The sequence below is a fragment of the Tamandua tetradactyla genome, chromosome 15 (genome assembly GCF_023851605.1).
Source record: "Tamandua tetradactyla isolate mTamTet1 chromosome 15, mTamTet1.pri, whole genome shotgun sequence".
NCBI classification, from domain to species: domain Eukaryota; kingdom Metazoa; phylum Chordata; class Mammalia; order Pilosa; family Myrmecophagidae; genus Tamandua; species Tamandua tetradactyla.
The window spans coordinates 37909961-37982049 of NC_135341.1; the positions used below are offsets into that span (position 1 = coordinate 37909961).

The following is a 72089-nucleotide window of genomic DNA, read 5'->3' on the forward strand; positions in this document are numbered from 1 at the left end:
TATCTGGCACTAATATAAGCTTTTTGGTGAGGTAGCTGCTTAATTCTTCTGCCCATTTAAATAGACTGGGTGGTTTTCTGATTGTTGAATTGACAACATTTTATATATTTGGGATACAGGTCCTTGATTAAATATGTGATTTACAGATACATTCTCCCAGTTTGTAGCCTGTTTTTCATTCTCTTAGAGGCTCTTTTGAAAATCAAAAGTTTTTAATCTTGAAGTCTATTATTGATATCTTTAGTGTATCTAAGAGACTTTGTCTAGTCTAAACTCAAATAGATTTTTTTTCTATGTTTTCTTCTAAAAGCTTTATAGTTTTACATTTAAGTCTATGATCCATTTTAAGCTAACTTCTGCATAAGGTATGAAGTATAGGTTGAGGTTCACTTCTTTGCACGTGGCTGCTCAATGATTCCAGCACAATTTGTTGAAAAGACTATTCTTTCCATTTAATTGCCTTTGAAATTTTGTCAGAAATAAATTGACCAGATATGTGAGAATCTGTTTTTGGACTCTGTATTCTGTTTCATTGATCTTTGTTTCCATTTCTTCACAATACCACAGTGCCTTGATTACTACAACTTTATAGTAAGTCATAAAATAGTGTGATTCCTCCAACTTTGTAATTTTTTTCCAAAATTGTTTTAGTTATTCTAGTTCCTTGGCCTTTGCATATAAATTTTAGACTTTGTCTGTATCTATAAAAAAAATCCTCCTGGGATTTTTATTGGGGTTGTATTGAATCCATAGGTTAATCTGGGGAGAAATTAACATTGAGTCTTCCACTCCATGGGTATGACATATTTCTTTATTTTTTATATGTCTTTTATTTCTTTCAAGTGTTTTCCGGTTTTCAGTATAGAGAACTGCACATATTCTGACAGAATTATACCTAGGTATTTCATATTTGAGGGGCTATTGTAAGTGGTATTGCTTTTAAAATTTTGATTACCAATTGTTCATTACTAGTATATAGGAATACGTTTTTTAAAATATTGACTTTGAATCCTGAGATGAAGATAAACTCACTTATTAGTTCTAGGAACTATTTTCTGAACAGTTTAGGATTTTCTACATACATAATTATGTCCTTTCTGAATAGATGAAGTTTTATTTCTTCCTTTCCCATCAGTTTGCCTTTTATTTCATTTTCTTGCCTTATTAAGCTGGTTAGTACTTCTAGTATAATACTGAATAAGGGTTGTATGAATGGACATTTTGCCTTGTTCCCAATATTTGAGGGAAAGCATTCAGACTTTTCACCACTAAGTATCATGTTGGCTGTTGGCATTTTATAGATACCCATTATTAAGGAAATCCCCTTCTATTCCTAGTTTGAGATTTAAAAAAAATCATGAATGGATGTTGAATTATGTCAAATGCTTGTTTTGTATTTATTGATGTGATCATGTGGATGACCCTCTCTCTGAGGAGACTGGTTTCCTTGTACTTGAAGACCCTGTAATGAGCTCACCAGAGCGAGATGATTTGCAAGGAAATGTTGGTTCTCCAACCATGTACCCACCCCTTCTTGTCTCTAGTCCAGTAGACTTCAAGGGGACTCAGGAAAAGGAAGCACATATTACAAATATATTTCAAGATTATCAATTTATATTGGCAAAATCTAGAAGATGCTTGACCAGAAACAAAGAAACACAACGATAGTGTGGAAGATGTGAGGACAAATGACAAAACTCTGAATTCAGTCAATCTCAGCGGTAGAGAGTGGTTTTAAGAGTTTGTGCATTTGTGATTAGAACCTGAACTCAGCCGTCATGTATATGAAATGACACTAGATGCCAGAATTACTGTTACAAAGTAATGGAAGGAATTTGAAAGCTTTGGAAGATAAACATAGTAGAGTGTATATTTCAGGAGCCACTAGCTACATGTGGCTATTTAACTTTAAATGTAAAATTCATTAAAATGCAAACATAGTCCCTTAGTCACACTAAGCATATTTCAAGTACTTAATACCACGTGTAGCTACAGGCTACCATATTGGACTGCGGAAGGCTAGTGGGATATTTTGAAAGGTAGATGAGATGCTTACACATGAAATATATAGTCTAAAGTGTTTATTTTCTGAAGCCTTTAAAAATGAGATTACCAGGTACCAAAGAGCCAATTAAATTTCACTAGAAGTTTACTCTGACTTCCAGGGAATCACTGGTGTAGTATCGCACCTCTCCTTCACCTCACACCCAAGCCCTCGAGGAGAGTCCCCTGTAACCATGTGATGAGGAGGAAACAAAAACCAGGCCTGGATTAGTGCGCATAAATCAGAAGTGGACTGCCATAGTCCTGACTACGGAAATGTCCACAAAAATAAACCTACTACTAGGTTTATTATTTTGGTGGCTTTTCTAGTTCTTTTCATCCCCAACCCATTTGACGCTGCTCTTCTAAACCTGCCCCCTAATTATAATAGTCCCCTTATTAAACTTTTGACGAGTGATCTTAATTTGAGCACAACATCTATACCATCTCAGGACCATGACTAAATCAGTCTCAACTCCAAGTGAAGGCATTGTTGTGGGGTGGAATTCTCTGGAGAGAATTGTTTCCCCATTTTTGGCCCACCCACATTTGAGGCTGAGAGAGGCTGCTGTCATCTTCATCTTTCCCCAGTGGGTAGATTTGCCCTCAGTGTCCCAACAGGGTTCATTACTTTTCTGAGGGTCCTGGAGCTTGCAGATCTCTGGTCTCACCTCCACTTTGGCAGAGGGACCTCTATTCTTTCTTGGAGTCCTTTACGATTCCATGAAGTAAAACATTAACTTCAGCATTGGTTGATTTTTCTGGATTTACATTTTTTTTCAATCCTTGACTTAGAGGGTGTCTCTTCTATTCTAGCCACCTTAACCATGGTTTTTAAAAGGTTTTGTTTTGCATTTGCAATTTTGAGTAATGTTTAGGTGCCGTGTGTAGAAAGTTCTCTTTGCACATCTGGACCACCATTTTTCTGGAAAAGGAAAGTCAAGCAGGAATTCAATTTCTCTCCTTTTAACCCAAGTTACTTGGGAATGTAGAATCCTATATATTCCCATTTTCCTTTGAAGAACGACTTTTTCTGTGTGTATGTGTAATTCCACAGATTTCTTCCTCTATATCATCTGCAACCCCCATCTCCACTGCCACATTTTACCTTTAGCATCTATTACCTCTGTTACAGATAATCAGAAAAATGGCTTAACTGGCTTGCCTCAGCTACTATGGTCAGTTTTTTTTTTTTTTTTCTTTTTGGCATGGGCAGGCATCAGGAATTGTACCCAGGTTTCCAGCATGGGTCAGAATTCTGCCACTGAGCCTCCGTTGCACCGCCCTACTATGGTCCTTTTAAATCAATTTTCCAAATGGCAATGAAAAGGATCTTTTAAAAACATAGGTCTGAAAACAAACAAACAAAAAACAGTTTTTTCTTTGCCCAAACAAACCAAACCCCCCAAAATGAAACACTCAATATCTTGACACTGCACTGAGTGTTAAATATCTGAATTATAGCCTACAAATGTCAGCATGATTTCACACTTGTGACTTTCCACCCTTGTCTCAGTGCGGTATATACTGCTCGTCACCAACTTCAAAAAACAAACTTTCTAAAATACACCAAACCTGTGGCTGTCTCAGACTTTCCCAGGTGTTATTTATATTGCCTGCTATGATAGCTTCTCCACCCACCCTTGTTCTTTGCCAAAGATCCTTCCTTGGGCTTTCTTTCCTTCAACCTCCAGGTCACGGCTTCAAACTTATTCTCTATGGGAAAATCTCACATTGAGATTACCCTCTCACGAGAGTACAATCCCCACCCCTCTCCCCTTAGGTTACCTTTCTTCCAGTCCCCCCAAACCGGGAGAGTAGACTGTGTCTTGGGCTTGATTAATTGGCACTTTCTTCCCAAAACTTTGAGTACTGAGCCAGTGCTAAGAATAGGGGACCAGTTCTTTCTCTACCTATTCCTGTGGCTGTGTTGATTTGCAAACCAAAATATTCATGTTGTTTAGCCTTTGATAGGTTTTCTATTTCTCAGTTCTCTTGAGGGTATTTTATGTCCATCTGTTTCCTGAGTTTCTTTTCTTTTTATTTATTTATTAAAAAAATTAACTAACACAACATTTAGAAATCATTCCATTCTACATATTCCTGAGTTTCTTTTTCTAGCTACCTCTAATATTAGCCTGTTATATCTTTCTAATAAATCCCTTTCTTTAAATTATACAGTATTTGCTTTTGGCTGCTTGTAGTCAAGGATACTGACTAATACAGACGTCTTCACTTTCAAGCCAGCCTCAACCTAAATTCTCACTTCCTCCTCAACCTGATTTCCTTGCATTATTTAGAACTGTGTATTTATGTGACCAAATATACAATTCTACATTTGGATAGTATTCTATCCTCTCCTTTATGGCAAGGACAAAGGATACGTGGCTCTCCTCTATCTGTAAAATTCTTGATCCATACTATCTGTCACAGTGTTGAATTCACTGCAGATAGTGAAATTAACACTTATTTCTTAATATATCAAAAGTAATCACTCTAGGCTTGCAAATGGAATTCTCTTTACTGCACTGAGAAAATTTCATTCAGTTAGTTGCCATACTTCACATTCAAAGAGTATATCACCAGAATGCTGGATTCACGACTTCTTGACACCAAACACACAATGCTCATGTTATCACATATTCCTCTGGAGACATAGCTGCCAAGGGAAAAAACAAGATAATCAGTGCACAAAAGGGAAAGCAGGTATATCTGTTGCTGATGATACGAAATAAAAACACAATAAGTATATGACTATTGTTCCCAAATTAACTGACCCTTTGATCTTCTCTCAATAATTAATAGAACCACTAGACAGAAAATTAGAAAGAATGTAGAAGAACCGAAGATCAACCACCAACGTGACCTATTTGACATTTGTAGAATGCTTTACCCAACAGGATGAGAATATTTACTCTTTACAGGTAGACATGAAATAGTCACCATGAAAGACCATGTTCTGGGTCCAAAATCAAACTATACTAAACTTGCAAGAATGGAAAACATATAGAGTATTCTCTCTGATCATAATTAGCTTGAACCAGAAATCAATAAGAGAAAGATAACAATAAAATCTCCAAATACTTGAAAATTTACGTACTTCTAACTAATCTATGGGTCAAAAAGCAAAAAAGAAATTTAAAAGTATAAGGTACTGGGGTGCATGGGTGGTTCAGTGGTAGAACGCCTGCCTTTCATGCGGGAGACCCGGGTTCGATTCCCAGACCATGCATCTCCCCCAAACAAACAAACAAACAAACAAACAATGTATTAGGAACTGAATGAAAATAAGAATATGATAATAAAAATCTGTGTGACTCAGTTAAAGCAGTGCTAACAAGGGAATTGAGAGCACCAAATGCTTATATTTAAAAAGAAGAGAATCAATAATCTAAGTTTCTGCCACAAGGAACTAGAGAAAAAATAAAACAAACTTAAAGCAAGCAGAAGGAAAGAAATAAAAGAAAGGAGCAGACATCAATGAAAATGAAAACTGAAAATAGAGGGAAAAAAAATCAAACCAAAAACTGTTTCTTTGGAAAGATCATTAAAATTGATATACCTTTAGAAAGAATGTCAAAGTAAAATAGAAAAGACACAAATATCAGGATTGAAGGAATGGATATCAGTATAGTCTCCTTCAGACATTAAAGGGATTGAAAGGAAGAAAAGACTTGCATAAATTTGACAAGTTAGATGACATAGACTAAATCTTGGAAAACAACAAACTGACTAAATTCACCGAGCATGAAATAGATAATTTGAATAGTGCTGTTAATACTAAAGAATTTGTAGTGCAAAGTCTTCCTAAAAAAATAAAGCAAGGATGGGCCACAGAGGCTCAGCAGGCAGAGTTCTCGCCTGCCATGCCAGGGACCTGGGTTTGATTCCTGGTGCCTGCCCATGCAAAAACAAACAAACAAAACAACAACAACAAAAAGCAAAACAAAACCAAAAGAAAAACAATAAAAAAGCAAAAAAAATTTTTTTTAATACTTTCCTAAAAAGTAATCTCCAGACCCAAATGGTTCTACTAAATAATTCTACCAAACATCTGCAGAAGAAATCACACCAATTCTACACAATCTTTTCCAGGAAATAGAAGATGAGGGAACACTTCCCAACTCAATTTACTAGGCCAGCTTTATCCTAATACCAAAACCAGACAAAGAAAGCACTAAATTAGAAAACTATAGACCAATTTCCCTCATGAACACAGAAACAAAAATCTTCAAGAAAATATTAATAAACTTAATCCAGCAATATATAAAAGAATAATATAAGACAATCTTGTGGGTTTAACCCCAGAAATGCAAGACTGGACCAATATTCAGAAACCTATCAAGGTAAACCAGCTTATTAAGAATGCAAAGAAGAAAAATTATATGATCCTACCAATTGATGCAGAAAAGGCATTTGATAAAACCCAACACCCACTCACAATTAAAAACCCTGAGCAAACTAGGACTAAGTAAGTCTGATAATGGGCCTCTATAATGGCACTAACAAAAATACCAATAATGGTGAAAGACTGAACACTTTCTAAGACAAGGATGCCTGCTCTCCACGTCAGTGTCACATTAGAGGTTTTAGCCAATATAATAAGGCAAGAACAAGGAGTAAAAGGCAAACAGATTTGAAAGGAAGAAATAAAATTGTCTTTGTTCACAGATGACATCATTGTCTACATAGGAAAAAAATCACAAGGTATCTATAAATCTATGAAAAAAAAAAGCAAACAGAATAAGTGAGTTTAGCAAGGTTGCAGGATTCAAGATCAATAGACAAAAAGCCAATCCTATTCTACATACTAGTAGAATAGTGAATAATCAGACGTTGAAATAAATAAGACAGAACTGCTTATAATAGCACCAAAAATGTGAATTATTTAGGTATAACTCTTACAAAAGATGTGTAAGATCTGTATCCTAAAAATTACTAAACACTAATGAAAAAATCAAAGAAGACTTAAATAAATTGAGATATACAGGTTCATGGATTGAAAGACTCAACATAGTAAAGATGTCAATTTTCCCCAAATTGAGGGATACACCCATAGAATTCCAATAGAGAATTTTAACAGAAATTTACAAACTGATTATAAAACTTGTGTGGAAACAAGGGAACTGAAATAGCCTAAATAATTCAAAAACAAACAAATTGGAGGACTCACACCATCTGATTTCAAAATTTCTACAGTTTAACTTTCAAGATACTGTATTAAAGAAAGGATAGACATAATTGAATAGACAAAATAGTCTTGAAATAGTACAAGACTTGTACTATTTAGAAACTGTACATATTTGGTTAATTAATTTTTGATAAAGTTACAAAGGCAACTCAACGAAGAAAGGACAATGTTTTTCAAATGGTGCTGGAATAATTGAATATCAAAATATGCAAAAAATTCAATAAACCTTTATATCTTGTCCTTATACAAAAGTTAACTCAAAAAGGATCATAGAACTAAAGGTAAAACCTAACATTATAAAGCTTTCAGAGGAAAACAGAAGAAAATATTTGTGATCTTGGGTTAGACAAAGGCCACCCAAAGCCCAATCTTTTTAGAAGAGAAATTGAAGCTTATCACAATTAAGAATATTGATCTTTGCAAGACACTTTTAAGAGAATGGAAAGAAAAGCTACAGAATGCAGAAAATATTTACAAATTTTTATCTGATAAAAGCGTCAAATTCCAAATGTATAAAGAACTACCAAAACACAATAAGAAAATGAGCAACCCAATTAAAAAGGGGCGAAAATTTTGAACAAGTGCTTCAAAGAATATCTGGATGGCAATTAAGCAAATGGAAAATTGCACAGCATCATTAAGGAAATGTACATTAAAACCACAACATGGTTAAAAATCACTACCCCTATTAGAATGTAAATGAAACAAAATGAAACTAAAAAGCAAAACCAAGTGGAATAACTGTCACTGTCATACATTGCTGATGGGAATGCAAAATGATAGTTTCCCAGAAGAGAGTTTTGCAGTTTCTTATAAAGTTAAACACTCACTCACTACATTTCTCAACAGTTCCACTCTTCGGTAGTTACACACAAAAACCTATTTGTAAATGTTTATAGCAGTTTTATTCATCATGGTTCCAAAATGGAAACAACATAAATGCCCTTCAATGGGTGAATTAATAAACAAACTGGGGTAGATCTATACAATGGATTACTACACAGCAACAAAAATTGGTGGTTTATTGATATATGCAGCAACATGGGTGCATCTCAAAAACATTATATTCCTAAAAAGAAGCTGGACACAAAGGAATGTATGTTGTGTAATCCCATTTACACAACTTCTCAAAATATGAGCTAATTTGTTAGGGACAGAAAACAGATCATTGGTTGCCTGGAGCTGGGAAGGGAAGGAGGGGTAAGAATAAACTTTGGGGTTGCCTGAAATGTTCTGTGGTTTGATTGTGCTGCTGGTTACCGGACTTGGTATTTTTGTTCAAACTCAAATTGTAAAATCACTTTGGATGGTTATATAGTACGTGAATATATCTCAGCAAAATTACATTTAAAAAAATCCTCAAACTGAGTTAGACAACTGCATTCAATTTGAGAAAGACATCATTTCCCTGCGTTATAAAAAAATTCAGATGGATAGAGGAAGAAAAGCTATGAGGAAATAGATACTCTGTTCCACTATTGGTGGGAATGCAATATGGGACACCTGATATGGATGGGAAGTACTTAAAATTATTGAAAAGAGGTAAGAATTTATGATTTGGAGTAGATAGTTTCCAGCATTTGGCAATTACAGATAATACTGCAATGAATACCTATGTATTTATAGCCATTGGAGATATACCTTCAGGATAAATTTCTTTTCCTGGCATCTGTAGTTTATTGACTATGTATATATATATATATATATATATATGTATCTGTAGTTTTTGTTAGATATTTCCAAAAAGCACTCTGAATATTATAAGGACAAGCAACAACCTGGATGAAAATATTCGTGAGGTGTATAAAAGACAAGTTTTCAAAGTACCTTATGAAAATCTCAAGAAAAACAATGTAGATGAAGGCAAACAATCCAGAAAAATAATCAGAAAAAAAAGGAGATAAAGGCAACTCAGTGACTAATGAACTCAGAAGAGGTACAAACCTTCAAATCAAGATAGGACCCTGAAGTTCTAAATCTTCCACATACTGCCTGTGGGAATAGGAATTGACAGCCACCTTGGAAAGCTTCGTGACATTCATTGAAATGGCCACGGACCTATTCCAAGAACCAGCAGTTCTCTTTTCAGGCATACATTTGTTCATTTCTACCCTCAAAGAATCTTGGGGAGCAAAAACTGAAACTCTGTCCTTTCATTCATTTTTATAGAGAAATCTAAAAACTTCAGGGAAAGTTTAAGTTCCAAAGCAGAGCTTACCAGCTTGGGGTCTGATCACTTGACACAAAGTCCAGGTGACAACAGTTCTTGAGGTACGGGTAGTGACCATCCTCATTCCACATGTACATGTGCAGGGAGTCATCCATGGATATGGTCAGGACATGGATAGAATTCTCAAAAAAAGAAAAAAAAGAATGTGAACTGTCTCAATTTTTTTTTTTTTACCGCCTGCATGTTGAAAAGATATTTTAAATACATTGGGTTAAATTAAATAGATTATGAAAATTTTAAAAATGATACTCGGGAACGAGTGGCTGAGCAATAAGCAGTGGGGGGTGGGTGACTTACCACCTGTAAGTCGCTGATGGTCCTCTGGTGGTCCTCAAATTGCTGCAGCAGGAGCCCGTTGATGGTGAAGAGGAACAGGTGTGACCCACTCTCAAAGACAATCATTTGTCCGTCATGGACTCCCATCCAAACTGGAGGCTCCATATGAACGGGTAACAGGAAACTTGCGATCTGATTTGCTTTGTTTGTGCAAAACACATGCGTGCAGGCCAAATTTGGATCATTTAGTCAGGACAGTATCCTTATACTGAATGAGAAACATGCTCCCTACTTCCATGGGATTCTAGGCCAGTGAAGGAAATGAAGGGTAGGCCAGTGGCCTGACAACTGCATACCACTGGTCATGGTGATGGGTACTGTGCTATAGGAACAGAAGACTGTGAGAGGGAGGCTATGGACAATAAATAATAGCTCAAGCTTTCAGGGGAGGCCAAAAGTGGGAATGGGCATTAGAAGCCAGCCCTAAAGCATGGGCTTTAGAATTAAACAGGCACATATTAGCCCAGCTAAAGAAATGCCCTACCCACTTTATACAGATTGACTTATTTCCATAATTTATAGCTTAACATGAATGTAAGTATGATAAGGAAGAGAAAAAGGGGATCCTGATGTGGCATAGCCTACCTTTGACGACCGTTTTGCCCCTAATCTTTTCAGTTGTTACATCAAAGGTGGTAAATCCTGTCTTTTTGTTAGAACCTCTTCGGAACATCACTGTTAGCCTATTTTTCTTCTTTGGGGCCCAGCAGGCCCTGTAGCAATTTGCGAATGGGAAAGAGTAGGGCTGGTGGCTGTCACCTTCTGCTGGTTTCAGCAAGCATTCTGTGAAAAATATCTAAAGCGAGATTATTGCACATGTAGTCAGGTAGAGGGGCAAGTTTAGCATCTCAGTACAGAAGTGACTCCAGAAAAGAAAAACCCTTAAAAATCCTCATTTTGTGGTTAAAGCTTTATTCTTCTTCTTAGGAAGAGCGGAGTAGTCACTGCTTGCCACACTGACATACAAGGAAGTTACTATCTTCCGATACTGCCTGTCAGGTCCACATATAGTGCAGGAGTCCCTGAAGCTCTCCTTGGGCATGCCAAGGGGTTATAAAGCCTGCTTGCTGCATTGGATCTCTGATCAAGTTAAGGTTGACTAAGAAGATTTTCCCCTCTTGGAGAACTTATCCAAGGGCTGTTTTGCTTTTGCTGCCTCCCCTCTTAACTCTTTGCTCTCTGGTACTATGCCGAGATTGGCCTGCTCAAAGGCCAAAGATCTTCTCAGAGTGACATTCAGAGGCTGAAGCATATTTATTTGCTTCTGGACCTCTCCATCCATACCATCTAGTCAAGGTATATAAAAATATAGTAAGGAAAACAAACGTGAACAAGGTTACCAAAGACCCTCGTTTCCTGATAGTTTTGCCCTCCTCTGTCTCTTTGGCTGATTCAGACTTCGTAAGTGTATTTCCATTTGTAAACATTTGCCTTCACAACTGCATATTATTACTTCAAAGAACATTCTCCTTAGCTATAGGAATTGATTTCACTTGTGTTATGGCATCGGAGAGGAGGGAGCAATACATCTTGTCCTTACTGAGCTTTGCAGTTTCTCTAACATTTCTTAAACTGCCTTTCCTAATGTTTGACCACAACCCTCAATTCCCCTTCTCACCCGCCCTTCAAAGTTAATCCATATACAGCCACACTAACCTTTGGCAAGACATGCTGATGACTTCCAGACACAAAGACCCACTTCTTTTCAGGAGAGATGACTAGACGATCGACACTATAATTAAATGCATTCACTTTAGAAATATAACTTAACCCAGGCACTGTAAGCGTGTAGATGTCACCTTCAGAATTGCCAACCTGAAACCAAAGCATCGTCACAATATCAATGGGAAGAGACTTGAAATCCTAAGATACACAGGAGGCAACACTGTCAACTGTGGGATATAACACTGTTTCTTCAATCTCATAATGGAAATCAAAACATATGTCCAGCCTATCTTAAAAAGATGTTGGGGGTGGGCGGTGCAACAGTGGCTCAGTGGCAGAGTTCTCACCTGCCGTGCTGGAGACCCGGGTTCAATTCCCGGGGCCTGCCCATGTAAAAAAAAAGAAAAAAAAATTGAGGGTAATCCTGTGAATTAAGGCACTATTCTTAAGGATAGTTATTCATTAGTGTGTCGACACTATTCTACTTTCTCAATGTTTCCCCAAACTCACATCTCTATATTGTTACTGTCCAAGTTCATGTACTGTACAATAATAAACATCTGAGAGAAGCATCATAGATATGAGGGTGTTTTTTTTTTTTTTTTTGTAAAGAAATATGGCTAGGAAAGTGTGCATGAGAGGCTTATGTGGACAACACTTACGGGTATGTTGTGACTGACTCCCCGGGTGTGAGGAAGGGATGAATCTAAAAAGACAGACTGTGATAAAACAATTATGGGCCCTCAGTGCCTGTGGAGGAAGCAGGCATTTTGTTTCGTGGGTCCCTTCCCACCGAACAATGCAAGGGCTCACTTACCATGAGAAAGGGGCCATCCTTTGTGAGACAGGTTTCCAAGGAGAAGCAGGCCTTAGACACGGGGAAAGCAGCCAGAGCATCTTTATCCTGACAATTCCACACTTTGACAGTTCCTTCCAAATCCACGGTGAATGCAAGATGCATCTGAGGGAGGGTGGCCACATGCGAGATGTTGGACCGCTGGACTGGGCTCGACCAGATCATAGTGCCCTGCAGAAAGAGAGCAGCACTGTCTGTGGCCAAGGAACTCTCTAAGCTGCTTTCATTCTGGCATTTATTTGGAAGCCACTTCCAAATCAGACCCATTTCTTGCTTCTGAGATAAGGATGTGAAAAGTTTCCTAAACATTTCAATTATCTGAGGGGCATGAACATAAAACAGGATCCATGCAATTTGCTCAGAGGCAGGAAATCACTACCTGATGGGCAGAAGGCCGATTAGACTGCCTGGGTTCAAATGAGTCCTGCTTCCTACTGACAGTACAACATTCAGCTCGTTACTTATCATCCAGCTTCTTCGTACGCAAAATAAGGATGAGAGTAATTCTGTTCTTATGGGGCTGTTGTGAGTATTGTATTTCATAGCACGTGAGTATTACATTTTATAACACGTGAAATATTCTTAGACTTCTGCCTAATACATAGCAGGCTCAAAAGTATCAACTGTCATGAAAATTATTATTACATCATCAACCTTGCACATTGCAAATAAGACAGAAGAAATAGGTTTCATTCTAGATTTTTCTTTAGGCTTTTGCATTGTGAAGTATGTCATGCAAATAGAAAGAGCAAAGTTTAAAGAATCGCTACAAAATGAGCACAGTGCAAACTCTGCCAAACCTTCCCAAAGTCCCTTTACACTTGCTTTCTTAGCCAATTCTTCCATCCTTTTAAATTTTAACCAATGTTCTGATTTCTAACACTATAACAGGTTTCTTGTCTTTTTTCCCCCCTCACAGTTTCTGTGGTTCAAGAATTCAGATGAAGCTTGGCTGGGAAATTCTGGCTCAGGGTCTCTCCTGAAGTTGAAATCAAGTTTCACTTTCACGACGGCTCACTCATATGGCTGGCAAGTTGGCACTGCTTGATGGTAGGAGTCCTTAGTACCTGACCACAGGGACCTCTCCATAGGGCTGTGTCTTAGTTTATAAGCTGCTGAAATGCAATATACCAGAAATGGAATGGCTTTTTAAAAAGGGAATTTAATAAATTACAAATTTATAGTTCTAAGCCTATAAAAATGTCTAAATTAAGGCATCCAGGAAATGATACCTTAATTCAAGGAAGGCCAAGGGGTCAGGAACACCCCTGTCATCTGGGTACTCACGTGACTGGCATCTGTTGGTCCCTTGTTCCTGGGCTCTGTTGCTTTCGGCCTCTGTTCCTGTGGGGGTTCCCCACTTTGCTTCTCTGGAAGCTGGCCTTCATCTCTTAGCTTCCCTTGGCTTTCTCCAGGTTCTGGTTTGCTTAGCATCTCATGGCAATATCTGCTGGGCTCCCAAGCATCTCTAAACATCCATGTCTCTGTTCTCCAAATGTTGGCATCGGTGTTAGCTCTGCTCTGAAGTTTCTGTCAGCTCTGTTTTTTCTGTCGTTACTGAACTCTCCAAAATGTTTCCTCTTTTAAAGGACTCTGGTAAACTAATCAAGACCCACCTTAAATGGGCAGAGTCACATCTCCACCTAATCAAAAGTTTACACCCACAATTGGGCATGTCACATCTCTGTGGATACAATCTAATCAAAATTTCCCACCTACAGTATTGAATCAGGATTAAAAGAAGCGGCTGCCCCCACAAGATTGGATCAGGACTAAAACGTGGCTTTTCTGCACACAATAGATTCAAACTGGCACAGCCTACTTGAGTGTCCTCATAACACTCTGGCTTCCCAAGAACTAATGACCCAACAGAGAGCAGGTGTTTTTCCTGAGTTAGCCTCAGAAGCTACACCCATCTTTTCTACAAAATCCTATTAGTTACACAGGACAGCTCTTTTCAATGCTGAAGGATACTACACAAGATCATGTTCCACCCAGCAATAGGTCTGTCCCCACAAGGCTGGTTTAAAAGAACCTGACTTTTCTGGGATATATAACAGCTTCAGACCACCACAGCTTATTCTACATTTTAAGTTTTTGCAGTCTGGGACTGCAACCATCTGAAGGCTTCATGGGGCAGAAAGATCTGCTTTTGAGATGGCTCACTCACATGACTGCCAAGTTGGGTTTAGCCATTGGTGGGGCCTGATTACTCTACCATATAAACCTGTCCATTGGGCTGCTTGAGTGTCCTCAGGAACACAGAGTCTTGTTTCTCCTACTGTAGTTATCCAAGAGAATACTCTTCTAGATTTTTTAATCTTTTTTTCCCTGCCAACTCATATATTCTTTTTTTAAAAAATTTTTTTATTAATTAAAAAATATTACAGAAACACAAACATTCCCAATATGTGATCATTCCATTCTACATATATAATCAGTAATTCACAATTTCATCACATAGCTGCAGATTCATCATCCTGATCATTTCTTAGAACATTTGCATCAATTCAGAAAAAGAAACAAAAAGACAACAGAAAAAATAAAACGAAAACAGAAAAAAAAACCATACACACCATACCCCTCGCTCCTCCCTTTCATTGATCACTAGCATTTCAATCTACTAAATTTATTTTAACATTTGTTCCCCCTATTATTTATTTTTATTCCATATGTTCTACTCATCTGTTGACAAGGTAGATAAAAGGAGCATAACACACAAGGTTTTCACAACCACACAGTCACACTGTGAAAGCTACGCCATTATTCAATCATCATCAAGAAACATGGATACTGGAACACAGCTCTACATTTTCAGGCAGTTCCCTCCAGCTTCTCCATTTCCTCTTAGATAACAAGGTGATATCTCCTTAACCAACTCATATATTCTTAAACGGATATTTATCATACTTCAGAAGACTCTGAGTGGGAAAGAGTCATCCCATTTTTTTATAGGGATGGAGGGGGAAATACAAAAAAGGGAATGCCAAGAAAATACAATCATTTGGGACACACTTGGGGGTTTTCCAATTCCCTGTGAAGTGCTCCATGCACTACATGCATTGGTTCTGATAGGCAAGACAATCTTTTATGCCTCTTGGAGATCATCTGAATTAGAAATCATTTTCTGAAAAAGCCAATATAACAAATGCCAATACTTGACAAAGAGGTAGCCAAATAGGTAATGAGGAGGCACAATGTCAATACATTGTTTATTTCAAAAAGTCAGTCCAAGGTATCTTTGGAAAATAAATCCTTGTACAAGTTTAGAAACACATTTAAAAGCTTTATGCATCTATGGTCTAAATGAAAAGGTCACAGGTCACAAGTTACAACTGATTTAAAGATTTGTCTCTGTCATGAACTCCCAGTGTAATTGTCCTCTCAGCACTTGTTTCCTGTGAATGACAGGATGAATTCAGGTGTGTATTACTTTTGCTCCTCCCTGGCTAGACTCACCCCTTGAACATCCCAGGTATAAAGTATGCGTTTTGAAGACACAATACAAATGACCGACCTCCCTGGTCCATCCATTCTGGGGCTACTTCCTGAGAGATAAGCCATTGGTCCTAAGATTCCTGGAAGAAAACACAGACAATGCTTGGTCACCAGATAGATGAGGGGTGCTTCAAATTTAATAAAGAAAATTCTGGAAAAAAATCACTTTGGGTTTTCCTGTACCCTCTTAGGTGGCTCTGGAGTTACAATTATGGTGAATTAAATATAAATTAGGCTTCAGAGGCAGCCAAACACGGGTTTCCACTGCAGATTAGCCACTTAGGAGATACTGGCCACTTGGTTTTCCCTATTTAGTCTCTTTTCCATAAGTGTGAAATGCGAATAAAATCTTTCCATCAGAGAACTGTTCTGGGTTTTTAAAGAGTTGTCAGGAATAAAGTAAGCAAGTAAAGCATCTGTTATTCAAGAGTTTTCCACTATGTTTTTTCCAGATTTTTGCTCTAGGAGGGATGGGAAGTCTTTGGAGAAGGAAGTAACAGGAACTGTTCATTTGTTGTGAAAAGATCATTCAGGCTTCTACATTCAGCGTAGAGCGTAGGGACAAGAGAGGAAACAGGGAGACTAGTTATGCAGCCATCCCAGCAATCCAGTCTCATTTGACTTTAATTTCCTTTCCCTCACTGAATGGGCACACAGAACTGCATGGGGTGGGGGGAGGAAATGGAGTGGGTGCCCAGAAACAAGCTCATCATGTTCCTCTGGGGCATCCTATCCCCATACCGAGGTTCCCAGATACTTCTCTGTAGTTGAAGTCCTCTGGCTGTGCCAGTGCCATCCGATACTCCTGCCTTATCTGTTGGAGAACAAATTGCTTCCATGTCCATGAACCCAGGCACTCATAGGAGAGGTTGTAGACGTTCCATCTGTTCATATACAACTTTCTGGAAACAGATTCACAATCCCATCAGGCTGCCCTGGTCAGTGTACCTCCTCAGAACCACTCTGAGTTTCGCTGCACTCCCGTCTCTCACACACAAGGGGCGGGCTACACACAGTACGGGTGCACAGTCAGACATCCTGCCCTCTGCTGAGAGATGCCTTCCTTCCCACCTTACCCCACGCTACCCCTACTCACCTCCACAGGTCATCATTCGCTGCAATATTATTCCAATGCTAAGGGAGAGAAAGGAAGAGATAAGCCAACCATCAGTACCCAAACATTGGCTCCTCCTCATTTATTCTGGCAGCTGGCCCCATGCAGTTTAATCAGATATGATCCCTGCTCTCAAAACCCTCCCAGTCTGGGGCAGGGGGAGGGTGAGGAGGTACAGGAACATGGTAACAGGAGAGTCTTTTATTATTATTATTATTTTGCATGGGCAGGCACCGGGAATCAAACCCAGGTCTCCAGCATGGCAGGCGAGAGCTCTGCTTCTGAGCCACGGTGGCCCGCCCAACAGCAGAGTCTTATGGCTGGTACTACAGGCACTAGTATTTTGGTGAGAATTCAGTGGAAGGATTGATCTCCCAGGGCATGAAATGGGAAGTTGAGCACAATTCATTTATATCAGTCTGCCACTTTCATTTAACAGCAAATGAGGCCCTAGAAAGTGAGTGATGCTAACTTCCAAACACTCAACGTGTCATGCTGCTATTTTGCAGCTTAGTGCTCAAGTTGGTCAAGAGAAGGGGCTGAGTCCTCAGGCACTGATACACCAAAGCAGAATGGACGGGTCTGGATTCAGAACAAGGTACATTTAAGGAGTGAAGGAAGGCCGTGTGGGTGTAATGCTGGGTTAGCCAAGCCCCCAGGGCTCAGGGAGAGAGGTGAAAGGGGTCTTTTGCAGGGACTCACAAAGGAGAGGGGAATGGGCAGGAAGCTGGTCAATTCAGATAGAGCAGCTGAGGGTGGAGAGCTTTTACCTTGTTCACTTGGGAGGCTTTTAGCAAGCTGAATGGGTCCAGGAAGGAGAAGACTCGCAGCAACGGCAGGTCAGGCAATTCTATCTCCATCTTACACAGCCCAAGCCCACACCCAGTCTCCTTTCTCTGCTACAGGTTGTTCTGAATTTAAAGCCTTGGCCAAAGTCTGAGCACTTGGAAGGGTTTCCACCCACTGCCCATTTGGCTCTGATAGAAACAGGCTGCAGGTGCACAGACTTGCAGCCTGACCTTGGCCTCTTCCGGGGCCAGAGCCGCACAGCTGAAGGCAGCCCTGGCTAAGCTTGGCCTGCTAGTGCCCATTCAACAACCCATTTGGCGGAGTGTGAACCAGAAGTGCAGATCCCAGGGCTGTTCCAGGAGACTTAGGAAACTTCAACGAACACAACTCTCCTTCATCAGATTCAAGACTCTAGATGGTGCCCTTTAAGTTCCAAATTACCAGGGAATGGAATCTGTTTGTGTCTATGTTGGGCATCAAATCTGGTCAGCAGGGCCCATTTCTCACCATTGAACTTTCCAATGGAAGGGGAAATACTCCTCCTCCTGAGAAGTCTATACTCAGGTCATGGGCCACATCTGAGATGGCCCTGTGGTTGCTGCCTTTCTCTTGGGACCCACCACTTTTCTACAGTTTTATGAGTCTTCCAAGAATTTGACCATTCATTCTAGTGCTTTCTATAGGGTCTCTCTGTGGGGCTCAGTGGTGATGAACCCACTCCCCCAAATGCTGCCTCGAGTCTGACCCACAAAGTAGAGGGTTCTCAGAACCACTATCTTCTTTCTATAATGTTTTCACTCCATTATCCAAACCAAATCTTGTGATTCAGAGACAATTAAATGTCCTTGTCTTCAGAATTTGGAATGGAAACTTTCACATGGGATAGGTCTGTAAAATACAAACCTGACAACATTGGGGAGACCACTTTTCGTTTTGTGGAATGGGGTTCAGAGGAAACTGATTTGAAGAAAATGTAGCTTAAAGAGAAAGACAATAAAGAAAAAAATGCCACCTGGCTTTAAAAGAGATAAAGAGAGTCTTGGTGGTATCTTTTATATTAAAATTCTAGTCCTCTTTAAGTCTTTCCATTTCCTTGAAATATGCCATTTCACTACTAATAAAAAATTAAACTCTGTTTTTTGTTTACCCACTCCAAGCTAATGAACAATTTCTTGACTTGTCGTTGCTTTTAATGTTAATGAAAAATTCACATTAGAATTTATTAGAACATGATATCCTGAACTTTCCTTCAAATATCTTCACACTGGACTATAACACAGTGATAAGCTTCCTTCCAGCTCTCATGGTCCAGGCCATTGAATGTTGGAACTGATTTTCAGGTTGCTACACGCAAGAGGTGAGAGGGTGATTTCAAACTGACTGTGTTTTGGGATCTCTCTCTCTCCGTTGTTGAGTCAGCATTCTCTTAATTACTTGAGTTCTTTACCTGCCTCCAGTCTGTCCATATAACACATATGAGTTAAATCAACATTGAAAGGAAAAAAGACAAGTTTGAAGGTATTTGGAAATTTAAAACTATGTATTGATATAAAAGATCTGTGACGCCACTCCAGATATAACTGTGTAAGAGCCGAAGCAATGGAATGAGGACAAAGGAAAGACACAGTGATGCTCCAAAGTCACAAGAAAGCTTCCTCTACCACAGCTAACAATCAGAGAACTGGAAATAATTTAAAGGGATTCAATTTTAAACTACCAGTTCACCAAATAGAAATTGGTAATGTGAGAGTAGGGGTGGGGAAAGCAGTTCAAAAGGTTCTAATTTTTCAATGTCATCAAATTAAGTGAAAAAAAAAATAGCTTTAGATCAATATATGTATGTAATTTAGAAATACAAAATGGAAAACAATTCAAAAATAAAATATTTCTATCTATATATGTATGCAAATGCATTACAGCATGTCTGGGGTGATATATGTAAAATTTGACCCTATGTTATATCCAAGAAGGACTGATAACTGGCATGGGAGGGTGTGAGAAACAGTCATTTTGTCCTTATTAATGGAATATTTTACCTTGAATATATATGTTTTTTCAAACTCATGTTTTTATTTAATAGACTGAAATGTCACATTGTAGCTTTGAATCAGTATAGGAGTCATAATGGGTTAAGTTTAAAAAAAAGCATTTTTTTTTTTACTGTGAAATATAACATATATACAAAGCAAAGAAAGAAAAAAGCAATAATTTTCAAAGCACACTTCAACAAATAGTTACAGAACAGATCCCAGAGTTTGTCATGGACTACCATTCCACCATGTCAGATTTTTCCTTCTCGCCACTCCAAAATACTGGAGGTTAAAGAGAATATTAATAAAGCAATTCAGCAGCCATACTCTTTTGTTATTCCATTTTCCCTGTTATACCTCCTTCTCATTTAATCCTTATCTTAATCTATACGGATCTTTGGGCAATGCCTGTTCTAACATTTTCATGTTGAGAAGGAATAGGGGGATGTAATTAATTGATAACCCCAGAGAGACTGCTCCCTCTGAGTTTCAGGATTTGCCTCACCTAAGAATCGTCCAGGAATTATATGTTCCAGGAAGTCAAACCTATGCATGAAACATTTATAGAGTCTCAATTTGAGCCCTAGGTGTTCTTAAGAGTCAACAGGAGTGATGTTGGTTGGGTTTAGCAAACCATAGCTATTAGCACTATCTAACTGAAGCTTGCAGCTCCCAGAATAGCCTCTTGACTCCATTTGATTTCTCTTGGCTACTGATGCCTTATTTTATTACACATCTTTTCCCCCTTTTGGTCAGGAAAGCATTGTAGATCCCACAGTGCCAGGGCCAGATTCATCCCCAGGAGTCACGTCCCACGTTATCAGAGAGATTTTCACCCCTGAATGGCTGATACCCCATAGAGGGGCAGGCAACGATTTTCCTTGAAGACTTGGGCTTAGAGAGAGAGAGGCCACATCTGAGCAACAGAGAGGTTTCCTGAAAGCAACTCTTAGGCCTCGTTATAGGTAGTCTTAGCTTCTCCCCTACAGAAATAAGTTTCATAAGGGCAGGCCTCAAAATCCAGGGTTTGGCCTATTTTCTTGGGAGTCTTTTCCTACCCCCTTTTGGATCCTCAAGGGATTCTACCAATACTTTTAAATTATCAGCCTACCATAGTCTTAGATGTATCTTGGTATTATATCAAGGTATTGAGAATTACAAGGCCTCGTTCCTGTTCTGGACTCCAGGAGTTTGGGTTGTTTAAATGAACTATTTAGACAGGTTGATTTAGATTGTGTGTTACAGAAAATTTAGGTTCTAGACACAACAAACCTCTCTGCCTGTGATCTCATACAACAGCTGAAAGTCTAGAGAACATAAACTATCACCTTTTATCCTGTCTTCTCATTTACCTAAGACCCAGTCAAATTGGCTTCGTTTTAAACTTTAATTGAAGCCTGACCTCTTTTTTTGGTTACTTTAGCTGCTATTATGTATAGCTATGCTAACTTTTGGGGTTGCAGACTCCATTTCTGGATCCTAGGTGTCACAGAGCTACTCAAAGTTCCAGGGAAATATCAGCTGATACCCATATAGTTCAGTGTCTCAGAATCCAGAAATACAGCTGCAACTTCAGACCAAATGTGGCTGCTATAAAGACCCACAATCTAGGCTCTCATTTTTTTTTTTTTTTTCATGAGCAGGCACTGGGAATCGAACCCGGGTCTCCAGCATGGCAGGCGAGAACTGTGCCTGCCGAACCTCTCTCTCTCTTTTTTTTAAATGTGTAAATACATTTTATTTTCATAAATAAAAATTTTAACACTTTAGATTGTTAAGAAGACTTAGTTGACGTCTAGTTAACCTCATACAACATTAATGTTTTTCCTTTTTTTGAAAATATTCAAATACGATTCCATTGTTCTTTTAGAAAATAGACTAAAAGATACGCTGCATGTAATGAGCTCCATGAGGAACATTCTATCACATCCATATTTTTTCGGACACTTGAAACACTGAGTTGTATGTCGATTTAAACTATCTTTTGGAAGGAAAAAACAAAAATGTACTGTCAAAAATACTGGTCATCTATGATGACCAATTTAGCTATGTTTCCACAACAAAACCCATGTTTCACAGTGAGGAAGTAGAAAACAATATATAATCAAAAGCATCTATACTGAAATTATTTATCTCCTTAGTCAAAAGTTAAGAGATTAAGTATGGGATATCAACATAAGTGATGGCTTTTTTTTAACCAATTAATTCTGGCTCAGAAGATAGCAAATATAATTAATGTAAAATCCATCAGCCTTTAAGAATTCTGCATCACAATTTTCCCTATTTTATAACAAAAGAAAATGGGTTTGATATTTGATAGGATTAGTGTGACACTATCATGAAAGACAGCATTGCCATCAAAACAGCTGGAGAAGTATCCACAGGACTCTTAGAAACAGAATGCCTTTCATGCCCCCAAAATGTGAGATTAGGCAGTTGTCAGTAAACTGAGGTAAAGAATTAAAACATTTTCTGTCCTCATTCATATCACACTCCCCTGGAAATTCATGTCAAATAGGTTTTGCAGATCACTTCATATCCACCTTAGCATTGTAATATAAATGATAAAGCAACCTTCATTTTTAAGTAAAAAAGCATAACATTGTTTTGAAACTACAAATGGGACTCTCTTCATATAAGAGAATGATCTAATAGCAAATTCCTGTATGTAGGCAATATATATAATCTTCAATGAGTATGACCTGAAGCTTATAAATTATTTATTTTAAACTCAAAGAAAGAAAATTAGGTCACTGCAGTCATTTCACCTTTTAGTTTCACCTTTCAGCTGCAATTCCCCTAAATCTTTATCCACAGTTGTAATATTCTTCCTCTTGCACTTCTTGAGAACTGCATCATTCGCACAGATTTTTCTCATTTTAATATTTGGCAATTTCTTCAGATCAACATCCCATTCCCTAAAAGCTTTCACGTTACGTACATTTACAAGGTCTGGGATCGCAAAACCACAGCCTTCACACTGCAGCCGGTCGTGGACCATTGTCTGCTTGATGATGTCTCCCCGGGATAGTGCCTCCTTCCCTGCCTGTCGCTGATGCTGTTATTTAGGTTCTAGACACAATAAACCTCTCTGTCTTTGATCTCATACAATAGCTGAAGGTCTAGAGAACATAAACTACCTGCTCGATCTGCTCCGGTTCATTGCTGAATCAATTTAAATACCTCTCAATTGATTTGCAAGCATCTTTCTTTGAATATCCTACTTTTGGGGGGTCAAGGTGATTGTAAAATCACTGTAGCTTTTTCACCAATAATATTGAGACGCAAGACCTTTTCATTCTTTAATTTTTTCTTTTTTTCTGGTTTGCGGGCCTCTCTCATAATTTGAGCTGCTTTTCTATTGCACGGATGAATGACTTTTTTTTTTCCCACCCTGTACCTTTTCCCTTTGATGCATCAGGCATGATGACATGCCACCTGGGTGGGCCTGGACACTCCAGAGGGGGGCAACAGTGCTAACCACAGCAGGTACTTCTCTGGGCAAAGCTCCTGGCCCTAGGCTCTCATATATAATAAGAATTTTCTGAGAGAGAACTTAGCATATTTGTTCCTTTGTTTCTCGCTTATTTTGCACAACACACTGTCCCCAAGGTTTATTCAGTTTGTCATGTGCTCCTCAATGTCTCTCATTTTTGCAGCCACACCATATTCTATCACATAAATGTATCACCGTTTGCCATTGTACTTCTCGGTCATTGAATCCTTTGGCTCCTTCCAGCTATTGGGCATCACGGATAATGTCCAAAATAAACAAACCAGTATCCTCACTTGGTTGTACAATCAGCAGCACTCTCGATTTTAGACAACTTTTATTGGTCCATAATGACAAAGAACCGGCAAACACAACGTCACCAACTATCAAATCAAAACTACCCCTTATCACTTGTCATTCCCCCCTCCCCACCCAGTTAGTTTACCACTGGTAGTGCTGTGGTACTGTTGATGTCTTCTTGTTAACTACTGGCCATAGCATGCAGTTTTAGTTCCCCCCATACACCTCTACTATTGACTCTTTGTCCACTATCGAACCATTGAAATAGTTCACGTGAGAACTTATTTATAATTGTAAATTTAATCATTGGGATACATGGCACCATATAGCCCCTTCAATCATATTCACCTTTAACATGGCAATGTTACTCATACCCCACTGGTTAGTTACTATCTCTTCTAGCTGTTCCCTTGCATTTAGATTCAACCTCTTTGAGTAGCCTTTCCTCTGTCTGTAGCTTTTGTGTACCTCTAGGTGTGCTATATTCTACAGTGTAACATCTGAGTTACCTTTACCCGAGTAATATAACTAAAACCTACAGTTTCTGTCCTTTTGTGTTTGACTCATTTCACTCAGCATTATGTCATTTAGCATTACATCCTCAAGGTTCATCCACATTTTCATGTGTTTCAGGACATCATTTCATCTTACTGCTGTGTAGTATCCCATCATATGTATTTACCACATTTTGTTTATTCACTCATCTGTTGATGGGCACTTGGATTGTTTCCATCTTTTGGCAATTGTGAATTGTTCCACTATGAACATTGGTGTGCAAATGCCTGTTCGTGTTATTGCCTTCAGCTTTTCTGGATATATACCGAGTATTGGTATTGCAGAGTCATGGGGCAACAGAATATTTAGTTTTCTGAGGAATCACCAAACTGTCTTCCACAGGGGCTGCACCATTATACATTCCCACCAACAGTGAAAAAAAGTTCCTATTTCTCCACATCCTCCCCAACATCTATAGTTGTCTGTTTAACAGCAGCCATTCCTATAGGTGTGAAGTGATATCTCATTGTTGCCTTAATTTGCATTTCCCATATAGCTAAGTAAAATGAGCATCTCTTCGTGTGCTTTTTAGCCATCTGTATTTGCTCTTCAGAAAAGTGTCTATTCATATCTTCTCTGTCCATTTTATAATCGGGTTGCTTGTTCTTTTGTTGTTGAGCTGTATAATTTCTTTATGTATGCAGGATATCAAGCCTTTATCCAATCTGTGGTTGCCAAATATTTTCTCCCATTGAGTTGGCTGCCTCTTCACCTTTTTGACAAAATCTATTGAGGCACAGAAGCTCTTGATCTTAAGCAATTCCCACTTGTCTATTTTTAAATTTTGCTGCTTGTGCTTTAGGTGTAAGGTTTAAGAAGCTACCACCTATTACTAATCTTGAAGATGCTTCCCTGCATTTTCTTCCGGAAGTGTTATGGTCCTGGCTCTTACATTTGGTTTTTTTTTTTTTAATCTACTTTGAATTAATGTTTGTATAGGGTGTAAGGTAGGGATCCTCTTTTATTCTTTTGGCTATTGATATCTAATTCTCCCATGCCTATTTATTGAAAAGACTTGTCTGTCCAAATTCAGTGGATTTGGGAGTCTTATTGAAGAACAATTGTCCATAAATTTGGTGGTCTATCTCTGTACTCTTTGTTCTATTTCATTGGTTGATACTTCCATCTTTGTGCCAGTACCATATTGTTTTGACCATTAAGGTTTTATAGTAAGCTTTAAAGTCAGGGAGTGATAGCCCTTCCACTTTGCTCTTCTTCTTTTTAGGATATCTTTAGCTATTTGAAGTCTCTTTCCCTTCCAAATAAATTTCATAACCAGCTTTTCCAATTCCTCAAAGGAGGTTGTTGGGATTTTGACTGGTATTGCATTGAATCTGTAGATCAGTTTGGGTAGAACTGACATCTCAACAACATTCAACCTTCCTAGCTATGAGCATGAAATGTCTTTCCATCTATTTAGGTCACTTTTTATTTCATTGAGTAACTTTTTGTAATTTTCTGTTTACAAGTCCTTGACATCCCTGGTTAGGCTTATTCCTTTGGTCACTATTTCGAATGGAATTTTTCCCTTAGGTGTCTCCTCAGGTAGGTCATTGCTTGTGTATAGAAATATTACCGATTTTTGTACATTAATCTGGTATCCCACCCCTTTGCTGAATTTGCTTGTTAGTTCAAGTAGCTTCACTGTAGATTTCTCAAGGTTTTCTAAGTACAGGATCATGTCATCTGTGAAAGTTTTACTTCTTTTCCTATTTGGATGCCTTTTATTTCTTTCCCCTGTCTAATCGCTCCAGCTAGAACGCTACAGCTAGAACTTTTAGCACAATCTTCAATAATAGTAGTGACAGTGGACATCCTTGTCTCATTCCCGGGTTAGGGGGAATGCTTTCAGAATCTCACTGTTCAGTATGATTCTGGCTATGGGATTTTCAAAAATGCCATTTATGATATTGAGAATGTTTCTTTTGATTCCTACCTTTCAAAGTGTTTTTATGAGGAAAGGTTGGTGGATTTTGTTGAATGCTTTTTTAACATCAATCAATATGATCATGTGATTTTTCCCTTTTGAATTGTTAATGTGCTCTGGTACATTGATTGATTTTCTTGTGTTGAACCACTTGCATTCCTGGTAAAAATCTCACTTGGTCATGATGTATAGTTCTTTTTAAAAAAATTTTTTATTGAGAAAAATATTCACACACATACTTTCTATACATGATGCACAATCAGTGGCTTACAATATCATCACATGGTTGTGTATTAATCACTATGATCATTTTTTAGAACATTTGCATCACTCTAGAAAAAGAAATAAAAAGAAAAAAGGAAAAACTCATACATACCATACACCTTACCCCTCCTTCTCACTGACCACTAGTGTTTCCATCTACCCTATTTATTTTACCCCTTCCCCCCTTATTATTTATTTATATCTGTATTTTTTACTCATCTGTCCATACTCTGGATATAAGGAGCATCAGATACAAGGTTCTCACAATCACATAGTCCCACTGTAAACATTATATCTTTTTACAATCATCTTCAAGAATCTAGGCTACTGGAACACAGTTCAACAGTTTCAGGTACTTACCTCTAGCCACTTCGATATACCACAAACTAAAGGGGGATATCTATATAATGCATAAGAATAACCTCCAGGATAACCAGTTGTTCTAGTTTGCTAGCTCCCGGAATGCAATATACCAGAATCACAATGGCTTTTAAAAAGGGGAATTTAATAAGTTGCTAGTTTACAGTTCTAAGGCCGAGAAAATGTCCCACTTAAAACAAGTCTATAGAAATGTCCAATCAAAGGCATCCAGAGAAAGATACCTTGGTTCAAGAAGGCCGATGATGTTTAGGGTTTCTCTCTCATCTGGAAAGGCACATGGCGAACACAGTTACAGTTTCTGTCTTGGCTGGAAGGGCATATGGCGAGCAAGGCATCATCTGCTATGTTCTCTCCTGGCTTCCTGTTTCATGAAGCTCCCCGGAAGGCATTTTCCTTCTTCATCTCCAAAGGTCACTGGCTTGTAGGCTCTCTGCTTCTCGTGGCTATGTCGTTCTCCTTTGCTCTCTCTGAATCTCTTTCATTCTCCAAAATGTTTCCTCTTTTATAGGACTCCAGAAACTTATCAAGACCCACCCAAATGGGTGGAGACATCTCATCACCCAATGCAGCTTAACAACCACTCTTGATTAAATCACATCTCCAGGGAGATGACCTGATTACAATTTCAAACATACAGTATTGAATAAGGATTATTCTACTTTTATGAAATGGGATTTTGATTAAAACATGGCTTTTCTAGGGTACATACATCCTTTCAAACCAGCACACCTCTCAACTCTGTTTGAAATCTCTCAGTCACTGAAACTTTATTTTGTCTCATTTCTCTCTTCCTGTTTTTGGTCAAGAAGACTTTCTCAATCTCTTGATGCCAGGCTTTGGCTTATCCCAGGCTTTCTATCCCACACTGTAAGGGAGATTTACACCCCTGGGAGTCATGTCCTACGTGTGTGTGTGTGTGTGTGTGTTGGGGGAGAGCAGTGAGTTCACATGCTGAGTTGGCTTAGAGAGTGAGGCCACAACTGAATAACAAAAGAGGTTCTCTGGGTGTGACTCTTAGGCATAATCTTAAATAGACTTAGCTTATCCTTTGCAGGGATAAGTTTCATAGTGGTGAACTCCAAGATCAAGGGCTTAACCTATTGATTTGATTGTCCCCACTGCTTGCAAGAATATCAGAAATTCTCCAAATAGGGAAGTTGAACACCTTCCCCTTTCTCCCCATTCCCTCAAAGGGTCTCTGAAAATACTTCTTTATTCACTGCCCAAATCGCTCTGGGATTTAGCAGGACATCACACACCTGGACAAAACAACATCTCACTCCCTATTCATGATTTCATGTATGTATGCTGTTCATCTGACCATAAAGTTGTTAGGAAATGCACTACCCCAAATATAAATTTTGCATCAAATAAACATCTCACCCAGAAGTTGAGGTTTTAAAATATGTATGATATCCTTTACCCACTCTTCTAGTATACCTTAGTTCTGTCCATATCAGCTTCATTCATATTTCTAGTTGAAGTCTGATCCCTTTTTCAACTTTTTAAACTATTGCCATAGGGGTAATGCTCACTTTCATAGCTTCAGAGCTCTAACTCTGAGTCTTAGGTGTTACGTAAGACCAGGTTTTATAGAAATAGCTCAATATCTCAGAATTTAGAATTAACAGTTATACCTCATGAATATATGTGACTGCTGCAAAAGCTTACAATTGAGGACCCCTTACAATAAGCCCCAACCTGATAACCCATGTTCTTGACTTTAGTTTACCTAATTTTAAATTATAGTAGATGTATAATTCTTTTAATATGTCATTGGTTTTGATTTGCTAGTATTTTGTTAAGAAGTTTTGCGTTATATTCATTGGAGAGATTGGTCTGTAGTTTTCCTTTCTTGTAGTATCTTTATCCAGTTTTGGTATTAGAGTGATGTTTGCTTCATAAAATGAGTTAATTGTTTTTCCTTAATTGTTTGGAAGAATTTTAGCAGGATTGGTGTTAGTTCTTTTTGGGGTGTTTGAGAAGATTCCCGTGAAGTTGTATGGTCCTAGGTTTTTCTTTGTGGGAAGATTTTTGATGACTGATTGAATCTCTTTACTTGTAATTGGTTTTTTGAGTCCTTCTATTTCTTCTCGAGTCTGTATAGGTTATTCGTGTGTTTCTAGGAATTTGTCCATTTCATCTAAGTTGTGTAGTTTGTTGGCATATAGTTGCTCATAATATTCTCTTATGATTTTTAAAATTTCTTCATGATCTGTGGTAGCAACCCCCCTCTCACTTCTGATTTTATTTGCCTTCTCTTTCTTTTTTACTCTGTAGTCTAAGGGTCCATCATTTTATTGATTTTCTCAATGAACCAAATTTTGGCTTTGTTGATTCTTTTTATTGTTCTCCAGTTTGTTTATTTCTGCTTTGATCTTTGTTATTTCTCTTCTTTTAATTGTTTTGGGGTTAGTTTGCTGTTCTTTCTCTAAATTCTCCAGGTGAGCAGTTAAATCCTCAAGTTTTGTTCATTCTTGTTTTTTAATATAGGCATTCAGTGCAGCAAGTTTCCCTCTCAGCACTGCCTTTGCCACATCCCAAGCATGCACATGCATGGACCGGGAATCAAACCCAGGTCTCCCGCATGAAAGCCAGGCATTCTAACCACTGACATCCCATGCAACCAACATCCCATAACTTTTGATATGTTGTATTCTCATTATCATTCATTTCCAGATATTTACTGATTTCTCTAGCAATTTCTTCCTTGACCCACTGATTATTTAAGAGTGTGTTGTTTAATCTCCATATATTTGTGAAAGCTCTGGTTCTTTGGTGATTATTAATTTTTAGCTTCATTCTTGTTGTGGCCAGAGAAAATGCCTTGGATAATTTCAATCTTATTAAATTTATAAAGACTCAGTTTTTGTCCCAGCATATGATCTACCCTAGAGGATGCTCCATGTGCACTAGAGAAGAATGTAGATCCTGGTGTTTTGAGGTGTAATGTCCTGTATATGTCTGTTAGGTCTAATTCATTTATCATATTGTTTAGGTTCTCTCTTTCTTTCTTGATCCTCTGCCTGGTTGTTCTATCTATAGTGGAGAATGGTGTATTGAATTCTCCCACTATTATTGTTGAAAATATTTTGCAATACTTGCCTCATACTTTGGAGCTCCTTGATTGGGAACATTAATATTTATGATTGTTATTTCCTCTTGGTAACTTTTCCCTTTTATTAATAAGTCATGTCCTTCTTTGTCTCTTATGATGTCTTCACATTTAAAATCTGTTTTATTTGATATTAGTATAGCTACTCTTGCTTCTTTTGGTTACAGTTTGCATAGAAGATATTTTCCCATCCTTTCACTTTCAATCCAATTGTGTCCTTGAGTCCAAGATGTCTCTTGTAAACAACATGTAAATGGACTATATATTTAATTCATCCTGCCAGTCTGTATCTTTTAATTGGTGAGTTTAGCACATTAATTACTGCAAAAGCTGTTCTTGACTCTACCATCTTATCCTTCAATTTTATTTGTCAGATCTATGTATTCTTTTTCTTTTCTCTCTTTTTGTCCTTTAAATTACCATTACTGGTGTTCTTCAAGTCTTTGCCCTTCTCCAGACCTCCCTTTCCTGTCTTTTTTATTCAGCTGATAATACTCCCTTTAGTATTTCTTATGGAGCAGATCTCTTGTTGACTAGTTGAACCTTTTTTTTATGTCTTTGAAGATTTTAATCTCTCCCTCAAGTCAAAAGGATAATGTGGCGAGATAAAGAATCCCTGGCTGAAAGCCTTTCTTGTTCAGGTTCTTAAATATATCACACCACTGTCTTTTTGCTTCTATGGTGCCTGTTGAGTAGTCTGAAGTCAGTCTTACGTGTTTTCGCTTGTATGTTGGAGATCACTTTTCTCGTGCTATCTTTAGGACTTTCTGTTTCTCTTCAACATTTGACAGTTTGAGTAGTATGTGTCTTGGAGTAGGCCTATTCAAATTTGTTCTATTTGGAGTTCATTGGGCCTCTCTGATTTGCATACTTACGTCTTTTATAAGAGTTGGGAAGTTTTCCCCAATTATATTTTCAACTAATTTTCCCAGCCCTTTACTCTTTTCTGGGACACCATTGATTCCTATATTTGTGAACTTCTTGTTATCTATCATATCTTTAAAATCCAGTTGCATTTTTTCCATCTTTCTTGCCATATGTTCTTTTGTGTGCTCTAGTTCAATTGTTCTGTCTTCTAACTCACTTATTCTTCTTCCTACTTCTTTGAATCTATCAGGTGTCTCTAGTTTTTTTTAATTTAGTCAACTGTATCTTTCATTTCTATGAGATCTACCATTTTTTTATGTAATCATTCAAATTCTTCTTTATGCTCTTCTAGTGTCTTTCTGATATCCTCTATTTCTTTATAAATGTCCTTGAGTAATTGTTCTATATTCTGTGTCCCCTCTGGAGTTTTGATTTGGTCATTTGACTGGGCCATTTCTGCTTGGATAGTCATGTGCTTTGTGATTTTCTGTTGTGTTTGGGGCATTTGATTATCTTTTTTTATTTTATTTTTTTTGGCATGGGTAGGCTCTAGGAATTGAATCCATTCCTCTGGCATGGCAGGCGAGAATTCTGCCACTGAGCCACTGTTGCACTGCCCTGATTATCTTAATATGGTTATTTTGCAAGTTGGTTTCCTTCACTCATCTCAAGTTTTATATTTACATGGTTTTGCATTGAAATTTTCCTTTTGCACTTGGTTTGTAAGTTACTCACCACCTAACCAAGGTCTGGATCTCAGGTAGGGGATGCAATTCAACTTGAGGGCCTATTAAAAGCAAGGCCAGGGTGCACAGGTACTTCAGTGGTAGAACGGCCACCCACCACATGGGAGACCTGGGCTTAATTCCTGGCCCATGCACCCAAAATAAAATAAAATAATAAAATAATAATATAATAAAAATATGAAAAAACAACAAGAGCAACAACAAAACACACCTCAACGGTAGTAGGCCCCAGAATTGGAAGGAGACATCCCAAGATATATTGGAGTGAGCTCAGACTGGTGCACACCAAAGAGAGAGAAAACATAAGAAAAAATATTAAAAATAAATAAAATAAAACAGAACAATAAAAAGTAATATATAAAATAAGCAATAAAAATAAAGTATCAGTAAAAATATAAAATATACATAAAAATAAAAAATTAAATTAAAAATAATAAAAACAATTATGCTACTAATAAAAATATATTTTAAAAATGGGAAAAAGTAAAATGAGTATTAGGAAAAATATAAAAACTCAGGCAGATAAGATTAGCCTGCCTGCACATATACCTTCTCACCAGCAGGCAGCGACCCTGAGCCTCCTCCTCCCTCAGGCCCACACCTTCCGAACTGCAGTGGTTAGAGATGGTGTGCACCTCTGTGGGCTGCTTCTGGTCCGCAGTGGCCAGTAGGCCACTGAGAACTGGAGAGCCGACCAGTGCCTGGACCTCAGCCGACCTGCAGCACCCACCACCTGGCAGTCCGCCACACACTGCACCACGGGGACAGCTATTGCCCGCACCTAGCTGGGTGATTGCTCCCAGCTCCCGGAGGCCTGGCCCCAGCGGTTGACGATCGGTCCACCTATGGGTTCCCCGCGGGTGCTGTTAACTACAGACCCCGGCCGGGAGGTCTCCCAGGCAGCAGCTGGGGCAGGCGGGAGCGGAGGGATGGTCTGTTCCCTTCGATCCCACCTCCCCTCACGCCGGGCCGCCCTGGTGGGGATCACGGTTGACCAACCCACCCTGCTCTCCCGGTCCCAATCCTCCCACCTCTCTTCTCCCCAAAATACCCTAGAGACCCTGCTTGTTTACTCACACCCTGGGACTGGTTCTGATCACTTTCTCCCTGTCCCTTACCTTGTTCGACCGAGCAGGAGTGAATTTGGTTCACTCAGCTCCAACGTCTTCCCGGAAGTTCATAATGGGTCAAGTTTTACAAAAATTACATCCAGCAACAGCAGCCTGGTCTGAAAATTAGTTCATAAAATAAAAGACTTGGCTTGAATAAATAAGAGAAAATGCCGTTTCAAAAACAAGCACCTGCACTGAAGCCTTCTGCTATGAGTGAGAGTTGTGCTTTCTCTCTTGTCACCTTATTAGCAATGAAGAAGAGCTGCAAAATTCTGACTTACAAATAAAGTGAGGAGGCTATAAATGTGGCTGGAAAGTGTTCCTCAGGGAAAGGAACCTCAAGGCCAGCCTTCATTGAAACCATGTGTATGAACTGGCTTTGAAGGCATCTTTTATTTTGGGGGAACCATGATATTGATTGGTCGATCTGTGACAAATAATCATCATAAAGAAAATTACGGTGGTAGAGTAATCGTATCATTAAATTCTCACCACTGTAGGTCCCAGAGGAAAAACTCAAAGACCTTTCTGTTCAGGAGAATGAGAGCAAGGTCCAAGGCCAATTTATGCAACTGCTGTGACTTTCAGGGTCAATCACACAGCATGGTGAGTGGTTGTATTAGTTTGTAAGCTGCTGGAATGCAATATACCAGAACTAGAATGGCTTTAAAAAGGGGAATTTAATAAGTTACAAGTTTACTGTTCTAAACCTATAAAAATGTCCAAACTAAGGCATCCTGGAAAAGATATCTTAATTCATGGAAGGCTGATGGGTCTAGAACACCTCTGTCATCTGGAAATTCACATGGCTGTTATCTGCTGGTCCGTTGCTCCTGGCTCTGTTGCTTTCAGCCTCTGTTCTTGTGGGGATTCCTCACTTTGCTTCTTTAGGGCTGGCTTTCATCTGTTAGCTTCCTTGGCTTTCTCCAGGTTCTGGCTTGCTTAACATCTAATGGCGATGTCTGCTGAGATTCAATCATCTCCAAACATCTGTGTCTCTGTTCTCCAAGTATCAGCATCTGTGTCAGCTCTGCTCTCTTCAAAATGTTTCCTCTTTTAAAGGACTCCAATAAACAAGTCAAGACACCTTGAATGAGCAGAGTCACATCTCCATCTAATCAAAAGGTCACGCCCACAATTGGGCATGTCACATCTCTGTGGAGATAACCTAATCAAAAGTTTCCAACCTACAGTTATTGAATCAGGACTAAAAGAAATGGCTACCCCCACAAGATTGGGTCAGGATTAAAATATGGCTTTTCTGGGGGTACATAATAGATTCAAACCAGCACAGTGATGAACTCTCATCAGCAGCAACTTGGGTAGGGGGTGTTAATTTGAGCCATTTCTTGAAATTACCAGGAATGCCCTTCTAGAGAACAGAATGTCTTCAGATATTGACTTAGTAAGGTAGAAGTGGGGACTGGAATCCCGGAGTGTGTATGAAGGTGGTAACAACAAGGGAATGGAATTTCTATTAAAGCAAACGGCAACTGAAGTCCCTCTGACAGTACTTACAGGCACCAGTGACTCAAACTTTAGTCTGGAGAAGGCACTCATGATCTGTTGGTGCTTCTGGGCAGGATTCAAGACTCAGCTCGATTCCTTGCTATTCGTTTGATACCCGCTCTTCAAAAGGGTCTGGATTCCTCAAATCTAACTCCCTAAAGCCAGCGTCCTATGTCAGAGACTAACAACTGATGGCTTCCACTAATACAAATAATCATTAGCGCTCTCTACCCAGGTCATGAGGAGAGCATGGTTGTGCTGTAACAGGTAACAACAAAACTAAAATTTAGACTAGTGCATAGTTAGGTCTTCCTGGAAAGGGCCCACAGTTTGTGGGCTACTGCTGGGTTGTGTCTTGGCTTAGTGTTCCTGGGCAACACAGGTCTGCTGCAGACTTGTCTGGGGCAGGAAACTTTGAGTTATCCCTTTCTCCAAAAATGATGCTCCCTATCTGGACATTTGTAGACTGTACTTCAACTGTGTACTGAAAGTCCATAGACATGCCCATGCTCAGCGGGATGTTCAGTTTTTTACACAGCTCCTCCTGGAGTGACAGTAACATCTGCAAGTTTTTGCATTTGGTCCTTGAAGAAGATCATGCCCAAAGCCTCCGATGGTCATGAAGCCAACAAATTCCAGGTTGGGGCACTTGGCATTTATGTGCTCTACCATCACTACTGACTCTGATAATGGAAAGCCATGTTTTCTCTCCTCTCCACTGGTGTTCATTTGCACCATGACCTTTAACTTTCTGGAGAACTTTTTTTTCTGCCAGGAACTGTTGACTTTTTCTGCCAATTTCAAAGAATCTACTGTTTCCGCCATGAAGAGATTGGGGAGAAGGATCAATTTGTTGACATTTTGTTTCTGTTGGTGACCAATGACATGCCATTTGATTTTGGGACAAGAAGACAGAATTTTAGAATTTGATGGTTTTTCTAGCAATTCCTGAACCTAAAGGGTAAAAATGGAACAAGTTAGCAAGGCAGGACTCTTCCAAAGGCTCTTTGGAAAAAGGCTCTTACATAGTTGTCCCTGAAAGTGTGCTAACCATCTTCATAGGCTTCGCTTGCCACGTCTGCAGGTTTGGTTTTGCTGACCGCTACTAGCCAGGGCTGGGTGGCTGGGAGATCTGCGACCACCCACTGCCCGTGCTCTTCTCACTGCCAGAAATACGAGCCTGACCCTCCACATCCCTTGGGCAGATGCCACCTTGAATATTAATTAATTAATTTTGGGATTTAAAAAATGGCTGCCAACTAATTTTATTTAAATGTATGTTATAATTGCTGATTCAAGAAATTAGGTCAAACTCACATTCTCCCATGCATCCATGGACTGAAGTCTGTCTCCCCAACCTTTCCGCCCCCACCTTTTGAAAACCCTTTCTTAAGCCAATAATCCATAGCCAAAAAGTCTAATGCCTTTGTATTTTTTTAGTAAGCCCATTAAAGCTTCAGAAGGAAAAACAGTTTAAGTGCCAGAACTGCAGACAATAGTTAAACACCAATTCTGTACCACAAAACTCAAAAGTCATGGAGAAAGTGACATACATGAGGAAGCTAAGGAAGGACCTGAGGAATGGACGGCAGCCCACAGCACCAGCTCTGTAGGGAGTCAGGGTCCTCCTTGTGCAGTTTTCTCTAGTTTTCCTTATGAGTCTTTGGCAAGCCTGAGAAGCGTAACAGGCTCTTTCTCTCCTCCTTCCTTCCCTTTTGTCCTTTGAAGTTGTAGGTTTACAGAAAAATTATGCAGAAAGCACAGAGGTCCCACATAACTCCCCACCCCCACTTTTTCCTAATATTAACACTTTGCATTAGCGTGCTACTCTTGTTACAATTGGATGAAAACATATTATAATTATATAATTAACTATAGTTCGTAGTTTACACTAGGGTTCATGGTGTTGCATGGTTCTATGGTTTTAAAAATTTTGTATTCTGCTACTATATATACAACCTAAAATTTCCCATTTTAACCATTTCAAATATACAATTCAGTGGTATTATTTTCACAATGTTGTGCTACCATCACGACCACCCATTATCATAACTTTTCCATCACCCCAAACAGAAACTCTATACCAGTTAAGCATTAACTCACCATTCCCTACCCCTGCCATGGCCCCTGTTACCTGTATCCTAGTTTCTACTCTATGAATTTGCATATTTTGATATTTCATAAAAATGAGATTATACAATATTTGTCACTTTGTTATCAGATTATTTTGGGACACTTGCTCTCACGGTATTCAGCTGCCATGTAGCAAGTTTGGTTACCTTGAGGCTGTCATGGTGAGAGACCTTATAGAGAGACCCCACAGACAGGGAGAGGGAGAGAGAGATGCCCAAGGGACATCAGAGACTCCAGCCCAGGCACCAGATATGTAAATTAAAAGACCTTAAGATGACCCCAATCCCAGCCATCTTGTGATTGCAACGATATGAAGGGGGAGTGCTTATTTATAAAAGTGAAAATTAGAAAAAAAAAATAGTAGGAAAAGAATCAATGAATTCAGAGATAGGACTATTGAAATGATTCAGGCTCAGGAGCTGAAAGAAAAAAGAACGGAAAAAAAGTGAACACAGCCTAAGAGATCTGTGAAACACGACCAAGCATGCCAACACCTATATACATACCATGTGAATTTCAGAAGGAGAAGAAAGAGAGAAAGGGGCAGAAGGAATAGTCAAAGAAATATGACAGAAAACTTCCTAAATTTAATGAAAGACATGAATATACACATTTTAAAAGACTAAAAAACCCCAAAAAGTATAAATTAAAAAAATTACCATGCTCAAACATACAGTAATCAGACTGTCCAATGCCAAGGACAAGGAGAGTTCTGAAAGCTGCAAGAGAAAAACAACATGTTAGGTACAAGGGAACTGCAACAAAATTAAATGCTGATTTTCCATCAGGAACTATGGAGGAAAAAAGGCAGTGGGACAAAATAGAGTACTGAAAGAAACAACTGCCAACTAAGAATTTTAAATCGACTTCCGGGCCAAGATGGCGGCTTAACAATGGGCGCATTTTAGTTTGTCCTCCAGAACAACTACTAAATAACCAGAAACAGTACAGAACAGATCCTGGGGCCACATCAGTGACTGGACACACAGCGTATCCAATCTGGACCAGCAGGACCGGCTGTGAGCACCCCCAGAACCATGAGTTCCACAAGCTGTGGCGGCCACCCCTCCCCCATAGGCTGCTTCCCAGAGGGGAAAGGAAAGAGATCTTACCAGCAGCAGGGGCTGAGCCCATCCAAACGCCAATTGTGGAATTAATTAACAAATTCTGACTACTAAAAATAGGCCCCCAGCTCAGATGAACCTGGTCAAAACGGAGGTCACTCATTTTTGCCCTGGCACCAAGGGAGCAGGGCTGACAGAGAAAGGAAAAAAAAAAAGAAGGAAACAGAGGTTTTTGTGGCTGTGTTTTTACAAAGGCTTGACTGTCTTTGGATACAGCAGCAGGGCTCCTCAGGCTGCAACTGCCCCAGGCATAGGCAGAAAAAAACTCATTTGAGGGCTTGTCTGGAGCCTGTGCCTTCTCCAGGGGAGGGGTGAAGCCCAACTCAGGTGGAATCCCTCCCTCAAGGAATTCAGACACCAAGGCTTGGTAATTTGAAGCCATTAAAACCAGCCTACAACCTCTCCTCTGTCTCCACCATGCCCCCGGCCATAGTTAAAGGTACCATATCATCTTATGCTGGTGGGTCCTGCAGGCAGACAAGCACCACATACTGGGCAGGATAAGAAAAACAGAGTCCAGAGACTTCACAGGAAAGTCTTTCAACCTGCTGGGTCTCCCCTTGGGGAAAACCGATGCAGGTGACTCTTTCCTTCTGATAGGAGGCCAGTTTGGTCTGAGAAAATCCGGCTGGGGTTATAATACCTAAATAGACCCTCCTCAGGGTGGGGAGGGGGAGAAGGCACCATACAAGCAGGGCAAGAAACAAGAAAACAAGAACTGAAAAATTCTCCTGTGTTAAACAAAACTTAAGCTAGAGGTCCAGATAAAGCTGAACTGAATGTCAAAGAACAGACAGACAAAAAAATTCATCCAGCAAGAAAACCCTAGGTAAAAGAAGTGAAAGCAATCTCCAGAATGAACTAATAAGGTAATTAAATGCCTAGAGGCCAGCAAAAAATAACAAATCACACTAGGAAAATTGAAGATATGGCCCAGTCAAAGGAACAAACCAACAATTCAAATGAGATACAGGAGCTGAAATAATTAATTCAGAATATACGAACAGACATGGAAAACCTCATCAAAAACCAAATCAATGAATTGAAGGAGGATATAAAGAAGGCAAGAAATCAAAAGTCTGAAAAAACAAATCACAGAACTTATGGGAATGAAAGACACAGTAGAAGAGATGAAAAAAACAATGGAAACCTACAATGGTAGATTTCGAGAGACAGAACATAGGATTTCTGAAATGGAGGATGGAACATCTGAAATCCGGCAAGAAAAAGAAAATATAGGGAAAAAATGGAAAAATATGAGCAGGATTCAGGGAACTGAAAGACAATATGAAGTGCATGAATATGTGTTGTGGGTGTCCCAGGAGGAGAAGAGAAGGGAAAAGGAGGAGAAAAACTAATGGAGGAAATTATCACTGAAAATTTCCCAAGTCTTATGAAAGACGTAAAATTACAGATCCAAGAAGTGCAGCATACCCCAAAGAGAATAGATCCAAATAGACATACTCCAAGACATTTACTAATCAGAATGTCAGAGGTCAAAGAGAAAGAGAGAATCTTGAAAGCAGCAAGAAAAAAGCAAACCATCACGTAAAAGGGAAGCCCAATAAGACTATGTGTAGATCACTCAGCAGAAACCATGGAGGCGAGAAGACAGTGGGATGATACATTTAAATTATTAAAAGAGAAAAACTGCCAACCAAGAATTCTATATCCAGCAAAATTGTCCTTCAAAAATGAGGGAGAAATTAAAACATTTTCAGACAAAAAATCACTGAGAGAATTCGTGACCAAGAGACCAGCTCTGCAAGAAATACTAAAGGGAGCACTAGAGACAGATACGAAAAGACAGAAGAGAGAGGTGTGGAGAAGAGTATAGAAAGGAAGACTATGAGTAAAGGTAAAAAGAAGGAAAATTAGATATGACATATAAAATCCAGAAGGCAAAATAGTAGACCCCTGTGTCCCTCCTTCTCAACAAAAACAGATCACGGTCAGGAAAGATGTCATTCATTCATTCATTCATTCAGTGAATGTTTCCTAATGCTGGGTGTACACGTCTCTGGGATGGGCCATGGGGGTGTGGAGATGCAAACACCCATTCCTTGTATTTGCAAAGTCCCCTTTGGGGAATGGTGAGAACGGGGGAAAATTCAACCTCCCCAAGTTGAATTCTTGATATTCTCACAAGCAGTGTGGACAACCAAAGCTATAGACTGAGCCCCCAGTCTTGGGGTTTGTTCACATGAAACTTAACCCCATAAAGGATAGGTCAAGCCTACTTAAAATTAGGCCTAAGAGTCATCCCCGAGAGAACCTCTTTTGTTGCTCAGATGTGGCCTCTGTCTCCAGCCAATACAACAAGCAAACTCACCACTCTCTCCCTGTCTACATGGGACATGACTCCCAGAGGTGTGGACCTTCCTTGCAAAGTGGGACAGAAATCCTAGAATGAGTTGAGACTCAGCATCAAGGGATTGAGAAAACCTTCTTGACCAAAAAGGGGAAGAGTGAAATGAGAAAAAGTGGCAATGGCTGTGAGATTCCAAACAGAGTCGAGAGGTTATCCTGGAGGTTATTCTTACACATTAAGCAGATATCACCTTGTTATCCAAGATGTAATGCAATGCATCAAGTAGATATCATCTTGTTATCCAAGATGTAATGGAGAGGCTGGAGGGAACTGCCTGAAAGCGTAGAGCTATGTCCCAGTAGCCATGTTTCTTGAGGATGATTGAATAATGATACAGCTTTCACAATGTGACTGTGTGATTGTGAAAACCTTGTGTCTGATGCTCCTTCTATCTACCTTGTCAACAGACATGTAGAACATACGGAATAAAAATAAATAATAGGGGGAACAAATGTTAAAATGAATTTAGTTTGAAATGCTAGTGATCAATGAAAGGGAGGTGTAAGGGGTATGGTATATAAAATTTTTTTTTCTTTTTTCTGTTTTGTTTTGTTTTTCTGTTGTCTTTTTATTTCTTTTTCTGAATTGATGCAAATGTTCTAAGAAATGATCATGATGATGAATATGCAACTATGTGATGATATTGTGAATTACTGATTATATATGTAGAACGGAATGAGCATATATTGAGGATGTTTGTGTTTCTTCCTTGTAATTTTTTTAATTAATAAAAAATTATAAAAAAAGAATTTTATATCTAGAAACACTATTACAAAAATGCGGGGGGTGGGTGGGCCACAGTGGCTCAGCAGGTAGAGTTCTCACCTGCAATGTCGGAGACCTGGGTTCAATTCCCAGTGCCTGCCTATGCAAAAAAAATTAAAAAAATGAGGGGGAATTAAGACATTCTCAGATTTAAAAAAAGGCTGAGGGAGTTTACACTACTAGACTTGCCCTCCAAGCATTGTTAAGAGAGTTCTTCAGTCTGAAAGGAAAGGACATTTGATGGTGAGTAAAAGTGGCATAAAGAAATAAAGATCTCCAGTAAAGATAACCATATGAGAAATATAAATACCATTATTGAATTTTTGGTATGTAACTCCGCTTTTTTTTCTTACAGTTCCAAAATGCAAGTGCATAAAATTAATGCTAAATCTATGGTTTGGAATATACAATATATAAAGATGTGATTTGTAACAAATACAACTAAAAGTTGGGGCGATGGAATAGTATAGGACCAGTGTTTGTGAATATTCTTGAAGTTAAGTTGGTATCAAATTAAATATGACTGTTTTAGATTTAGGATGGTAAATCTAAGACCCATGGTTACTACAAAAAAAAAAAAAGAGTACGAAAATGAAGCGGAGGGAACATTCCCAAACTCAATTTATGAGGCCAACATCACCACAATACCAAAGCTAAATAAAACTATGACAAGAAAAGAAAATTACAGATCAACATCCCTTAGGAATATAGGTACAAAAATCCTCAACAAAATACTAGAAAACCAAATCCAACGGCACATTAAAAGAATTATATACCATGATTAAGTGGGATTTATCCCTAGTATGAAAGAGTGAATATAAGAAAATCAATTAATATGATATACCACATTATAAACGAAGGGGAAAAACACACGATCATCTCAATTGATGCACAAAAGGCATTTAACAAAATCCAGCACTCTTCTTGGTAATAACACTTAGAAAACTAGGAATAGAAGGAAACTTCCTGAACATGATAAAGGGAATATATGAAAAATGCTCAAATACATCATATGCAATGATGCAAGTTTTAAGCTTTCCCTCTAAGAGCAGGAATAAGGATATCCACCGTCACAGCTTTTATTCAACATTGTGGTGGAAGTTCTATACAGAGCAATTATGCAAGAAAATAAATAAGAGGATATCCAAATTGGAAAAGAAGAAGTAATATTTCCCTTATTTGCAGAAGTCACGGTCCCATATGTAGAAAACCCGTAGAAAATCCTCAACAAAGCTACTAGAGCTAATAAACAAATCCAGCTAAGTGCCAGGGTACAGGAGCAACCAGCAAAAACCACTGGTGTTTCTACACATTAGTAGTGAACAATCTGAAGAGGAAACCAAGGAACAAAGTCCATTTACAATAGCAACTGAGAGAATAATATATCTAGGAATAAAGTGAACCAAGGAAGTAAAAGATCTCTACACAGAAAACTGTAAAATATTGCTAAGAGAAATCAAAGATGACCTTAAAAAGTGGAAGTCCATATTTACGTATTGGAAGACTAAATATGTTAAGATGTCAATTATATGCAAAGTGATTTACAGATTCAATGAGATCCCAATGAAAATCTGAACTTTGCAAAAATGGAAATGCCGATCATCAAATTCATATGGAAGGGTACGGTGCCCTGAAGAACCAAAGCAATCATGAAAAAGAAGATCAAAGTTGGAGGACTCATGCATTCCAATTTTTGAACTTATTACAAGGCCATAGTGATTGAAATAACATGATAGTGGCACAAGGACAGGCATAGAGAGCAGTGCTATAGAGTTGAGAGTTCAGAAACAAGCTCTCACATCTATGCCCAACTGTATTATTATTATTATTATTATTCGCATGGGCAGGCACCAAGAATCGAACCCGGGTCTCTGGCATGGCAGGCGAGAACTCTGCCTGCTGAGCCACCATGACCTGCCCCCAACTGGATTTTGATGAGGGTTCCAGGTCCAGTCAATGGGGAAACAAGAGTCCCTTCAACCAATGGGGATGGTAAATGGGATATTCGTATACAAAAGAATGAAGGTGCCCCTCCTACTTCACACCATATAACAAAAAGCAACTCAACATGGATCAAAGGCCTAAATATAAGAACCAAAACTATAACCATCCAGAAGAAAATGTAGGGAAGCATCTTCAGAACCTTGCATTAGGCAATGGTGGCTTAGATTTTGCACCAAAAGTGCAAGCAATAAAAGAAAAAATAGATGTGACACTTCATCAGAATTTGAAAATGTTTGCCCCTCAAAGGACATTATCCTAAAAGTAAAATGTTTACCAACAAAATTGGAGAAAATATTTGGAAACAACATATCTGATAAGGTTTTAATATCCAGAATATATAAAGAAATCCTTCAACTCAACAACAAAAATGACAAACAACCTAAATTTAAAATGTACAAAAGACCCGAATAGACATTTCTCCAAAGAAGTTATATAAATGGCAAAAAAGTAAACCACATGAAAAGATGCTCAACATCATTACCCATAAGGAGTGGTTAGTGTAAACTATGGACTATAGGTAACAGTATAATTATAGCACAGCAGTACAATTATAATAATATTCTTTCATCATTGTAACAAAGATACTACACGAATGCAAGGTGTTAAGAATAGAAAGGTATATGGGAGCTCTCTATTTTCTGCATGATTTTTCTGTAAACCTATAACTTCTCTAATAAAAAATTAAGTGAAAAAAAATAAGAAAAACTAAAGACATCAATAGATTAATGGCAAGTAAAGAGATAGAATCAGTAATCAAAAATCTCTCAATAAACAAAAAAAAATCCAGGAAAAGTGGCTTCATTAATAAATTTACCACAAATTCCAAGAATTAACACCAATCCTAGTCAAACTTACAGAAAAATTGAGAAGGAGGCAATTTTAAAATTTATTCTATAAGCCTATCTCAATATCACATTAAGTCATCACAGAAAAGAAAATTGCAGACCAACATCCATTATGAATATAAATGTAAAAATCCCCAACAAAATACTAGCAAACTGAATCCAACAGCATGTTAAAAGGGTTATACATTTTATCAATTGGGATTTATCCCAGGAATGCAAGGGTGTTTCAATATAAGAAAATCAATTAATATAGTACACCACATTGATAGAATGAAGGATAACCACACAACCATCTCAATTGATGTCAAAAAATTATTTGTCAAAATCTAGTACCCTTTCTTGATGAAAATGCTAACAAATTCAAATATAAGGGAACATTCATTCTCAACCTGATTAAGGGCATATATGAAAAATCCACAGCTAACATCATACTCAGTGATGAAAGACTGAAAGCTTTCCTCTATGATCAAGAGCAAATCAGGATTTTCACTCTTAGCACTGCTATCCAGCATTGCATGGAAAGTTCTAGCCAGAGCTATCAGGCAAGAAAAAGAAATAAAAGGATTCATTTTGGAAAGGAATAAGTAAAACTTTCCCTGTTTGCAGATGTCATGATTCTATATATAGAAAATCCCAAAGAATTAATAACAAAACTACTGGAGCTAACAAATGAATTCATTGAAGTGGCAGGATACAGGATCTGCACGCAAAAACACCATCAGTGGTGTTTATATACTCTAGTAATAAACAGCCTGGAAAGGAAATCAAGAACAAGTTCATTTACAATAGTAACTAAATGAATAAAATATCTAGGCATACATTTAACCAAGGATGGAAAACCACCAAATATTGCTGAAAGAAATTTAAGAAGACTTAGATAAATGGAAATGGTATACCATGTCCATGGATTCACGAAATTCCAGCAGCTCTTTGAAGAAAAAGATAAAACCAATTGTCAAATTCATGTGGATGGGAAAGGGTTACCAACTAGCCAAAAACATCTTGAAAAAGAACAAGGTTGCAGTACTCACACTTACCCATTAAAAAACTTATTACAAAGCTATAATAATCAAGACAGTGTGGAAAAAAACCAGCAGTACTGGCACAAGGATAGACATATAAACTAATTGTTATAGAGCTGAGAATCCAGAAATAAACCCTCACACTTCTATGGCTAATTTATTTTTTTAATTAATTTTTTGTTAGAGAAGTTGTAAGATTGCAGAAACATTATGCATAAAAGACATAAAATACCAAGTTCCCACGTACCACCCTATTATTAACACCTTGCATTAGTGAGGTACATTTGTTATAATTCATGAAAGAATATTTTAATAATTGTGCTAACTATAGTCCATCATTTACAGTAGGGTTCATTCTGTTGTACAGTCCTATATTTTTTCTTTTAACTCATATTCTAGTAACATATACGTGACTGAAAATTTCCCTTTTAGCCACTTCAAACATATAATCCAGTGCTGTTAATGACATTCACAATGTTATGTTCTCATCACCACCATCCATTACTAAAACTTTAAAATCAACCCCAAAAGAGATGCTGTACATATGGCTAATTGATTTTTCTTATCAGCAATTAAAAAAAATTTTTTTCAGTGACAAATTTCCATATCTGCATTTTGCAATTAATAAGAGAAATATATATATATGAGATTGATTTTAGGAAACAGGCAGAATTATAATTTAAATGAAAACAACAAGAGTGTAAGATTTACACATGCATGAAATTAAATTTTGCAATATCACAGCAAAAAAAGACAAATTCTAGGTAATGACCTGCTTGTTCCAAAGAGTACTAAAAACAGAACTGTCATCCAAAAAGCACCTAATTTGTTCTGATTATTTCAACTTCACGGTGGTGGTCACTAAAAGAGAATGAAAAGTACAGAAAAATATTTTTTTTAAATCCCATCAAATTACATGTAATGATTGAAGTTTATAGCCAGATACTTTTTCTTGAGGAATGAAAATAATAAAGCAAAGAATTTAAAAATCATGAGAAGCAGTATTAATTAGTCAGATTAAAAAGAAGTAAATTTTGGCAAATTGAGATCTTAGGTGGATGAGACTCCACCAGGTAGGTGTTCTTTCAGCCTCAGAAGGGGACTCTGTGGGTGCTTATAAACCTGATCAAGTGGGTAAAGTATTCTGTTCTGTGTACAGTAGTTTTTCCAGACAGTGACTGGCTTTCTTACTGCAAGGACAGCTTAATCCTGAAACTTTACTGCTCAGTGGTTGGAAAGGACTATTAGGCCCTGATAATTTCTAGTATGAAGGCACTGAGAAGAAATATCATTTCAGCCTAAGCGTTTAGACTCAAATAGAGAAATGTTCCCTAGTAAAATTAGTCTTAAAATATATTTAAAAAAAAAGTAAAACCTACACTGAAAACACTAAAATATTCCAAAAATGGAAAAAATGTAAAATAATGAAATATATATAATCAACATGATTTATATTTAGCTATCCTAAAAGTATGCTTCTTTTATTCTAAAAAATTCTATTTACAAAATATGCAAATATATTTAAAAATACATGTATCAAATGTTAAGAAGTCATTACAGAGATTTTATAAAGAGATTCACATCCTGTAAAAACATTTTTTGTGGTTGTCAAGAAAAAATTAAAGAGCAAAATAACTAACTGTTGCAAAACAGCACATGATCTTAAGAGAAGAAACATCTCAGCAGTTTCTACAAGTTCCTTCTTCTAACTACAACTCTGGTGGCAAAGGAGAAGCCCCAGGATCCCCAGGTCTGGGAAGTGTAGTTGAAGAAAAGATGGTACTTTCAGTTCTGTTTGCTTCTAGAACTGTTCAATTCAGAGACAAATGGGTAAGAAAAAAGGGGGCCATGCTGGATTCTCCTCCTGGATAGTATATGACAGAGGGTGCTCAGAGATTTTCAGAGAAATTACTCTTGTCTAAATTTGATTTAGAGAAGTTGCTTGAGGGTCCATCTGAGAAAGGGTCACAACTGCTACATTTAAGTCCTTTCAGATACTCTCGTTTTCTATTTCTAAGTTTAAATACTTCATTTGTAATCTTCTGTATCAGAAAGTTTTTTTTTTTCTTGCCAAATAGACTCAATAGTTGTATCTAGTTCTTTGGGGTTTCTCTTGTAAGTAGTTTAGCAATTTTCCAGCCCTTTTTCTACTTGATATTTGGCAAGAAATTTCTTCAGGGTCTTCTTTACTGAAAAAAAAAATTTTTTTTGCACATATAGTCAAAATGTCTCTCAGCTATGATTTTTTCATACAGGTACACATGCAAATTCTCCAACACATCCTTCTTCACTGCAGTCACGTCCTCTTCAGTGAGGGAAAGTGCGGTGGGCTCCTTGGCTGAGGTGGGAGATGGCGCTTCTTCTGGGTCCAAGAGTTTGGCCTGCGCCAAGTAATAAGGGGAGCAAGTATAATCAATGGGGAAAGAGTAGATTTTTCAACAGGTGGGACTGGGAAAACTGCATATCCACTATGCAAAAGAATGGAAACCATGTATCTGATAAGGGTTTAATATCTAGAATATACATATTTTTAAATCCTGCAAAAATAAAAATGTATTTGCAAAGTCTCCTTGAAGAACTGGGGGAAAATGTGGAAATGTTAACCTTCCCCACCTGGGGAAGACCTGATATTCTCTCAGTCATTAGGGATTCCCAACTGAATAAGTCAAGCCCTTGATCTTGGGTCTTGCCCTTATGAAACTTGTTCCTGCAAAGGAGACGCTAAGCCTACTTACAATTATGCTTAAGAGTCACCCCCAGAGAACTTCTTTTGTTGCTCAGATGTGGTCTCTCTTTCTAAGCCAACTCTGAAAATTAACTCACTACCCTCCCCACTGCAGATGGGATGTGACTCCCAGGAGTGTAAATCTCCCTTGCAACATGCGGCATGGCTTCCAGGGATGAGGTTGGCCCTGTCACTCTAAGATTGAGAAAGCCTTCTCGACCAAAAAGGGGAAAAGAAATCAAACAAAATAAAGTTTCAATGGCTAAGAGATTTCAAATAGAGTTGATAGGTCATTCTGGGGGTTATTCTTATACATTATGTAAATATTCCTTTTTTGTTTCTAATCTATTAGAGTAAATAGAAGGAAAGGCCTGAAATGTTGGACTGTAACCCAGTAGCCTTGATTCTTTTTTTTTAAACTTTTTTATTAATAAAAAAATTAACAAACAAAACATTTAGATATCATTCCATTCTACATATACAATCAGTAATTCTTAATATCATCACATAGTTGCATAGTCATCATTTCTTAGTACATTTGCATCGATTTAGAAAAAGAAATAAAAAGACAACAGAAAAAGAAATAAAATGATAATAGAGAAAAAAAAAGACTATACATACCATACCCCTTATCCCTCGCTTTCATTTACCACTATTTCAAACTGAATTTATTTTAACATTTGTTCCCATTATTTATTTTTATTCCATATGTTCTACTCTTCTGTTGATATAGTAGCTAAAGGGAGCATCAGACATAAGGTTTTCACATTCACAGAGTCTCATTGTGAAAGCTATATCATTGTTCAATCATCATCAAGAAACATAGTAGCCTTGATTCTTGATGATGACTGTATAACTATATAACTTTTATGGTATGACTCTGTGGTTGTGAAAGCCTTGTGACTGACACTCCCTTTACCCAGTATATGGCCAGATGAGTAAAAAAATAAAGACACAAATAAATGAATAATAGGGGGGATAAGGTGTATTGGAGTTTTGGGTATTGTCTTCATTTATTTATTTATCTATTTTAGAGTAGTGAAAATGTTCTAAAATTGATTGTGGTGATAAATGCACAACTGTATGATAATACTGTGAACTATTGATTGCACACTTGGGATGACTATATGGTGTGTGAGTATATTGCAATAAAACTGCATTAAAAAATCTCTGCAACTTAACAACAAAAAAGACGAAAGAACCCAATTAAAAAATGGACAAAAGATCTTCAAAGAAGACATACGAATGGACAATAAACATATGAATAGATGCTCAACATCCCTATCTATTACAGAAATGGAAACCGAAACCACAATGAGATATCACTTCACACCCACTAGAACGGCTATTATTTAAAAAGTGGAAAGTAACAAGTGTTGGTATGTTTGTGGAGAGATAGGAACACTCATGCATTGTTGGTGGGAATATAAAATGGTGCAGTCACTGTGGAAAACAGTTTGGGGGTTCCTCTGAAAGTCAAGACTAGAATTACAGTATGACCTGGAAATTGCACTCCTAGGTGAATTGAAATCAGGGACTCATTCATAGCAGTAGTACTCATAATAGCCAAAAAGTGTCCAACAGTGGATGAATAAATAAGCAAAATGTGGTATATACGTACAATGCCATATTATTCACCAATAAAAAGGAATGGATTATGGGCGGGCAACTGTGGCTCAGTGGCAGAGTTCTCGCCTGCTATGCTGGAGACCCAGGTTCAATTCCCGGTGCGTGCCCATGTGAAAAAAAAAGGAATGGATTCTGATACATGCAATCACATGGATGAAGCTTGAAGACATCATATGGAGTGAAATGTTAGACAAATATTGTATGCCTCACTTATATGAAATAGATTATGGACATTCATAGAGTCAGAAATTGGAATACAGGTTACCAGTTTTCCAGGGTGGTAGTAGGGTATAGGGAGTTATTGCTTAATTGGTACAGAGTTTCTGTTTGGGTGGATGGCAAAGTTTTGAATGTAACACAACATCGTGAATGTAAATCACACCACTGAATTGTATATTTGAAAATGGCTAAAATAGGAAATTTTACGTTGTATCTATATTACCACAAAAAAATGTTTAAAACCAGGAAATTGACGTTGGTACAATGTATGCCTACAGTTCCATGCCATTTTATCACACGTGTATACTTGTGCTCAATCATGACAATCAAGATGCAGGACTATTCTATCATCACATTCTCCCTTTGTCACACACATTGTTATTTTTATTGTCACACTCACTTCCCTTCTGTCTGCCATCTCCAACTCTGGCAGTCTTTATTCTCCAGCTCTATAATTTTGTTATTTGTAGAATGTTATATAAATGGAAGTCTGTAGTATGTGTCCTCTTGAGATTGTTTTTCTCCCTTTCCACACAGCATAACGCCCTTGAAATTCATCCAAGTTGTTGCAGGTATAAATATTTTCCTTCTTATTCCTGAGTGATATGTATGGCTGTACCACAGTTTAACTACTCATCTGTTGAAGGGCATTTTGATTGTTTACAGTTTTTGGACATTACAAATAAAGTTTCTATGAATATTTGTGTACAGATTTTTGTGCAGGCATAAGTTTTCATTTCTCTGGGACAAATGTCAAGAAGTGTGATTGCTGAATATGGTTTTTGATTAAAAATCTCTGTTATTCAAGTTGATTTTTCCCTTGTAGGTAAATGGTCATCTCTCTCTGCTTTTAGGATTGTTTGTTCCTAGTGTTCAGAAGTTTGAATTTAATATATCTTGGCATGAAATTTTTGTTGTTATCCTTTTGGGGGTTTACTTGCTTCTTGAATCTGTAGGTTTATGTCTTTTGCCAAATTTGGGGAAAATTCAGGTATTCTTTCTTTCTTTTTTTTGGCTTTTACAATGGGGATTTATTAACTTACAAGCTTACAATTCTGAAGCCATGAAAACGTCCAAATCAAGGCATTAACAGATGATGCTTTCTCTTTGGAAGACTGACTACCTGCTATCTTGTAGTAAGGCACATGGCAGCATTTGCTGGTCTTTCTGGTCTCTTCCAGGCTTCATTGCTTTCAACTTCTTGCTTCTGTGGCTTTCTCTCTGAGCTTCTATGGCTTTTTCTGCATTTCCTCCTTTTTAAAAATTTTTTTAAAAATAAAACCAATCAACATACAACACAAACATTCTTAACATATGAACAATCCATACTTGGTGTGCAATCAATTCAGCCATTATTTCTCTGACTTCTTTTTCAGCCTCCCTGCCCTCTCTTCTTTCTTTCTTGGACTCTGCTGACACACATGTTATATCTTTTGTTATAGTCCCACCAGTCCCTGAGACTCTTTTCATTTTTTTAAGTCTATTTTCTCTCTGTTTTTGAGATTAGATAAATTCTACTCTTCTATCTTCAAATTCAGTCATTATTTCCTTTATTCTCTGAACCCGTCCAATGAGTTTTACAATCAGTTAGTTTCTTTTTCATTATAACTTGCCATTTTTTTTTACTTTTTTTATTAATTAAAAAATCAACAAACAAAACATTAAGATATCATTCCATTCTACATATACAATCAGTAATTCTTAATATCATCACATAGTTGCATATTCACCATTTCTTGGAACATTTGTATCGATTTAGAAAAAGAAATAAAAAGACAACAGAAAAAGAAATAAAATGATAACAGAGAAAAAAAAGATTATAAAACCATACTTCTTACCCCTCGCTTTCATTTACCACTAGCATTTCAAACTAAATTTATTTTAACATTTGTTCCCCCTATTATTTATTTTTATTCCATATGTTCTACTGTTCTGTTGATATAGTAGCTAAAAGGAGCATCAGACACAAGGTTTTCACATTCACAGAGTCTCATTGTGAAAGCTATATCATTGTTCAATCATCATCAAGAAACATGGCTACTGGAACACAGCTCTACATTTTCAGGCAGTTCCCTCCAGCCTCTCCGCTACATCTTGAACAACAAGGTGATATATACTTAATGCATAAGAATAACCTCCAGGATAACCTCTCAACTCTGTTTGGAATCTCACAGCCATTGCCACTTAGTCTCATTTCACTCTTTCCCCTTTGGTCAAGAAGTTTCTCCAAATCCCTTGATGTTGATTTTCAGCTCATTCTAGGGTTTTTCTCAGTCCCTTGATGCTGAGTCTCAGTTCATTCCAGGTTCTCTGTCCCACGTTGCCAGGAAGGTCCACAACCCTGGGAGTCATGTCCCACACAGAGAGGGGGAGGGTGGTGAGACTGCTCGTCATGTTGGCTGGAGAGAGAGGCCACATTTGAGCAACAAAAGAGGCTCTCTTGGGGGTGACTCTTAGGCCTAAATTTTAAGTAGGCTTGACCTATCCTTTGTGGGGTTAAGTTTCATATGAACAAACCCCAAGACTGGGGGCTCAGCCTATAGCTTTGTTTGTCCACACTGCTTGTGAGAATATCAAGAATTCAACTTGGGGAAGTTGAATTTCTCCCCACTGTCACCATTTCCCGAAGGGGGCTTGCAAATACTTTTCCAGTCACTGATCAGATCACTCTGGGATTCATCGGGGCATCACTCTGGACAAACCAACAAAATCTCATGTCCTACCTGAGATTCCAAGTACTTATGACATTCAATCAAACTATCTACATGAGTTATATTAGGAAATGCTGTAGTCCAAATATAAATTTTGTAGCAAATAAACATTTTTTGCTTTAGTCTCACACATAAGATGACATTTTAAAGTATTAATTATCATCTATTTTCAGCACCCTGTAATAATGACATTCCTTTGTTCTTCCTCATGCAAAAACATTTTTAAAATTTGTACATTGTACATTTCACTACTATCATACACTCTGGGCATTCCTAGATTATACCATCTCGATCTTTACCATCTATCTTTCTTTCTGATTTCATTTATGTCCCCAGCCCTCCTCCCTCTATCATTCTCACATGCAGCTTCATTCAGTGTTTTAACATAATTACATTACAGTTAGGTAGTATTGTACTGTCCATTTCTGAGTTTTTATATTCAGTCCTGTTGCACAATCTGTATCCCTTCAGCTCCAATTACCCAATATCTTACCCTATTTCTATCTCCTGATGGTCTCTGTTACCAAGGAAATATTCCAAGTTTATTCACTAATGTCAGTTCATATCAGTGAGACCATACACTATTTTCCCTTTTTTTTCTGGCTAATCACACTCAGCATAATGTCCTTAAGGTCCATTCATGTTGTTACATACTTCATAACTTTATTCTGTCTTACAGCTGCATAATATTCCTTCTTATGTAAATGTCACAGTTTGTTTAGCCAACTGTCTGTTGATGGACATTTTGGCTGTTTCCATCTCTTGGTAATTGTTGATAATGCTGCTATAAACATTGGTGTGTAAATGTCCATTTGTGTCCTTGGCCTTGTGTCCTTTGAGTAGAGACAGCATATAGATGGGTCCTGTTTTTTAATTCATTCTGCCAGACTATGCCTTTGATTGGAGAGTTTAATCCATTAACATTTAGTGTTATTACAGCATGGGTAGTACTTTCTTCTACTATTTTGCCTTCTGGATTTTATATGTCATATCTAATTTTCCTCCTTTTTACCTTTACTCATAGTCTTCCTTTCTACACTCTTCTCCACACCTCTCTCTTCTGTCTTCGTATCTGTCTCTAGTGTTCCCTTTAGTATTTCTTGCAGAGCTGGTCTCTTGGTCACAAATTCTCTCCGTGATTTTTTGTCTGAAAATGTTTTAATTTCTCCCTCATTTTTGAAGGACAATTTTGCTGGATATAGAATTCTTGGTTGGCAGTTTTTCTCTTTTAATAATTTAAATGTATCATCCAACTGTCTTCTCGTCTCCATGGTTTCTGCTGAGAGATCTGCGCATAGTCTTATTGGGCTTTCCCTGTATATGATGGATTGCTTTTCTCTTGCTGCTTTCAAGATCCTCTCCTTCTCTTTGACCTCTGACATTCTGATTATTAAATGTTTTGGAGTATGTTTATTTGGATCTATTCTCTTTGGAGTACGCTGAACTTCTTGGATCTGTAATTTTAAGTCTTTCATAAGAGTTGGGAAATTTTCAGTGATAATTTCCTCCATTAGTTTTTCTCCTCCTTTTCCCTTCTCTTCTCCTTCTGGGACACCCACAACACATATATTCATGCCATTCATATTGTCTTTCAATTCCCTGAGTCCTTGCTCATATTTTCCCATTTTTTTCCTATAGGGTCTTTTTCTTGTTGGATTTCAGATGTTCCATCCTCCAGTTTTGAAATCCTATGTTCTGTCTCTCGCAATCTACCATTGTAGGTTTCCATTGTTTTTTCATTTCTTCTACTGTGTCTTTCATTCCCATAAGTTCTGTGATTTGTTTTTTCAGACTTTCAGTTTCTTCTTTTTGTTCTTTCCTTGCCTTCTTATATCCTCCCTCAATTCATTGATTTGGTTTTTGATGAGGTTTTCCATGTCTGTTTGTACATTCTGAATTAATTGTTTCAGCTCCTGTATGTCATTTGAATTGTTGGTTTGTTCCTTTGACTGGGCCATATCTTCAATTTTCCTAGTGTGATTTGTTATTTTTTGCTGGCCTCTAGGCATTTAATTACCATAATTAGTTTATTCTGGAGATTGCTTTCACTTCTTTTATCTAGGGTTTTCTTGCTGGATGAATTTGTTGTCTATCTGTTCTTTGACATTCCATTCAGCTTTATCTGGACTTTTAGCTTAATTTTTGTTTAACAGAGGAGAATTTTTCACTTCTTGTTTTCTTGTTTCTTGCCCTGCTTGTGTGGTGCCTTCCCCCCCACCCCCATGCTTAGGAGGGTCTACTTAGATATTATATACCCCAGCCAGATTTTCCCAGACCAAACTGGCCTCCTATCAGGAGAAAAGAGTCACCTGCATTGGTTTTCCGTGAGGGTGAGACCCAGCAGGTTGAAAGACTTGCCTGTGAAGTTTCTGGACTCTGTTTTTCTTATCCTGCCCTGTGTGTGGTGCTTGTCTCACTGCAGGTCCCACCAGCATAAGATGTTGTGGTACCTTTAACTTTGGCAGACTCTCCCTGCTGGGGGCATGGTGGAGACAGAGGAGAGGTTGTAGGCTTGTTTTAATGGCTTCAAATTACCAAGCCCTGGTGTCTGAATTCCTTGATGGAGGGATTCCACCTGGGTGGGGCTTCACCCCTCCCCTGGGGAAGGCAAAAGCTCCACATAAGCCCCCAAAAGAGCTCACTTCTGCCTATGCCTGGGGCAGTTGCAGCCTGAAAAGTCCTGCTGCTGTATCCAGAGGCAGTCAAGCCACAAAAACCTCTGTTTCCTTCTTTCTGTTTCCCCCCCTTTTTCTGTCGGACCTGTCCCCTTGGCAACGGGGCAAAAATGAGCAACCTCCACTTTGTTCAGGTTCACCTAAGCTGGGGGCCTATTTTTAGTAGTCAGAATTTGTTAATTAGTTCCACAATTGGCATTTGATTGTGCCCAGTCGCTGCTGCTGGTAAAGTCCTTTCCTTTCCCCTCTGGGAAGCAGCCTGTGGGGGAGGGGCACTGGCTGCTGCATCTTTGGGAACTTACAGTTCTGGGGAGTGCTCACAGCCGGTCCAGCTGGTCCAGACTGGGGTACGCTGTGTATCTGGTCACTGATGTGGCCCCAGGAGCTGTTCTGTACTGTTTCTGGTTATTTAGTAGTTGTTTTGGAGGACGAACTAAAACGCGCACGTTGTTAAGCCACCATCTTGACCCGGAAGTCTCCTTGCCATTTGTTTTTGATGTTGTTGCTGTCTTTGTTTTTTTTTTTTTTTTACAAAAAAAGCCATATATTTCAAGTACATTTTAACATGTAGTTATAGAATAGAGTTCAGAGTTTGGTATGGGTTACTGACCCTCAATTTTGAGTTTTTCCTTCTAGCTGCTCCAAGACACTGGAGACTGAAAGAAATATCAATATAATGATTCGGCAATCATACTCCTTTGTTAAATCCTATTTTCTATGTTATAACTCCTCCTTTTCCTTTGATTCTTCTTCCAAAATTTAGGGGTGTTTGGGCTATGCCCATTCTAACATTTTAATGTTGGAAGGGGGTATTGATAACATAGGACAGGGGGATGGAACTAACTGACATTCTTAGAGAGGTTGGCCCCTCTATTTCAGGACTTATTTGACCTAGGAACCCATCTGGAGGTTTTAGGTTTCTGGAAATTAATCTTAATGTGTGAAACTTTTGTGGACTCTCAGATAAATCCCTAGGTATTCTTTTGGGTTGATGGGAATGGTTTTGTTCGGGGTTTGGCAAACCCTGGTAATTAGCAATATCTAGCTGAAGCTAGCATAAGAGTATACCCTCCAGAATAGTCTCTTGACTATTTGAACTCTCTTAACCACTGATACCTTGTGTTGTTATGCTTCTTTACCCCCCTTTTGTTCAGGAAGGTGTTGTTGATCCATGGGCCAGACTCATCCCTGGAGTCATGTCCCACATAGTGCGGGAGGGTAATGATTTTCCTTGCAGAGTTGGGCTTAGAGAGAGAGGCCACATCTGAGCAACAAAAGATGTTTTCTAAAAGTACATCTTAGGCATAACTACAGGTAGGCTTAGCTTCTTTGCTACAGAAATAAGCTTCATAAGAGCAAGCCTCAAGATCAAGGGCTTGGCCTATTGACGTGGGAGTCCCTAATGTTTGAGACGGTATCAGGGATTTCCCTAGTGGGAAATCTTAATAGTTTCATATTTTCCTTCCTGCCCCTCAAGTGACTTTGTCAATACTTTTAAGTTACCTGCTCTATTTCTTATTCTGGAGTGAGGCAAATGTTCAAAAAATGATCATGGTCATGAATACACAACTAGTGATGATATTGTGAGCCATTGATTGTACACCATGTATGGATAAGTTTTACAACTTAACATACATACATAATTTTATATGTTAAGTTTTACAATAGAAATATTTGAAAAAAGAAAAAAAAGAGTTAGGCCATTGAAATATCCAAGCATATTTGTTACTGCAGACAATATTTCATCTTTATAAAGAAAGATGCAAAAGTCTAAACAAAATTTTAGTAAATAGAAGCCAACAATATTTTAAAAGGATAATACAACATGATCAAGTGGAATTTATTCCATAAATGCAATATTGATTTAACATTTGAAAAACAACATTAATCTTCCAAATATTCTATTCCAAATAGAAAAGTCATATAATCATTATAGTAGATGCCTAAAAAGAATCTCATAGAATCCAACATTCATTTCTGATTAAAAATTCTCAGCAGAAAGGATAGAAGGGAACTTCCTTAATCTGATATCAAAGGCACCTATGAAAAACCTACACCTAACATCTTTTTTAACGGTGGAAAGACTGAGTGCTTTCCCCAAAATATCAGAAACAAGACAAGGATGCCTGCTCTCGTCATTCCTTCTCAACACTGTACTGAGGGTTCCAACCAGTGCAGTCAGGCAAGGGAAAACTATAAAGGGCATGCAGAGGTAAAACTGTCTCCACCTGCCAGCAGGGAGGATTCTTTATTGCCAATTCCATAATCCCATGTTAGCATCCGATTTGCCTCACTGTATCAACTGTTGCAAGTCAGGTTCCTCAGAACCAGGCTCTGAGATGGATCAGTGTGGAAGAAGTGTTTTAGGAAGTGCTGTCAGGAGTAACACCTTTGGGAGGAGGGAAGGAGGCAGGATGGAAGAGAGGGAGAAGTTGGACTGGGGGGGGCAGGGGGGCCCCAATCCCAACAAAGGCCTCAGCCAGCAAATTGGCTAGCTAGGGTGCTCTTCACAGGTGTTCCAAGTTGGGGTAAGGGGTGGGGATTTCTACCCCTGCACCCTGGATGCAGATGCACTTAGGAGGGGAGAAGGTGGGCACAGCCGCTCTATTCAGCCAAGAGCACTTCCTGAAGAGTGCCATCATGTGACAGCTGTCAGCAGATAGCACTCCCAGCAGCTGGAGAGTAAGAACTTCAGTCCTGAAAGGAGTTCTGGATTGGACAGCACAGTATCCACTCCTCTGTCTTCATGGTGATTGTTTCATTATTCAGGATAATCTACATACAGCAAAATTCAACCATTTACTGTACAGTCTGTGAGATCTGGCAATGTACATGGTAGTACAATCACCACCATAATAAAAATATAGAACAAAATCCATTAGCCCCAAAATTCCCCCACTCCCTTTCTTGGTTACTTTTGATCAACAAGTTCTTACTTTAGCCATTTTTTCTGAATGGAGTGTTGCTTTATCTTTTTCAGATACATTTGCCTACCCCAAAGTCACATAGATAAAATCCCTTACTTTTTGCGGAATCTTTTTTGTTTTGACCTTTCATCTTTAAATCTACAATTCAGTGTGAATTAATTTTTCTGCATGGATATCCAACTGACATAGCATCACATGTTGAAAATACCATTCTTTTTCGATTAAATTTTGCTGGCATCTTTGTCAAAAATCAGGTGATTGTATATATGTTGTTTCAGATTCTCTATTATGTTCCATTAATCTATTTGAGTAATAATTTATTAACTTTTTCTTCAGACCGATTAAAGTATCTTAATCAGATTAGGGACCAAGATGACAGGAGGCAGACTTGCTGTGTTTTAAGGCTCCATTTACTTCTGGATCACCTTGGTGTTACTTCTGATGTGCACCTTGAGATATCACAACTGCAAGTGTGGTATGTTTACCGGGGGGTACTTTATCGAGTCTTCAAATTCAATGCTTTCCTCTTCAGCACTGACAGACTGTGGGGAATTCCATCATATCCTTTAGAGGCTTTCTGTTCAACTTCTTATTCCCTTACTTGATGCAGTCCAAGAATTTGGCAAATGCCTCAAGGGAAAGGGGAAACAAAATGTTGGGGTCATGTCCTTCTACCTCCTTGTACTGTAATATTGGCCATCCATGTCCAACTTTCTTGCCATCCACGAGCTTCAAGTTTACCATTTCATTTGGCTTATGTCTCTGTCTCTTAGCAGCAGCTCTGCTCAGACCTTGTACCTGCATTTTCAGACTTCCACCTCATGATATGTACAGCCAAATGCTCATAGAAAAAAATAAGATAAGGCATTTTGGCTTACCACCCTGGTTTATTTCCCTTGAACATCCCGCCTACTCAAATCCTAGTTGCCTAGGCAGCTTTCTGATGTTGTCACGCAGATTTATTTTTAATCTTATTTCCTTTTTAATCCGTTTTTCATGGGAGCATGAGTCCTCCACAAACTACTTCATTATAGCCAGAAAAGGAAGTCTGGATTTCTGGCTTTAGATGCTATTTATATACTGATGACTCCCACATCTGTTTATCTTTCTCTGACTTTTAATGTGAGTTAAAAATTATATAACTTGCTGTTTCCTTGACTTCTATACTTTGATGCTTAAAAGGCATCTCAAATTCCACATGTTGAAAATGGAATTGATTTTGGTTCCACAAATCATGTCCCCAGTGTTCCCACTCTTAGGGAGTGTCACTTAACATTCATTTTCTTACTCAGGCCAAAAATCTAGTTTTCCTCGATTTCTCTTTGCTGTAACACTAGCCCTGGCCCCCAGCTTCTCTTGTAGATCTCTGTTACTTCATATCTCATCTCAAATACCATCTCCACATAAAATTTTCTCTAAAGTAGCACTCCCCACCAAGCTTGACTCCTTATGCTATGCTATTTTATTTGGGTTCATAACCCTTAATAGCAAGTGTAATTAAATTGTAAATAAATATTTATTTATCCATTTACTGTCTGTTTCCCTCTACAGAATATGATTTCTTTGATGAATGGAATCTTTCTTATTCACTTCTGAATCAACATAGTCCAGACTTGCTTCTGGAACACAAGATTTCATTATAATCTGATGACTGAAGGATTGGATGAACAAATTCTAAGTGGATAAGAATTACAAATACTCTAAACCTCAAGGTGACTAACAACTGAGGAACTCTTGCCTGACAAAGGAAGGGAGAAAATCCCTTCTTTTGAGGTTACATGAAATTTCAACATATTTTCAATGTATTCATTTGTCCCGGAAGCAATATTCAAAAAGCAAGATAAGCGTGAGTCACAAGCAACATAAATAAAGATGAAGGAATGATAAGGATCCAGATTCATGACTTGGAAGAGGTTCAGTTGTGCTTTCCATTCTTTTATGTAAAAAAATATATAATAGAATTAGATGATCAGATATTTTTGCTCAATAGAAGGTAACATAATTCCAAAAATATAGAATATACAGTGCTGCACAATTCCAACTCACCTCCTGCCCTTTTCTGAACAGACCCACATTTTTCAGATAAATATTTGTAAGTCCATGGAGTTAAGAATGAGGCCTCCACAGGGCCTCTTTCAAATGTCTATTGACAATAACTGAGTTTTTAAAGAGAAAGGGCTTTTGCTGTTTTGGGGGGAGATATACAAATTGGGAAGGACCTAATTATAAATGATGGAAAAAATTTGAATGTCCACGGGTTGTTGTTTTAGGAGAGAAAGAGAAAAACCTAGACTTGTGGTAGATTGCAAAAATAGGTGTACCATGCTTACTTGTAAGTACTCTCCTTTACAATGAGACTTTGTAGTCCCCCCCCCCCATAAAGATGAGGTCTGTTTCTCTATCTCTTGCATCAGTTCTGGCTTTGAGATTTTCTTTGGCCAGTAGAAAGCAGTGTAAGAGACACTGCACCATCTGAGAGCTCAAAAGAACATACATGAAGTATAACAAATAAGGTATCAGTGGCTGAGAGAGTTCAAATAGAGTCGAGAGGCTACTCTGGAGGTCACTCTTACACAAGCTTCAGTCTGATATTGCTACCTATTATAACTAGCCAAATCCCAACCAAAACCATTCCTGCCAATCCTAAATAATACCTGTGGCATTATATAAGATTCTACAAAGATTCCATGCATTAGAGTAACTTTCCAGAAACCTCCAACCTCCAGATAGATCCTTGGACCAGATAAGTCCTGAAATGCGGAGGGGCCAGCCTCTCCAGAACATCAACTAGTTCCATCCTCCTATCCCATATTATCGACAACCCCTTACAACATGAAAAAGAATGGGCATAGCCAAAATACCACTAAAGAGTGGGAGAGATCAAAAGTGATGGTGGAGTTACACAGAGAAGGTAGGGTTTAACAAATGAATATGATTACTGAATCATTATATTTCTATTTCTTTTAGTCTCCAGTACTTTAGAACAGCTAGAAATAAAGACCTAAAATTGTGGAATTGTAATCCATACCAAACTCTGAAATCTGTTCTACAGCTAATTGTTGTGATGTACTTTGAAATTCATTGTTTATACATATATATATGTCATTTTTTGAAAAGAAGAGGAGGCGTATAACAGGAGAAGATAAGATTTAACAAATGAGTATGACTGCTGAATCATTATATTGCTATTTCTTTTGGTCTTCAGTGTCTCGGAGCAGCTAGAAGAAAGAAAAATTGTGGAACTGTAACCTGTACAAACTTTAAAATCTGTTATAATGTATTTGAAAATTTATTGCTTTTTAATATATATGTTATATTTCACAATTTTAAAAAAAGAACATGCATGCTTCCCCTCTCTTTGTTGTCTCTGTCTGGGAACCATGCCCAGGCCAAGTGAAGAATACTGGGCTAGCCTGTTGGGTGATGGAGACATGGAGTCTTGTTACTCTCATCACATGAATGGACTAGTGCTCATCCTAAGGACATATGAGTGATGCCATTTGGGACAAGCATCACCCAAGCGACCTGCCACCTTACTGCAGATACCTAAGTGAGACCAGTTGAGACGGAGCTAAGTCACAAACAGATTAGAAGAACAGCCGAGCCCAAATTATCAATCTGCAAAAATGTGAGCTAAATAAATGGCTGTTATTTAAAGTTTGGTTTGTATGCAGCAATTTATAACTGATAGAATAGTGCCTTGTAGGGACAACCAAATCAATAGACTGAGCCCTCAGTCTTGGGGTTTGCCCCTATGAAACTTATTTCTACAAAAGATAGGCTAAGCCTACTTATAATTATGCCTAACAGTGACCCCCAGAGAACCTCTTTTATTGCTCACATGTGGCCTCTCTCTCTAAGCCAACTAGGCAGGTGAACTCACTGCTCTCCCCCTTACATGGGACGTGATTCCCAGGGATGTAAATCTCCCTGGCAACGTGGAACAGGATTCCCAGGATGAGCCAGGACCAAGCATCATGGGACTGAGAAAGCCTTCTTGACTAAAAGGGGGAAGAAAGAAATGATACAAACTAAAGTTTCAGTGGCTGAGAGATTTCAGACAGAGTTGAAAAGGTTGCCCTGCAGGTTACTCTTATGCATTATATAAATATCTCTTTTTAGTTTATGGCATATTGGAGTGGCAGGAGGGAAGTACCTGAAATTGTGGAGCTGTGTTCCAGTAGCCTTTTCTCTTGAAGACAATTGTACAACAATATAGCTTTTACAATGTGACTGTGTGATTGTGAAAACCTTGTGTCTGATGCTCTTTTTATCTGGGGTATGGACAGATGAGTAAAAAAATATAAATAATAAGTAAATAAATAATAGGGGGACAAGGGATAAAATAAATTGGGTAGATTGAATACCAGTGATCAATGAGAGGGAGGGGTAAGGGGTATGGGATGTATGAGTTTTTTCCTTTTTATTTCTTTTTCTGGAGTGATGCAAATGTTCTAAAAATGATCATGGTGATGAATGCACAACTATATGATGATATTCTGAGCCACTGATAGTACACCATGTATGTACTGTATGTGTGTGAAGATCTGTCAATACAAAAATAATAATATCATCAAAATGAAAAAACAGTGCACTTTTTAAATACATTTCATATTCAAAGTTACCTTCATGCAAATGTTTACCATGATTTAAAGACTTGTTTTTCAAAAATCCATTCCGTTTCCATGAAAAATAAAAACTTCCTGAGCATTTGCAGATCCACAATTTAAGGAGAGAGAAAATATCCTTTGCTGACTAGATTATGAAAATAAACAAACTTGCAAAATAATAGAAAAATTATTATACTCATTCTGGTATTTCTCTTGCTCTCTTATGCATATTTCCATGAGGAGACGAGGAGAGATGTTGGAATTATGTAGACCTTGTTAAACTGAATCTCTGCCAAGCCATATCCCAAGAGCCCATTATTTAGATTTAAGGTCAATAAGGTCAATATTTCCTATATCAGTGAGGGGTACTCCAGTTTCTGGAAAAGTAAGCACCAAATTTTCGGTAAGTTAACAGAAGTTTATCTCCCACCGGCAGAGCAGTTTGCTGTGACCCCATCATTCTGTATAGCATCAGCATCCACTGCATGTGGGTGAGATGGAAGGAAAAGGTGGTGGAGACACAACCATTCCTTAACCACTCTGGTCCAGCAGGATCCCACAGGACTTGGTCTCACAGCCCACGGATGACTCTCATAAGGAGACTTATAAGAATTGAATTGTGTTGTAATCCCAGAGAACCCATTGGTTGATTATGTTCCTAGAAAGGGCCCAGAAGGCTTTGCTTTCAAAAGCAATATGGAATGCACTGGTAAGGAAGCACCAGAATCATTGAGAAGCTCAGTATTAGGTCCTGTCCTTTGAAGGTCCTAGGTGGTGTACGAGATGCTACCAAGAAAGTGGGCTCCTTAGTGTCACTGGAGATGATAGAATGCCATATAAAAGGGCTGGGTGGTAACACTCCACTGACAAAAACAGGTTGGATATCATTGCTTTAAAGGGAAACAAGGTTGGATTTGTGACGTGGGTCCTCGATCCACAGGGATTTGTGTCAGGGGCAAAAGACCTTGCTCCTAGGGATGAGATTAGATGGGCAGCCAGTGACATTATAGCTTATCTTCTACACCCAGAAAAGAAATAGAACAGAAATGTCAAAGACTCATTCAGCCATCAAGCAGAAAATCATGACTCTTTCAGATAATTTTGATGTCTGAACCAGTTTTCAGACACAAAACCCATTGTTTGAAAAGGAATCTGTGTATCCTTGAGAACAGAACCAAGGAGCTCCTGCAAGTATATAAAACATTCATCTCTAGTCCTTGCCCCATGGAACCTATGACCAAGGACCCAAATAACTACATACTGGGGAAAGGGTTATACTCAGATTTGTTAAGGGCTGTTGGATACAGATAATGAGCTCATTATTATAGATAATGATACTCGGGTGACATAAAATTCCATCACGGCTTCCATATTAATGTTTGGCAATTGGAGACCAAATTACATGTAGCCCAAGTCCAGTTTATGTTGGTTCTGATGGTAATGTGAACTCACCCTTGGTCTATAACTATAAAGTTATAATGGATATATCTTGGTCATTTCCTTGGTCTATAACTATAAAGTTATAATGGATATATATAGCATCTGGCACAGCACTCAAACTGGCTCTATAACCTATAAAATAAAATTCATTGTGATAAGAAGGACCCCATAAATGCCCTCAGAAATTGCCTTGAGTGAAAAAAATATTCATACTGCATCTAGGTAAGAGTGTGGCCTCAAAGATAATGAGTTGTAGTTCCCATCACAGCCCTAGAATGGCTATTACAGAAACAAGTAGATCATGACAGATGCGAGTTGACTACCGTAAACTTAACCATGTGGCTGCTCCACATGCAGCTGCTCGGCAGGGCATGCTAGCCTTACGGGAACACTTGAACAAAGACTCTCTAGCTATTTGTCTGGAAAAAAAAAGTGTTATTTTCCATCTCTATCAGGAAAGATCAAACGCATTTACCAGGATGAGAAAACAGTTCACATTCATTCTCTTTCCAAAGGGCTATGATAACTTTTCTTTTCTATGTTGCAATTTAATCTGAAGGGTTTTGATCATTTTAACATTTAGCTACGCTGATGAGATCATGCTAATTGGGTCTCATGAATATGATGTAGAAACTTCTCTGGTTGACCTGGTAAGACAAATGTATACAAGAGGGTGGGGGGAAAAACCAAAAATCGTACCTCTGTTCACTTCTAAAATATTTAATAGTGTTGCGCATACAACGTTTGCTTCCTTTAGACTTCTTCAGAACCGGAGTTAATGAGTCTGCTGTACATTCAATCCCCCACAATCTCCTTAATGCCTAATTCAAAAGCTACTTCTATATACTTATTTTTCTTCTCAACAATTTTGGGCATAAACATTCCCTTTGTTCAAATGACGAAGGTGGGGAAAAAATAGACAAGCCATGTCTTTGTTTACTTCTGCCTCCTTGGCAGCTCCATTGTGCACTGGCTATGTATGTGTTACTATTTCACTGTTTATATCATAAATGCCTGGATATCTAAGATTTGTGAGGAAGTACACATTTATGGAAATTCATCCCTCAAAGGAATCGTAATTCCATCTGGGAATTGAAATTAGATTCTCTACATTCAGTGCATCTGATGCTATCTGCTTCTCAGCCCTCTGGGAAGCACTGGGAAGTTTTTGTTCCAACTAATTTTGACAGTCTCTTTGGGCACCTTCATTTGTCAACAGTAATTGCTTACAATAATTAATTCCTTGGGAAAAAACTTTTCAGAGAATTAGATTGAAGTCCCTTTGCAGCCACTGTCATCCCAGCTGCAGATGACATGATAATCACAGCTCTGGAAGGAGATGAGGTAAGAGGTTCTCAAAGTTATAACCCAGGGTTTAGTTCTCCTCGTCATATACAAGCACACTGTCAACTGTAGCTCACTGTCCTAGCAACAGAGGCCAGATTAGGTGAGTATTGTATTTCAGTTAAGAAGAAATGATGGAAAAGAGATTCTGCTGGAACTTTTCAATTATGGGAAGAGTTATTTCCTGGCAATACAAAGACATGGTCTAGGCCCTTCCCCTAGAACAGCCTTAGAGACCACTTCATCTTCTAGCAAAAGTGCTGCCTGAATTTTCCTGCCTCTGCTCACTGATTAAAGAACATACTGTACTTATTTTTATCTCCCAAATAAAGATTAGAACACATATATCTCAAGATACTAAATTCAGATGAGATAATGAATAGGTTAATCACATAGATTATACTTAATACCTGTTCTAGTTTGCTAGCTGCCAGAATGCAACACACCAGAGATGGATTGGCTTTTAATAAAAGGGGATTTATTTTGTTGGTTCTTCAGAGGAAAGGCAGCTAACTTTCCACTGAGGTTCTTTCTTACATGGAAGGCACAGGATGGTCTCTGCTGGTCTTCTCTCCAGGCCCCTGGGTTCCAACAACTTTCCCGGGGGTGATTTCTTTCTGCATCTCCAAAGGCCTGGGCTGAGCTGCAAGTGCTGAGATGAGGAATGCCGAGCTGCTTGGCTGTGTTACATTGCGTTCTCTCATTTAAGCACCAGCCAATTAAGTCAAACGTCACTCATTGCAGCAGACACGCCTCCTAGCTGACTGCAGATGTAATTAGCAACAGATGAGGTTCACGTACCATTGGCTTGTGTCCGCAGCAACAGAACTAGGTATGCTCACCTGGCCAAGTTGACAACTGAATCTAACTAACACAATATCTTTTGTCATCTCCTCCATTTACATGTCTGTGTCTAACATTGCAAGTTGGTGAGTGATAAATGCAAATGTATTCACAATTTTTAGTCCTTTTGTGTTCATTAGTAGTCATATGTATACTTCCTGGCTTTTCTTTGACTTCTGTGACAGAAATGAAATAGTCCATAGATTTCTCATAATAATATACATCTTGATTTCTGTGCAGTCTGAAATTTTTGATTCTTTAAATTGTGTGTTTTTAAGCACTATTATATACAAATAATCATGCTTCAAGAAGTGGTATACAAATATGCACCACTTATATATACACTACAAATATAATTCACACTTATAGAAATTTAGGCTTGGACAGGATGGTAAAAAGGCCTGAAGGCAGAGAGGAAAAGATATGTTTCAGAAGCAGGAGGTGGGTGGGGATGAGATCTGATAAGGACCCAAGTAGGGAATGCAGGGTGTTGAATGGTTCTGACTCTTTACTATTGTGTAGGTGGAAGCAGGGGTGAAGAGGACACCTGGAAGGCAATGATGCTGGGCTGGGATTTCTTTACTCAGGTGCCTTTTGTATGGACCCACACACGTGTGATAGTTAATTTCTTATGTTAACTTGCTAGGTTATGGTGTACAGTTGTTTGGTCAAGCAAGCACCGGCCTGATTGTTATTATGAAGGTATTTGTAGATGAATTTGTACCTATGAATGATGACATTTACAGTTAATTGCATCTACAATAACAAAGAAGATTGCCCTCAGAAATGTTAGGGTCTCCTCATGCAATCAGTCGAAGCCAGAACTGAGGATTTCACAAAGAATAATTTTTGCCTCAACTTCAGTCAGTCAGTTTCTCCTGGGGAATTTGGGCTTCCTGGACTTCAGGAACACCTTTATCAGTTTCTAGCTTGCAGCCCTGCCCTATAGAATTCAGACTTGCCAGCTCCAATGGTCACATGAGCTAATTCCTTATAATAAATCTTTTAAACAAATGCACACACACACATGCACATGCATGTGTGCACACAAATATGCAGCTATCTTGTTGGTTCTGGTTATCTGATTAACACAGGTGACCCAGACTTTATAACATCATCCCTTGCCCTCACACCCCCTTTCCATCTGCTGCCCCTTAAATGGGCTGTTCATTCACTGAGGGCAAGGTGCAGAGCTGGCTTCTGCATTGAGCAGCCAATTCAGATTGATGCATTTGGAAGGAAGGATTACCTAGCCTCTGAAGAAGTTAACTTGTTAAAACAAAGCCAAGTGACTCAAAACTGAAATCTCCAAGATAGAAGTCATGATGTCAATTTCCCTTGCAGAAGTTACTTGATCAGAGCCCTGATCACACTGGACTTCACTTTATTAAAATTCATCAAACTCTACTCTATATTTTCTGAATGTTATTCTATAATGAAAATTTTTAATTGGCATGACCCTTTTAAATGTTCTATGCTCAGTTACTTGGGAACCCCACTAACTGTTACAGGAAAGCAGAGCTGGTATTAGTAAGATACTATGCTTACTCTGAAAATGCAGAGTTCAGAGTGAGGTCAAGTGGAGAGGGGATCTGGAGTTACCCTTTACCTGCACAGCCTGCCTGCTCTGCCAGGTACCAGCTAAGTTTAGGCAATTTTCACAACCTTTGCCACTTCATCTATGAATGGAGAAAACAAGAATCCCTACCTCATAAATTTTGTGTGTGGAGTCAGTTAAAATATGCAATTTTCAAAACTTAAAACGTTAATGAGAGAGGACAGTGGGAAAGTAGTGGAGTAGGAAGCTCCAGGAATCAGTCCCTCCACCAAAACAACTATTACACAGGCAGGAATTATCTGAATCAACTGTTTTAAAATTCAGGAGTCCAGAAGAACATTGAACTGTATCCAAGGAAAAGTGGGAGGAAGAGGCTGTATATTATGATAAATTCCAGTCAACTGCTCTCTCCACACAGCGGTGATTAGCACCAAAACCCCACTCTTGTGATAGGCTGCAGTGTGATCCAGCCCACAGTGTAGCTTGCTGGTACCAGAAAAGGACATAAAAATCCACTTCCTAAGATCTAGGGTGGGCATGGTCCAATCACTGATCACAGCTTTTGATTAGCTACTTTGGATCACTGGGGGCCCAGCTCTGAGGGTGGCTATGTTCCAACCTGCAGTAGACAAGATGGTGGAGGAGCCTTAAGGCTGGTATGCTTCCTCAGTGCTGCAGAGGATAGTTGAAGGGCTGCATTTGCTGGACGGGTGCCAAATCAAGAAAGCATAGTCTTGGGGAGCATGGAAGAAGTTCCTGGTGCCTTCCCGTCCCCTTCTTCATTCCCTCTCCAGGGCAGTTTGGAGCTGGTTGATGCACCCTTTGTGGGTCCCTGGTCTTGTTCTGACTGGGAAAGACTAACTTCGGAAACTCCTCTCAGGGTTTCCCCTCACTCTCAGGTTTGCCCTCCACATAAAAGCAGCCTGAAACAATGAAAGCAGTGTAAGAAACAAATGAAGCAGATGGCCTGGGACTTGCTTCAAGTCCAGCAGCGAAACACCCAGAAGAGGGAAAATGTCTGCCTCCTCGGTAGTAGAAGGGGCATTCAAACTACTAAAGCCATTAGTAAGGAGAAGCCAAGGATAAGAAACAGGCCCAGAAAATTCATGGAGGACCCTGCACTTTGCATTTACCTTGGGTAGACCATAATGATAGGACAGCTGGCACCCAAGAAAATCTCTGTGATGTCACCAGCTGGTTACAAAATGCCTCAAGAAACAGACATCTCAGGAATCCCAGAGTTAAAATTTTAAAATATTGACATGTACAGTGTGCAAGAAAAGATCACAAAGACAAACAAAGAAACAGGAAATGATGGCCCTTCCAAAGGAAGAGAATAAAAATCCAGAGAACATCAATGAAGATGAGAATGTGGACATCCCAAAGACTTTTAAAAAGGGATCTCAAAAATGCTGAATGAGATGAAGGAAAATAAGAGAAAGAACTAAAGGATATCAAGAAAACAATAAATGAACAGTATGAGAATCTCAATAAAAAGAAAATTTTAAAAGGGACCAGACAGAACTACTGGAGTTGAAGCCCACAATAACTGAAATAAAAAGTTCCCAGGAGGATTTCACCAGCAGATTGGATCTGGGAGAAGAAAGAATCAGTGAACATGAAGCCAAGAAAATTGAAATGAGTCAGGCTGAGGAGCAGAAAGAAAAAAATAATTATAAAAAGCAAAAATAGCCTAAGAGACCTCTGGGACACCTTAAACATACTAATAAATGCACTATGGATCCCAGAAGAAAATGAAAGAAAGAGAGGGGCAGAAGGAATATTCAAATAAATAATGACAGAAAATTTCCCAAACTTAGCAAAAGACATGAATATGCACATGCAAGAAACCCAGACAACACCAAACAGGATAAACTGGAAGAAAAATTACACCCTGTCACATACTGATCAAAGTGTAAACTTGTAACTTAATAAATTCTCTTTGCAAAAATCAATCATTTCTGGTACATTGCATTCTGGCAGCTTTAGCAAACCAAAACAGAGAGGCATAGGAACAGTGTATGTATTTGCTATTGAAGTCAAGTTGGTATCAAATAAAATATGATTGTTATATATTAAGAATGTTAATTGTTAACCCCATGGTAACTACAAGGAAAATACATGAAAAATATTTCCAGAAAGAAATGAGGAAGAACTCAGTATGGTGCAATATAAAGAGCCAAATAAATATGAAAGTAGACATTTATGGAAGAATTAAAGCACAAAAAAGGATATCTTTTGCGGAGGCATTGATTTTTCATCTTTTAACACGAAACAAATTCACACATCATATGATCCAAACCAAATCAAAATCAATGGTTCCCAGTATAATCAAATGGCCATGCCTTCACTACTATAATCTATATAAAAGCACATTTCCTTCTCTTCAGCAAAGAATCCCATACACCTCCCCAGTATCTCCCACTTATTGACAGTTAGTTTTGGCATAGTGCCTTTGTTACAGTCAATGGAAGCATATTACAATGCTTCCATTAACTATAGACCCTCGTAGGGGACCATTTTTTAGCCTACCATAGTTATGCTTTCATTCATTCAGTTCAACTTAATTTCTCATTCCCTTTTTCATTTCTTCTTTAACCCATGAGTTATTTGGAATCACGTCATTTTGGTTTTCAAATATTTGGGGACCTTCCAGATATTTTTCTGTATTGATTTCTAGTTTACATCCAATGCAGTCAGAAAACATACTCTGTGATTTGAATTCATTTAGTTTATTGTGAGTTTAGTTTATACCCCTGGAATATGGCCTATCTTGGTAAATGTTCCATGTGCTCTTGGAAAGAATGTATATTCTGCTGCTTTGGTATGGTAGTGTGTTTTCTAAATGTCAACTTAACTAGAGTGATAGTATTGTTCAAGCCTTCTATATTTTACTGAGTTTCTATGTACTTGTTCTGTCAATTGTTGAAAGAACAGTTTTGAAGTTTTCAACTATAACTGCTTGTCTATTTCTCCTTGTATTTAATCAGTTTGTACTTAAAGTATTTTGTAGTTCTGGTATTAGGTCCATAACGCTATTGGACTGTTATGTCTCCTTAATGACTGAATCACTTTATTATTTAAAAATGACCTTTTCTCCATGGTAATCTATTGTATCTGACATTAATTTAGTGACTCCATCTTTATTTTTATTTGTCATTATATATATTTTTTCTTTTACTTTTAAATTTATTTATAGTTTTTGTATATCTAGGAAGATGTATTTTGCTTTTGCTTTTGAAAGCTTATTTCTCTGGGCAAAATGTTCTGCATTGACAATTCTTTAAAGAATCACTCCATTATCTTCTGACTTCCATTTTTTCCAATGAGAAATCTGCTGTCAGCCTCAACTTTGCACCTCTGTTCATAACATATCATTAATATCTAGTTGATTTAAGCAATTTGATTACTATTTTCTCTGATGTATTTTCCTATGGTACATTTCTTGTGTGGGATTCATTGAACTTCTTCAATGGATATATAGGTTTATAATTTTCATCAAATTTGGACAGGTTTTCTGCCCCCTCCCCTTTCTGTTTCAGGGAACTTCAATTACGTATATTTCAGTCCACTTGAATTCATTCCACAGCTCATTGATGCGCTGCTCATTTTTTCTAGTCTTTTTCTCTCTGTGTTTCATTTTAGGTAGATTTAGATACTGCTAAATCTTCAAAGTTAGCTATCTTTTCTTCTGTGATATCTAATCTGTCATTAGTTCCATTTTTCTTCTCACACATTGTATTCTTCCTCTCTACAAGTCCAATTTGGATGTTTTCCATATCCTTTCTTTACATGTTCATTTTTTCATCTAGCTTCTTAAACATATGGAATATGGTTATAAGAGCTGCTTTAATTTTCTGGCTGTTAATTTTATTATCAGTCTTCCAGTCCATGAACATAGAATGCTTTCCATTTACTTCGGTCTTCTTTTATTTCTTTTAGGAATGTTTTGTAGTTTTCTGTGTACAAGTCCTTTACCTCCTTCAGATGTATTCTTAGATATATGATTCTTTTAGTTGCTATTGTAAATGGAAATTTTTTTCTTGATTTTTTTCCCCAATTGTTCATTACTAGTATATAGAAACTATATTTTGAGTTTACTGATCTCATACCCCACCACTCTCAATTCTTGGGAGGATTGATAAAATAGTCATTCAATCAATCCATACGAATTAATTCTCTCTTAGAACCTCAGTTGAGAAAGGCTGCAATAGAGGAATTAAAATGAAGGACTAAAGTATACTCTATTAAACCAAAGGAAGGAAGTAGAGAAGGAGAAGACGAAAGGAAAAAGAATTGACAGCTAGAAGAGAAATAGCAAGATGGTATACCTAAATCCAAAAGTATAAATAATTACATTAAATATAAGTGTATTATTCATTTCAATTTAAAAATAACTCATTGCCAGGCTGGATATAAAAGCAAGACTCTATTATGTGCTGTCTCTTATAAGAACAGCACTGCAAATACAAGGGCACACATAGGTTATAAGTAAAAGGAGGGAAATATATACACCATGCAAACATTAGTCATAAGAAATACAGTATGACCATATTAATAACCGATCAGATTGACTTCCAGACAAGGAATAATGTTAAAGATAAAGAGAGACATTACATAGATAAAAGACAAATTCTTCAAGAAGATATAGTGATACTAAATGTGTATGCATCTATTAGTAGTAACTTCAAAATATACACACAGGCACAAGTACAACACTGACAGAACTGAAGAGAAAAATAATTTAATTCTTAATTACAATTGGAGGTTTTAATAAACCCTCATTTACTGATAAAACACATTTAGAAAAATAAAGATAGAGAAGATTTGAAAAGACTATCAAACAATTTAACTTCATTGATGTTTATAGAAGCCTTCATCCCAAAACTATTGGATACACATTTATTTCATGTGCACTTGAAAGATTCCCCAAGGTAGAACATAAACTGAACTGTAATATAAATTTCAAAAGGATAAAATCTTACAGAGCATATATTATGATCACGTTGGAATTAATTGTTACTAGCCATATCAAGAAAATCCTTAAATATTTTGAAATTAAACATCTTCCAAGGGAAATTAGAAATATTTCAAATTAATACTAATGGAAAGACAACATAAAA

At 38.1% G+C, this 72089-nt stretch overlaps 1 protein-coding gene, 1 non-coding gene and 3 pseudogenes across 2 annotated transcripts; 1 reads left to right on the plus strand and 4 right to left on the minus strand.

Annotated features, from left to right (window-relative positions):
* Positions 1 to 4590: 4590 nt before the first annotated feature.
* On the minus strand, positions 4591 to 17793 carry FBXW12 (F-box and WD repeat domain containing 12). Its single transcript, XM_077128623.1, has 10 exons — positions 17704 to 17793; positions 16916 to 16953; positions 16561 to 16721; positions 15781 to 15899; positions 12283 to 12492; positions 11419 to 11615; positions 10386 to 10513; positions 9762 to 9940; positions 9453 to 9586; positions 4591 to 4702 (listed from the first exon to the last, which is right to left on the minus strand). The coding sequence occupies exons 1-10, from the start codon at positions 17791 to 17793 to the stop codon at positions 4591 to 4593; spliced, it is 1368 nt and encodes a 455-aa protein (XP_076984738.1).
* Positions 5205 to 5275, plus strand: TRNAE-UUC (transfer RNA glutamic acid (anticodon UUC)). The gene has a single exon. It is a non-coding gene; the product is annotated as a tRNA-Glu (tRNA).
* Positions 17794 to 22516: 4723 nt separating the features above from the next.
* LOC143656787 (translation machinery-associated protein 16 pseudogene) lies at positions 22517 to 23177 on the minus strand (annotated as a pseudogene).
* An 11150-nt stretch (positions 23178 to 34327) lies between these two features.
* Positions 34328 to 36143, minus strand: LOC143656788 (pyridoxal phosphate homeostasis protein-like; annotated as a pseudogene).
* Positions 36144 to 36566: 423 nt separating this feature from the next.
* On the minus strand, positions 36567 to 49276 carry LOC143656789 (B-cell lymphoma/leukemia 10 pseudogene; annotated as a pseudogene).
* Between the last annotated feature and the right edge of the window lie 22813 nt (positions 49277 to 72089).

Excerpts from the sequence above, each read along its gene's own strand:
- FBXW12 (XM_077128623.1), bottom strand. The coding sequence starts at position 17,793 with ATGGAGATAGAATTGCCTGACCTGCCGTTGCTGCGAGTCTTCTCCTTC. Across the intron at positions 16,722-16,915 it reads GCGAATGATGACCTGTGGAG|AAAGTTGTATATGAACAGAT; the intron begins GTGAGTAGGGGT and ends ATCTGTTTCCAG. Across the intron at positions 11,616-12,282 it reads AGGATGGCCCCTTTCTCATG|GTTGGCAATTCTGAAGGTGA; the intron begins GTAAGTGAGCCC and ends CTTTGGTTTCAG.